The sequence below is a fragment of the Callospermophilus lateralis genome, unplaced genomic scaffold (genome assembly GCF_048772815.1).
Source record: "Callospermophilus lateralis isolate mCalLat2 unplaced genomic scaffold, mCalLat2.hap1 Scaffold_808, whole genome shotgun sequence".
Classification (NCBI taxonomy): domain Eukaryota; kingdom Metazoa; phylum Chordata; class Mammalia; order Rodentia; family Sciuridae; genus Callospermophilus; species Callospermophilus lateralis.
In genome coordinates, this window is record NW_027516128.1 from 265,547 (window position 1) to 337,401 (window position 71,855).

At 46.3% G+C, this 71,855-nt stretch overlaps 1 protein-coding gene across 1 annotated transcript; it reads left to right on the forward strand.

Annotated features, from left to right (window-relative positions):
• The first annotated feature begins 1,126 nt into the window (after positions 1 to 1,126).
• Positions 1,127 to 31,982, forward strand: LOC143640970 (endothelin-converting enzyme 1-like). Its single transcript, XM_077108458.1, is given in 15 exon segments — positions 1,127 to 1,287; positions 5,753 to 5,837; positions 9,194 to 9,259; positions 10,210 to 10,401; positions 14,775 to 14,917; positions 16,334 to 16,448; positions 20,003 to 20,113; positions 22,074 to 22,172; positions 22,895 to 22,972; positions 24,534 to 24,637; positions 27,860 to 27,970; positions 28,591 to 28,658; positions 29,352 to 29,542; positions 30,921 to 31,013; positions 31,791 to 31,982. Coding segments are annotated over 15 exon segments (1,809 nt in total).
• The last annotated feature ends 39,873 nt before the right edge of the window (positions 31,983 to 71,855 follow it).

Consider the following 71,855-nt stretch of genomic DNA (forward strand, 5'->3'; position numbering starts at 1 on the left):
ACTTTTGATTATTTTCATGGATATAGTATCTGAACTTCTCTGAGGCTAATTACTACATTGGTTATCCAAGAATGTATTTTTACATTCTTGCGGGGATATTGACCAATTTCACTTTACTTGATTTGAAGATATCAAAAAAAAAAAAAAAAAAAAAGAATCCACGCTAAATATTATTCAATTTGGTTTCTCCTCCTCACGCAAGTTCTTTCTCTTGCCAGCACCTCCCCCAAGTTTTCCTGCTCCCCTCCACCGCTACGGCCCCCCGGAGGTGCGGTCCCCAGGCCCACCGCCCGCGCCCACCGTCCGCAGCCGCGTGCTCCGCGCCCGTGTGCCCCCCTCCCGGACCCCTGCCCCATGCACCGCACACACTAGTCCACACGCCCCCCAGCCCAGCGGTAGGTGTAGTGCAGTCTGCGCTGGGCCGCAGTGCGGCTGCGCGCGCTGGGCCGCAGTGCGGCTGCGCGCGCTGGGCCGCTCCGGGGCTGGCTGGGCAGCGGCGGGGGCGGGGCCGGGAGCGAGCGGCGGCGGCGGTGACGTGGGGCGTGGCGTGGAGCGGAGCTTGGGGCTACAGCAGCGTGGGGACCTCGAAGTAGAAAGCCCCGGGGACAAGGAAGGAAGGCCGGGCCGCCAAGTCTCCGAGCGGCAGTTCTCCTCGGATCTGGCGGGAGCCTGCCCCAACACCTCGGCTTCAGACGTCCCCCTCCTCACCCCCCAGCCCCAGCCGCTGACGGGAGAAGGCAGCGGGGGGGGCTGAGGGGCGCCGCCATGCCTCTGCCGCGGTGAAGCGCCCGGCTGTGAGGAGCCGCTTGGTCTCCCCGGTGATGTCCCCCAGGCGGCAGGCGAAAGCGACTTACTGGAGCCCTGGGGTATAGGCCTAGCTTATCCAGCTTCCTTCCTCCTCCTCCACCCCTCCCCCCCTTTCGTCCTCCCCTCCCCGTCTCTTTCCTCCCCCCTCCCCCTCCCCCTCCCCCTCCCCCCCCGCCCCCTCCCCCTCCCCCTCCCCCCCGCCCCCTCCCCCCTCCACCCCTCCCCCCTCCCCCCTTCTCCTCCCCTCCCCGTCTCTTCCCTCACCCTTCCCGGCGCCGCCATCTTCCCTCCTTTCCTCTCCCCCACCCCTCCAGCAGCGATGGCAGAGGAACAACAACAGCCGCCACCACAGCAGCCTGATGCCCATCAGCAGCTTCCCCCCAGCGCCCCCAACTCGGGGGTGGCTCTGCCAGCCCTTGAGCCCGGGCTGCCAGGGACAGAGGCCAACGCGCAGCAACACAAGGTCAAGAACTCCATCTGGTAAGAGGATCCTCCATCTCTGGGGTGAAAAAGCCCAGGCACATATAAATAAATATAGGCCTATCAACAACTGAAAAATATTAAAAAAGAAAAATCTTTCATGTCCCTTTCCAGCCAGTTCCTACCCATCCCAAGCAACCACTGATTTGATGGTTTTGCTATCTAAATCATATTTAGATTGGTTTTGCCACTTCTACAATGTTATAAAAGTAGAATGATACAGGATATCTTTTGTGTCTGGTTTCTTTTATCGAAAAGACCCACTAAGTTGTGTTTGTTAGTAGTTTTTCTTTTTGTAGCTAAATGGTAGTATTGCATTGTGCTGATAAACCATTTATTTATCCATTTAGGTATCTCTAGGCATTAAGATTATTTCATGGATTTGACTATTTTGAACAAAGCTCTATAAATAGTTCTGTGTAATTCTGTTTGTGTTCATTTCTTCTGGGTAAATACTGTGAGTAGAATTTCTAGGTCAAATTGTAGAAGTATGTTTAACTTCCTGAAAAAGTGCCAAAGAATTTTCCAAATATATGAGAGTTCTAGTTGCTCTACAGTCTAACATTTTGTACTCATTGGTGTGTTATATTTAGTTCCATCATAGTAATATTTTGGTACCTCTGTTCTTTTTGATTAATCAAATAGTTTTTGTATTCAGTTTTAATCCTTCTAATGGATTTTTAGTTATACTTGCTTTATTTTCAGGGATTTTGATAGGGATTATAATATATACTCTTATCACAGTGTACTTGGTGTTTATATTATGTCATTATTATAAAATTAAGAATCTAAACAGGTATTGTTCCATTAACTCTTTTATGTTCTTTGTCCTAAAAATACCATAAAGTTTTCAAAAGGATTTTATGATTTTCAATTTAAACAATCACATACATTTTAAAGATGAAAGGAAATAGTCTTTTATCCTTACTCACATATTTGCTGTTCGTATTTTTCTTTTCTTTGTGTGAATCCAAATTTCATCTCATATCATTTTCCTTCAGTCTAAAATCTTCAGTTGGTATATGTTGCAGTTTACATTTATGGTCTGTGATTCTGAGATGACTTTTGTTTTTCCTCCTCTCCCTTTAAGGGTGTCTGTCATCCTATTACCTTCTAGCCTTCGTTATTTCTGATGAGAAGTAGTGTTTCTTGGTATCATTTTCCCCTTACTGTAAATTGTCTTTTTTCTTTCTGATGAAATTTAGGATTTCTTTTTTTACACAAGTAGTTTAGCATTTTGACAATTGTGCAAATTGGTGAGATTTGCTTTATGGTTCCGCATAGAGATTTTTCAGCAAATTAGATCTGCAAGTTGATGTTTTTCACTGATTTTGGAGAAAGTTTTGACAGTTTATTCACTCCCATCTACTTCTGATACTCCATGTTTTGGACCTTTTAGCTGATGGTCTATTCATGTTTTGCAGTATTTTCTTCTTTCCTACTGAAAACTTTTTATTGAGATGTGTTCAGTTTCACTTATCATATTTTCTGTTCTAGTCCATTCTTAAGCTTACTCAGTGAAATTTTCAAGTATTGTATTTTTTGATTCTAGAATCCCATTTTTAAATAGTTTGCTGTACAGTGAGTTTCTGTTCATTTATTTTGTAACCATATTTTGCTTATAGTGTTTGAATATTTATAACTCTTTTAAAATTCTTTTCTTCTTATGTCAACATTGGTGTCATCTCTGTATGTTTGTATGGCATGCTTTATTCCTAACGGTTATATTTTTATTTCTCCATGTATCTAGTAATTTTTAATTTCATGTTGTAAATGTAGAAAATCTGTTGTAAAGTTTTGCTTTCTGTTAATTTCTGCAGAGTTTAGTTTCTGCTTTGATTAATAGTTTGGTAAATTTATTGTTGAGGCTTTATTTACATAGATAATGGCCAAATTTTCCAACTAATTTTAACTTATTCTAAAATAAAATGAATTTTGGGATAGCTTATTGATAAAATTATTGACTTCTAAAGTGTGAACATTCTTAAAATACTTTACTTTTTTTAAGGTTTAGACTAAGTTCAAAATTTAGAAATCTGTTCACAGCAGCAATTTTTGCTTACAAGTTACAATAATACATATGCATGAGTGCTTTAATTTATTCCATAGAGCACTGTGCTAATGTCAGGGGTTCAGCTGAGTGCCTTTTGGTTTGTTTATTTTTGTTCTGATTCTTGGTCATCAGTTGTTTCCTTTATAAAGGCTGCCTTGCAAAATCAAGCTGTTTATCAGGACTGGAATGAATGTAAGTAGGTTAAGTAAAAGTTTAAATCCGCTACTAGGAAACAAGTTTTTATATTGAGTAGCAGTGTCATTGTGTACATAAAAACTTTTTTATTGCTGCTTTTATGCGTTCAGTATTATAGGTGATAACAGTTTAAGAGCTGAAAGTGTGGTCTTTATTCTTAATTTGAGGCGACATATTATTTGGTGTTGATTCAAGAAACAATGTAACTTCCATTCCGTATGACACAGATTTATAAATACGATACTAGTATTAAGGTGAAGTTAGTAAGGTTAGGGAAGCTGAGCAAGTTGTACAAAAAATATGGAATTGAAGGTGAGCATTGTATTAGTGAGATTTGATTAAATGGACAAAAGGTAGAAACACTAAAGAACCATAAAATATTTGACTGAAACCATGTAGGAGTATTAATCTGCCTTGTGATTACAGTTGGATGTAACCAAGAGTGTTTGAATGGTAAGGCACCAGAGTTCACTCCTTGAATGCAAGGTCTGTGATTCTTGTGCATCTCTGACCCTAGTGCCTATAATCCTCGCTAGATGATGACACTAACATGTGCCATTGTAAGAAAATTAATATATTTTTTTTAGGGTTAGAAACACTGTTTACAATAAACACTTGTGGAACAGATTAGAATAAACATTCCTTTTCAGATTGAAGAATTTGAGATTCTGTTGACAGTGAAGTACTGAAAATGCTCATTTACCTCTTAAATCTGGGAGTAATGGGTTTTTGGAGAAGTATTTTAGGAAGATTACATTATAAGCAGGTGATGTATTATGAAATTGTGTTTTAGGATGATTAAGAGTGACTCTTGCTCAGGAGTTAAATAGATATGTCACAAAAGCCCAATGTAAAAAGTAACTCAGGAGATATAAGAAAAAAAAATAATTATAAGGATGGTGGAGAAAGAAGCAAAGGGGAATCAAAGATGCTGCTAGTTTACAAATCTGGTTGACTTGGATGATTATAGTACTACTTGTGGTGTTAGAAATATTAATAAGGATTGATATTGTCCATAGGCATAGGAGGAATAAATGAAAGTTATTTGATGAATTTGGCTTTAGATATTGTGTATTTTAAGTGATGGCAAATTACTAAAAATAAATGCTTTCAGTAGAAATTTGGAGGCTCAGGATCCAAAATGCAGAATTGAATTTAAAACTGGGAATGTGCATTTGGAAATTTATTATCCATAGAGGACAAAATCACAAAACTAAACGAGCCATTCAGGGGTTACAACATAAAATCAGAGCACATAATGAAAGGCAGGTGCTTTCAGTTTTTAAGGTTTTTTTTGGAAACAGAAGTGAAAGTATATAAAAGAGAGACCCAAAGTTTAAATCTGAGGGAGGCCAAGTGGTTCATAAGGTTTGATGTCTTAGTGCAGGGATGGGGGAAATATAGCCCATGGTTCATTGTCTATTTTCATAAATAAAACTTATTGAACACTGCCACTCCTACTTGTTTACATATTGTCTATGGTTGCTTTTGTGGTATAGTAGTAGAATTGAGGAGTTGGTATGGAGAGCAATTGAATTCTGATTGCCTAAAATATTTGCTGTGTGGTCCTTTACAGCAAAAGTTTGCTGACCTCTGCTATAGAAACGTAAGAAATGAAGAACAAGAGCATAGCCTTTATTTTATATATATATAAATATATATATTATATATATATATATATATATATATATATATATATATATATATATATATATATATATATATATATATATATATATATGATGCTTTTGGTAACCGGAAATATTTATCCTGTGGACAAATATCCACTGAGAATGTGCTTTGTGTCTGACACTGGGTTTTGCTGGTATAATCTAGGAAGAGGCTGGGTAGCAGAAAATTAATTAACCAGTATGTAAATGGTCAAAAATGGAAATGGTGAATGTAGAATTTTATTTTATGAATCCAGAAATAAATGATTAGTAATTCAAAGTGTATATAAGGAAGAATTTTTTTTAAATGTAGGAAAAATATGAAAGGAATATTTTTACAGAGTTTCTCTGGAGAGGCAGAGTGTGTTGCCATTATAGGAATTAATGGTCTAAGACTTGAACACAGGGAGTACATGGGCCTCATTACGGGAAATGAATAGAATTGTTTGTGGAATTAAGTTAAGAATAGAGATTGCTCACATAGCTGTTTTTAAATAGCAAATTGTGTTAGGTAATCAGCAAAAATTCACTAAAATGTACTTGATAGTTATACAGAAACTGCTTTATTGGTACTGACTTATGGTCGTAATGGGTATTATAAAAACAAACAAACAAACAAAAACCCTTTGTATGCAGTTTTCACACTGGTATAGCATTGTATCTTTTTTTGTTTAATGTGTAAGTGCAATTGTAATATTTTCACCTTTTTTTCTAACCACCAAACCCAAATATAATTGCCTTGTTCAAGAAGAACAGCAGCAAGAACTTTATGAGCTCACAGAGCAATGAGGTGTACTCTTACTGAAAGGAGGAATATGTTTGATTGCTTTTCTGTCTTCCTTCTAGATAAAAATGGAATATTTTATTTGTGTGACTGGATTTAGGTCTTTCTAATTTATTTGTTTTCTGTTTGTTTCATGTAAGTGTATTTTGTTTGACTATATTTCCATCCTTTTTCTGACATTTGGATTTTCTTTGGACTCCATTTTAGGTTTTTTACTGACTTTTTAACAATGCCTCTGTCTTTTGTTTTGGTTAGCTTCTTTAGATTTTAAAATACATCATTAACTTTTCATAGACTATTGAGAGTTAATATTGTACAACTTCACATAAAATGCAGAAATCTTTTGACCTACGTGTCTGTTTACCTTATGGGTCCAGTTGCTCATCTCCATGCTGTTATTGCCTTGTGTATTATATTTAAAAGCATTGTGACTCCTATGAGATAATGTTATTTTCCCTTTAAACAGCTGTGTTTTAAAGACATTAAAAGGAGAAAGTCTTTTTACTTATTGATGCTTTTTTTTTCCTTACTCAAGATCCAGGTTTCCCTCCGATAACATTTTCTGTCAGCCTGAAGAACTTCTTTTAGTGTTTTTTGTACTGAAGTTAGTTGGGAATGAATTCTTAAGTATTCTTTTACTTGAAATTGTCATTATTTCACCTTTATTCTTGAAGGATACTTTTGCTCTCCCTGTTCTTCTGTCCATGCCCAACCCGATCTCCAAGCACTTTAAGGATGGTTTTGCCACATCTGTTAGCATCCACAGTTTCTGAAAACAAGTCTACAGTAATTTGAATTGTTCCTCTCTATGAAATATATCCCTTCCTAGTAATTTTTGAGTTTTCTCTTTAATTTTGGTTGTCAGCAATTTGATTATGATATGCCTGTGTTTGGTTTTCTTTGTATTTGACCTGTATGAGTTGGACTGAGTAGAGTCTTTAATGGGCAAGTTTGTCACATTTGTAAATTTTCTGGGGGGTCATTATGAAAATATTTTTCCTACTCTGTTTTCTCTGTTCTGTCATTACTATCTATGGCTAGCTTTTTAATATCTTCCCCTTAGGTCTCTGAAGCCCTGGTTATTTTAATCTTTTCTTCAGTTGAATAATTTCTGTTCATCTGTCATCAAATTCACTTATTCTTTTCCCTGTTGTGTCTCTTCTAGGAAATTTTATTTTAGATATTTAATTTGCTGTTTAAAAAATGTTTTTGTTTTCTTTTAGATTACTGTTTTTTTCATTCATTACCTTCCTGTGTCCTTTCCTCATTGAGCACATTTATAGTATCTGTTTTTATGTCCTTGTTTAAAAATCTTAACCTATCATTTTGAACTTACTCTCTGTTGACTATCTTTTCCCTTGAGATTGAATCACATTTTTTACCAAGGAATTTTAAATATTATCAGTGTTATTTGTGGAAATTTTGGTTTCTTTCAAAGGTTGTTTTCAAGGGTTTTTTTTATTTCTTTGTTTTAGTGAGCCTTTAATTTTGTTAAACTCAAATTCTAACTTGGCTGAGGATAGCACCTGCTCAGATCTCTGTCTGTTTGTCTGTCCTCAGCTGCAAACTGGCTTGGGCCTGTCCTTTAATGTGGGCTTAAAGACTGGGGAAAATATATACCAGAAATTTGGCTTTTTTTGGTGGGGGTGTCTTTTTCCTTTTGGAATTCTGTCCTGACTTTTTGGTGATTGTGGCTGTCCTGGCTGGGTCCTCTTTTTCTTCAGGCCAGGAAGATAATGGGTTTCCTGTTGTAATTGTAATAGCTTGAGGTTATGGATGCTTGCCTGCTGGACAAAGCTTTTGGAATGGGAAACTCACCTGTTCTGGTCTCTAAGACCTATTAAAAAGAGCAACTCATTCATCCTGGTACCCCATATATACTGAGGATTAACTGTGTTCCTCTCTTTCTCCCTCCTTCCCTCCTTCCCTCCCTCTCCCCCCTCCCTGCCCTCCAGGATTTATTGAAGCTATTTTTAGGAGCTTTCTGGACCATATTGAAAGCAGAGTTCTTCTCGTCACTTTTAGGATTTCACCTTAATCTTTGTAGTCTGTCCTTAAAGATAATACTCCTTTTAAAAATAATAATAATTATTTCACTCATTCTTGAAAATTTACTTAGATTGCTTGACATCATTGTTTTATTTTAGATATTTGGGGTGTGGGTAACAGGGATTGAATTTAGGGGCACCACTGAGCAGGCCTGGGCCAAGGAAAGGGTGTGGCCTCCTGGGGTGGAGGGAGACCTGCCCTGGGCCGAGGCAGCAGGCTCTGGTTTCTAAGCCGGGGTTATTTCTGGCAGCCCCAAACAGTGAGATTTTTATAGGCAAGAGACTATGAGAGGGCAGACTACCCATCTTGGTGGGCAGCTCATCGTGGGCCTCAGAAGTGACGAGTGATATAAACTTCTGTGCACAGCTGTAGCCACCTCTTTGTCCCCTCCCTTAGCCTCTGGCTCTGTGGTGCTGCTTGGAATGCTTTTGGTCCATCTCTCCCACCAGAGCCTGCCCAAGGCTGAGGAACAGCACACCCAGGAGAGCCCCCAGATTAGGGGTCATAAAGGCTTAGTTCTCAGCCCCCAACTGTGCCACACACTCACTGTGTGACCTTAGCAAGAGGCTCAACCTCACTGAGCTACACTTCCCTTTTCACCCTAATGAACTATATAATAGCAGCTACCCAAGGTGCGTCAAGGTATAGCCAGAAGGTTCCAATGGTAGCCACCAGGAATTGACCCTCCTCTGCCTGCCCCACTCTCAGGAAACCCTGTACTGACACCGTCCTCTTGAATCCTCATTCCATCTCTGAAGGTTAGGTATTATCTCCCTAACTTTCTGGGCAAGGAACCTGGGGATCAGAAAGGTTAAGTAACTTGGGTTAAGGTTAAGTCACCTGTGTTGGCTCCTCGCCACTTGGGAAGGGTTTAGAGAAGTAGGGTGCATTGCTGAAGCCAAGGGGTGTTTAAAGAGGAAGGAGGCTCTGTCCAGCCCTCAGAAAGGCCCAGGTCCCTGCAGCTGACCCCACAGGTGGGCAGGAACGTGTCTGTCTTATCACTGAGTGATCCCATCTGTGACTTCGGCTACCAGCTTGTGCTCCTGCTGGAACATGAGCTGGTCCTCGGTGCCTGGTGTGAGAAGTCCTGGGGCAGGCAGAGGCCGCAGGAGACACACAAGCAGGGCCTTCCTCTCACTCTGCCTCCCTCTTTAGGTGGACCAGTCTGGCCTGGGCCTGCCCTCCAGAGATTACTGCCTGAACAAGACTGAAAACGAGAAGGTGAGTGCGTCTTTGCGGTGGTTCTCCCACCGTGTCCTCCACAGCATACCTGGGCAGGTCTTAGAAGCTGGGGGAACACAGGGGTATCACTTTCCTGATGGGCAACAGGCAGCCCAGGCAGGGGAGGGATGCCCCCAGGCTTGCTAGTTCATATGCAGGCACTGTGGGCACAAAGGGCAGGGGTTAGGTGTCATTTGTCCCCATTGTAGAGAGGTGGCAGTAGCAGCCCCCACCATTTGAGGGTCTCAGACCTTATATATACCTCACCTCTAACCCTCCCAGTCACCCCAAAGTCACTCAGCTTCTCTGAACATCATTTTCTTCATCTGTCAAATGGATATTCATTTTACCTTGCCCTATACAGAGGAAGAAATAAGTCTCAGACACAGAAGTGACCTCTTCAAGGTCACACAGCCAGTAAGTGGGGAGATCCAGAGCCACAACCAGATCACCTCCAACCGCTCACAGCTCTCCCTTCCCCTGCCCGGCCCACTGAGGTTCACTCACCTGTCCACGGGGCTTGAGGTCCAGTAGGAGAGGGAGACATTACTTAACGGACCACCCAACTAGATGCCAACTGTATACATTGTGATCAGGGCAGAGGGAGCCGAGAAAGGACTTGATTCAGCTCTAGGGACGTGGTGGCAGAGGGTGGTTGAGAAAAGGTGCATTTCCAGAACAGGAAGATGGCTGAGGACGAGCCCTGAAGGCAGGGCCAGAGCAGCAGGGGCCAGCCTCAGGGACCTGTGTGTGTGCAGAGGCGGTGGGCTTTACCAGGAGCGCCACGGACACCAGTGAAGACACACAGCGCCAGAATCCTCCCCAGAGCTATTTTCCAGCATGTTTCCTGGGTCCCATGCACAGGGCCGCAGCTGGGCCGGCCTCACCTGGCCCACTGGGTGGCAGGTGACAGCCACTGACAGACAGTTTGGGGGTGCTGGGCCCTACAGGTGCTGACTGGATACCTGAACTACATGGTCCAGCTTGGGAAGCTGCTGGGCAGCGGGGATGAGGACGCCATCCGGCCCCAGATGCAGCAGATCCTGGACTTTGAGACGGCGCTGGCCAATATCACCATTCCCCAGGAGAAGCGTCGGGACGAGGAGCTCATTTACCACAAAGTGACGGCCGCCGAGCTGCAGGTACCCTGTGCACCGGCTACTGCAGGTGCAGGGCCACTGGAGTCGGACAGGGCTCTTGGGGGGAGGGGTCATACCAACTTCATCATGACCATAAAGCCACCCTTGGGAGGAGGTGTTTATGCCCAGGTTACAGATAAACTGGGGCTCAGACAAGTAAGATTACCTGCTAGTGACCACAGAGTGCAAAGGGACTCCAGAGCCAGGCTTCTTCCCTCGCCGGGCTGCTTCGTGTGACAGCGTTTCCCTAGCAGCTCCATGGTTGTGATGTAAGGCTCACACGGACAGGGGCATTCCCAGTCATCCAGCACAGAGCACTAAGTAAAGGTGGGGTGTGGATTCCTACGTTGCTTCTCCCTTTGCTGAACAGGAGATGGAGAGACATGGTCAGGTCCCGGAGGCTCCTGAGGGCAGGGGTGCTGGCCCTTGGACTCAGGCTTGGCTCAGCTCTTGACCATGTACCTAGGCAATATCCAGAAGCGTAACGGGGAGTCAGACCTGCACTTTCTGTGAAACTGTGTGAGTCACCAGAGACCTGCTGTCCCCTCTGAAGGTCAGCCTTGCCGAGGCTGCCCCCTGGTGGCTGCTCAGGCCTCCAGGGCCTGGGGTGGACTTTCTACTGCTTCCTTCTTTCTGGCCCGTGTGCTGTTGCTGACCCGCTTGTCCTGGGCCCTGTTGGTCTCCGAGGAATGAGCAGAGTGGTTCCACGTATCTCCCAGTTCCTTGCCCTCAGGCAGGAGCACCTGGTGGCCCTTGCTGTTCTGCTGGGGCGGACCCTGCGCCTGCAGTGGGTTCCACTGGCCAGTCTTCTCCCCGCTCCTCACCCATCCATTCCTTCTTCCTTCGAGGAGGAAGTTCCTGCCCTTTTTTCCTCCTCCATCTGACAGATGTATCAGGAGCCACCTTGGGCCCTGCTTTCCTGTGCTTCTGGTCTAGTGGGGACACTAAGAAACAATCCCAGTCTCCCTGCCTAGTGCTGTGGGCGAGAGAAGCAGGACGCTGGGGCCCGGTGGGGAGGGGCTGGGGAAGCTGAGTGTACACCTGCCCCGCGGGGACCTTGGTGTGTGCAGGGCCTCGTAGGCTTCATTCCAGAAGTCGTGCTTCCACTGGGTTTCCTGGGTGAAGTGTGTGTCCCTCTGGCCCCAGACAAAGGACTACAGCCAGCCCTGCTCCACCCTGGCCTAGTGGACAGCAGTTTGGGAGTGTTGAGTCCCAGGGCTGACCGGATACCCGAACTACATGGTCCAGCGGGGAGGCTGCTGGGCCCCGGGGGTGAGGGCGCCACCTGGCCCCAGATGCAGCAGATCCTGGGCTTTCCCCACCTGATGCTTCACCCTGTGCCAGGATCCGCCACCTCAGTTCATGAAGCTCTCGTGAGCCCTGTAACTGGTGACATTCAGGAAACTAACCCACTTTCCCAGGTCTTTGCCCCAGGCCATGCAGTCAGGTGACCCTGATTGTTGGACCCAGTTTGAAGGTCTCATCACACACCTCTGAATTCTGTGGCCACCGAAATGTAGAGATTGGCCTGAGAGTCTCCTGCTAGGGAGAGGGGAGGCTCTGGGCCACAGGGGAGGCCAGGCAGAGAGGCCTACGGCAGTCAGCTCTGGGGGCAGGGTCGCTGACCCCATCTTAGGAAAAGGATAGACAGTGCCCAGAGCTGGTTCCTGCTGGGGACTCTGATCTAGGCCTCCTAATGCCCAGCTCATGTCACCAGCTCATGTCACAGCTGGGCGACAGGGCTGTGCTGGTGCTTGCTGGCTCAGGGCCCACTGTGTGCTTCTCTTCCCAGCCCTGTGGGGGTTTGCCATCAGTGTTGGTGGGAACATTCACCCAGGGATGATGCCAATCAGCCCCCTACTGAGACCTGGTCTATGACTTGTACCAGCACAATACCGCCTTTGGGAGCTGCCCCCGCTCCATCCCCAGCCTCATTTGTCCTTTGAGATCTTTGTTCCCCAATAGATACGATGTCCACTTAAACCCAGGAGCAGGGGCTGGGGTTGTGGCTCAGTGGTGGAGCGCTTGCCTTGCACGTGTGAGGCACTGGGTTCAAGTCTCAGCACCACATATAAATAGATGAAGGTATTATGTCCATCTACAACCAAAAAAAATTAAAAAATAAAAATAAATAAACCTTGTCATGTATGTAAGAAATAATAATAAATAAAAATAAATGAATAAATAAACAAACAAACCCAGGAACAATGGCCTTGGGGTGGAGCCCAGTGGTAAAGCCTGTGCTTACCTGCTCAAGGCCCTGAGATCAATCCCCAGCACCCCGCCAAATACACCCACAGTAAGCCATATAACCTCAGGAAAGTCACCTTCCCTGATCAGCAAACTCAGCCTCTGTGAATTGGGGGTCTTGTGGCTGACTGCCTGTCCCAGCAGGCGGGGTGGATCTTAGGTGGCTTTATGGGTACGGTTTTCCTGTATGAAGGGAATGCATTTCTCACTTCCCGTTTTTGTCTTACATTTCACCCTTTCAAGAGAATAGAGAATGGGGTTTGAAATCTGCCAGGCCCAGGGTCACTTTTGGTGGGTCTTAAGCGATGATCGTAATTTCTGGGATTGCTAGCTAAGTCAGGTGCCCATCCAAGTGACTGACATATAGAGGCGTCTTTGCTAAAAGACGAGATATGCAGCCCAAAGCCTCATGTTCTGTAAAACTGCACACTAAAAATAACTGAGCGTGTGGGGAATACAGGGCCAGAGCAGACACATTGTGCAGCTCTGCTTGAGGAGGTGACACCAAGGGACACATGCCAGCATTGAAGCCCGAATCCTATGTGTTTGCACGTAAGTTGGGCCACTTGGGCCGGCGTCAGGCTCACAGAGACAGGTGGGGGTAGGAAGTGGAAAGCACAGAGTTCAAGTCTTGCAAAAGTCATCTGCAGCTGGGTGAGCCACATCCCCAGGCCTTTTTATTTTTCATTTTGAGACAGGGTCCCACTAGGTTGCTGAGGCTGGCCTTGAATTCGAGATCCTCCTGCCTCAGCCTCCTGGGTTTCTGGGATTATAAATGTGCAAGATATTTTACCACAATTTATTTTTAAAATGTTGTAGGACTTTATAACAAAAATCTGCAACCTCAAGAGGGATAGCTCGCATGGCTGGAGGCTGCTGCTGCAGGAGATGCTGGCCGTGACGTGGAGGTGTTGGGGGAGAAACCTCTGCGCAGGGCACCTTGGGGTGCCAAAGGGAAAGCGAGATCTGTTGGGAGCTGACAGTTATGAAAAGCCAAGTCTCTCTTTGGAAAGCCCTTGGGTACAGGGTCTTTTTTGGGTCACCTTAAAACAGAGCTGCTGGGGCTGAGGTTGTGGTTCAGTGGTGGAGCGCTCTCCTAATGTGGGTGAGGCACTGGGTTCAATCCTCAGCACCACATAAAGATACATAAATAAAAACAAAGGCATCCTGTCCACCCACAACTCAAAAAATACTTAAAAAAAAAAAAAAACAGAGCTGGCGCATGCTGGTGCATGCCTATAATCCCAGAAGCTTAGGAGGCTGAGGCAGGAGAATCAAGAGTTCAAGGCCAGCCTCAGCAACTTAGTGAGGCCCCAAGCAACTTAGCTGCCTCAAAATAAAAAGGGCTGGGGGTGTGGCTCAGTGGTAAAGTGGCCCTGAGTTCAGACCCCAATAACTCCCCAAAACAAACAAGTGCAAATAGCCGGGGGCCTGGTGTGTGCAGGGCTGAGCTGCAGGCCTCTCCCTTCTTGTTGCAGTCATCACCAACTTTGCTGTCCCAGCTCCCCACTCGGCAGCCTCACTTGTGGACCACAATTTACCCCCGCAATGCTGGCCTTCCTGAATGTTGGATCCTCTGCAGCAGACTGCTGCTGCTGATACTCTTGTTGAGTGGGACAGTGCTGGCTTCTGTGTGTGACCCTCCCAGTTACCAGATACACGGGACTCATTGTCATGATGATCCCTGTTTTTCATATGAGGTGCTGAGGCACAGATGGGCACATTAACTTATTAAAGGTTGCACAGCTTATAAGCAAGGAAGCTAGACCAGGAGCCCAGTCCAGCTCCTGATTCTTAACTGTTAGGGGTCTGAGGCTCCATTCTTCCTCTGTAAATGGGGATAATTGTGGCCACTGCTTGGTCAGTTGGGCAGTGGCACATGCCACATGGGAAGGGCGTGGTGACGGTGGCGGCTGCTGTGCCTGCTGCTGCTGCAGCCTCTCCTCCCACCCTGGTTCCGCTTCAGATGAGGTTTGCCTCTGGCTCCTGGGGACGCTGCCTCTGCCTGGAGCTCCATCAGCACCATGGTCCCAGGGAGAGGCACAATGACACCTTCTGAGGGACACCCAAAGACGGGGCTGAGGAGAAGCCACCCTCCAGCCTCACGCTGTCCCCTTCCCTCGCAGACCTTGGCACCGGCCATCAACTGGCTGCCCTTCCTCAACGCCATCTTCCACCCCGTGGAGATCAACGCGTCCGAGCCCATCGTGGTCTATGACAAGGACTACCTGGAGCAGGCCTCCGCGCTCATCAACGCCACGGACAGATGGTGAGGCCGGCAGCCCTGTTGGGCAGGAGGGGCAGGAGGCGGCAGGGCGGCCGGACGCAGGGTGCTGCACCCTGGTGAGCTTCCCTGAGAGGCAGCAGAGGGTGCTGGTCCCCTGGGCAGCTTCAAATCCTGCTGCCCTCAGCCAGCTGTGTAGCTGTGGCATGTCCCTTGTCCTTTGTCGGGGTCATACTGTCACCCATAAGATGGGGATCAGATAGCACCTACCAAGCAGGGGATTCAAAATGATTCATGTTTTAACACCGTGCCTGTCATGGAACAGGACTCCGCCAATACCACCCATAATTTTTGGTTAATACTTACGGGTTTTTTATTTTATTTTATTTTTTTATTTCAAAGGCTTATAAAAATGTTGAAAATTACAGAAAAATAGGAAAAATGTAAAATTATTCAAAATATTACTCTTGGTCATTTTGGGGGGTGTTTGTGTGTGTGCATATCAGGGAGAGAAGGTGTTAGGGAAGGGAGGTTTCCAATCCATAGCTCTTCTTTCTCATTAACGTGACTAGATGGATAATCTACTTTTCCCTTGACTTTTCATTTTTATTTTAGTAGTAGGAGTACTGATGATTGAACCCAGGGGCACTTAACCACCGAGCCGTATCCCCAAACTTTTTGTATTTTATTTAGAGACAGGGTCTCACTGAGTTGCTTAGGGCCTTGCTGTTGTTGAGGCTGGCTTTGAACTCACTATCCTCCTGCCTTAGCCTCCTGAGCTACTGGGATTACAGGCATGTGCCACCGCTCCAAGCCTTGCCTTGACTTTCATTATGAATATTTCCCAGTGCCATCCCAAACCCTCTGTGAGGATCATTTTTATAGTTGCATAGTATTCCGTCAACTGTTCATACAATATTTGCCACACTCTCCCCGTAGTCAGGCTTTTAGGGTGATTCCGGTTGAGGTTAGATGTTCAATATAGTGAACATCTTTGTACTAAGGTAACATCTTTGCAAACATGACTCAGCCACAGATAGGTTCCTGTGCCCTGTGGGTGGGGGACATGGGAACGGTCATTCATGGAAACCTGGTGGCCAGAGCTTCCTTTCCTGCCCCTGCTGCTCTAAGGCCTCTACTTCCTGTCTGGCCTTCAGCAGGGAATGGCAGCCTCCTCCCCACTGTAGCATACACCACCAGGCAAGTCTCTAGGCAGCAGCTTCACAGGTTCAGACACAAAGCAGCTAAGCAGCAGCATGTGTTGAGCACTGCTGGTATGCAAGTGATTGCACTGGACACTGGGGGGTTCTAGGTGGAGCGCCAGGCGTTCCTCGGAGAGTTACATTCCATGTGCTTGGAAGGCAGCCGCCAGCCGAGCACCCAGATAGGCTAGGAAGGAGGCTGGGGTGAGGCTGTTCGGGAGCCCCGGGCATTTCTGAGCCAGCGGTCCTCTCACCCCAGCCTGCTGAACAACTACATGATCTGGAACCTGGTGCGGAAAACAAGCTCCTTCCTCGACCAGCGCTTTTAGGACGCCGATGAGAAGTTCATGGAAGTCATGTACGGGACCAAGAAGGTGAGCTGTGACAGTGATTCCCAGGTTCATGCTGAGCACCTACTGTGTGCTCTGCCCTGGGTTGGGGGCTGGAAAGACCACTGTACCCTCAGGGCTGTGGCACTTACGAGGGCTGAGTCTAGGAGGAGAATGAAGAGGCCACTGAAGGGTCCATTTGGGGTCATGGGAACACTGATGGGGACTTAGGTGGCTTAGAGGCTTCTGGAAGGAGGTGGTTAAGCCAAGCACAAAGAGGAATCTTAGCAACTCAGCTGGTTTGCAGAGAAGGTAGTCTCTGTTCTGACACTCCAGCTGTGGAGATGTCAGCACTCTCCTTATGTAACTGTGACTCTAAAGGTGGGGACTTCTTCCTCAGAAGCATCAAACACATCAAACACCTGCTCACGAGGGTTCCCTGATTATTATCCTCCCTGTTTGTAGTCGGGGGAACCCCAGTCCAGATCCAGGCCTCAGGTTCTCTTCGGGGCAGGAGTCCCAGGCCCCAGACCCAGTAAGCTCCACCCATCTTGAGTGCCCCCAAACCTCTGCGGGTCCTTCTGTAGGAGGCCCCAGGCCTCCCTCCTTCCCGCTGGGGAAGCTTGCCTCCCGTAGGAATTCTGATGCCAAGAATGAGGCCGTCACCTCTCTTTTATGCATCCAGCAAACAGTTACTCCTGCACTGTCACATGGGCCAGGCCCCAAGCCCAGTGTGGGAATACCAAGATGGGTGGGGTGGGTCTGTGCCCAGGAGCCCTGCCTGCCTGGGAGGTGCCAGGGCTGACCTCCCTCATGTACCAAAGGCTCAGAGAATGGCTGGGTGTGCCCCGGCTGCAGAGCAGGGGAGGCTGGGCAGAGATTTGAATGGGAGGTTCTGCTTCTTATCACACAGCCTTGGGCGGGTCACTTAAATGGGCCAGGGACTCGGTCTTCCCATCTGTGAAAAGGGGTGACTGATCCCTGGGCTCCTTTTCCTCAGGCCGTAAAGTCGGTTCCAAAGGTGGAAGCTTCTGCTGGGTGCCTGGCCGGCTGTCCTCGTGCTACCTGCCTACAGTCTACAGTTCTTGTTGGGAGGAGGGACCCCTCTCCACTCCCTGCTGGGCTCCTCCGGTTACAGTGAAGAAGTTACAAGTCGCACAGCCTCTTCAGGGGCCTCTTGGCCCCTCCTTTTCTGCCTGGAGGTGGCCCCCATGTCAGATGAATGCTGCCTGACCCTTTCTTTTTTCAAAGAGTTTTCTCCTCATTCCAAAACCTTTGTCGTAGCCAGTCAGAGTGGCCTTTTTGCGGGAAGTCACTGGAGCCAGACTCTCTGGGCTCAAGCCCACCACAGCCACTTGCTCCCTGAGTGCTCCTTTTGGGCCAGTGACTTAACCTCTCTGTGCTTCATTTCTCTCCCTTAGTCTCCCTGGAGCATTCTAGGCGTGGGGCCTACACACCCTGGGCACTCAGGCGCTCAGTGCTGTCACGGCTGTTAACATCATTACTGCACCTCTGTCTCCTGCTGGATGTTCTGGGCATTTCCACAGAGTCCTCAAGGGCAGGCCTGCGTTTGATTCAGCTCTAATTCCTGAGAACTGGCACAGTCCCCGAGCAGGGGAGTCACTCAGGGGACAAATGCATGTGTGTAAAGTGAATGGGCTTCTCCAGAGACGCGGGCAGAAGATGAGTAAGAATCTGCCCGTGATCCAGCCGTCAGAGCCTCTGCCCATCCTCAAAGTTGGAGGCTCCCTAGCTGTGACCCACTATGTGCTCGGCCTCAGCATATCCAGGCCAAGTCTGTGTCCAGCTGTGGGCTGCCCAATGACTGGCAGGGCAGCGGGCAGGAGGGAGAGGGGAGCAGAAAGCAGCCATTGGAAACGGACACAGGTTGCGACAGCTAAGCAGAATCCAGGGGCTACACTTAGACTAGAATGGCCTTCCCTTCCTTCTTGACTAGAAAAAAAAAATTTAAGTCATAATTTACATACAATAGAGTATTCAATATACCTGGCCATGGTGGCACACTCTGTAATTCCAGGGAGACCCTGTCTCAAAATAAAAATTTGAGACATAGACCAGTTTAGTGTGATGCTAGGGTGGCCCTGGGTTCCATCCGTAGCACCCCATTAAGAAAAAAAGAAAGAAAGCCCGCCTAGCATGTGTGAAGCCCTGGGTTCAACCCCTGGCACTTAAAAACAATATGCACACACATATGCATAGAGTGTGGGTGAAGGATACAGTTGGTTGATTTGTGACAATGAAGTCGTGTGTGTGACCACCAGCCCAGTCAGGACAGAGAAGGTTTCCATGGCCCAGTTACCCGGCATGCCCTCGGGCCCCTCCCTGCGTCTCCCCGAGGTGCTGCAGATGGGCAGCCGAGTCCTACGCTGCCTGCCTGGCTGCCTGGCTCAGTGAGTCTGTGGAATTCATCATGTTGTGGCATCTCTGAGTAGCTGGTTCCTCCGTGCTGCCAAGTGGTATGTCGCTGTAGAAAAACACCACATTTTGTTTATTCATCTGTCTGCCGATGTGCATTTGGGTTGTTCGCAGTAGGGCTGGTGTAAAGCAGGCTGCCCCAAGCTGGTTGTCACGCCTGTTCCTCAGGGTTAAGAGGACCCTGCAGCTGGACCGGTTTCCATAAGCAGGGTCATCACACCTGGTCATTCACACTCTCCATGGGGGGATGGCCAGGCAGGGGGCCAGTGGGCTGAAACCCTCCCAGTGCTCTTTATCAGCTCTTTATCTGGGGAGCTGCAGCCCAAGACCATTTCTGGTTCATACTGAGGAATCCTGTGGGCTAGCACTGCTTGTGGGTGAGACTGAGGAAGAACCAATTTAAGCCCCGTGCAGTGACACACCTGTGGTCCAAGCTGCTGGGGAGGCTGAGGCAGGAGGATTGCAAATTCAAGGCCAGTCTGCGCAGTGAGCATTGAGAGACCCTGTCTCAAAATAAAATATAAGGAAAGAGCTGGGGTTGGGGTGGGCGTGCGGCTCAGTGGTGAGGCACTGCCTGGCATCCTTAGCACATTAAAAAAAAAAAAAGCCGACATTGAAGTTTTGCGATGTCACTGTGGCCTTCTGTCTCTAGGAGGCTGTAAATGGGGCTGGGCCCCTGGCCTTCTAGGAAGGTTCCCATTGCTCAGGTGGATGGGCAGCTTCCCGAGGTTCTGCGCCTCCAAGATTCCTTGTGTCCTCCAGGAAGCAGGACCAGGTGGAGTTGGCGGGAGCCCTGGATGGAGGGCCAGGCATGTCAGAGTTCCCATCCCTGTGGCACCCCTGTCACCTACTGTCACCTGCTGGACCAGTGACTGCCCTTACTAAATTTCTGCTTCCCGTCTATCCAGTGGCTCATCCCTGCCCGCTAGGGGTGCTCAGTGGCAGACCTTCGTGAAGTGCCAATCATGGAGACTGGCACTCAGGAGACAGTAGGTGGTGGCCATGAGGGGTGTCGGTGGCCTAAAGTAACTTCTGCGGTCAGAAGAGGTCTGTCTCCCTGGAGTTCTGGGGGGAAGCACAGGCCCCCGATGGCGCCACCTCCCAGGCAGGCCTTGGGAGAAGGAGGACTGTGCCCAGTGACCCTCTGCGCTCGTGTTTTCCAGACCTGCCTTCCTCACTGGAAGTTTTGCGTGAGTGACACGGAAAACAACCTGGGCTTTGCCCTGGGCCCCATGTTTGTCAAAGCGACCTTCGCCGAGGACAGGAAGAACATAGTAAGTACCTCCCCTGTGGACAGAGTGGGCATCGCATCTACTGGGCGCCCCCCACCCCAGCCTGACAGCCCACACTCTGCTCTGCCCTGGTCCTTTCCTGCTCCAGGCCACAGGATCCCGGGGCCTTCTTTAACTCAGAGGCCGTTTCCTCAGGCTGCAGGGCGTGACTTGCTAAATGACTTCCGTGGTTGAGGCCAGGCCAGTTGTTTGTGTTATTTAATTTGATCTTCCCAGTGACCCCATGAGGCTACCACAGCCATCTCCACCTCCTGGGTCTGCGAAGGACCCCACCAGGTAATGTTGACCTGGAAGTGACATTTTTCTTACTCTGAGGGTGACAGAATTATTCAAGCAGGTAGAGGATCATCATGGCTGAGTGCTAGGGAGACAGCCAGCCCCCAGCTCAGATTCTGGCTCTGTCACTTGGCTGGGTGACTTGAGCGGTGTTCTCCCCTCACCTGGGACATGAAAGTGGGGCTGTCCCTTCTGCAGAGGGGTGTTAAGGTGAGACAGCAATAAACCACCAAGTCGATCTTAAAGCAAGAGATGGAACCTTTATTCACCAGTTGATGTCTGGATCCACCAGCTGGCGGGCCAAGGGCCAGGCTGCTAGTCCACACCCTTCGACCCCTCCCAGGGTTCGAGCACACCTTTTGTAGTCCAAAACCATATTAACATATAAGTGGCTGTTGCTATGATTCAGATCCATAAGCAAACATCATAAGATCTAAAATCATAAGCACTAAAGAGGGTGGGCCAAAACGTCCCTAGTTGAGAACAAGTTAAAGAATGGCTACTAACATCTACACCTCTGACAGGGTAGCTTGTCCAAGAAAAATGGGAACTGAAGAGGGGACACTTTTACGTTGTATAAGAATTGCCATCTGTGTCGCCTAACATGCCGTGCTAGGCAACCGCTCACTGATGGGTGCAGAGACGGGGCTTTCCCACGGGAGAAGATTTTCTTACATGATGTGGGGTCTCAGGGCAAAATGGAATCTGTGTGGTCATTGCCCACACAGCCTGGCCATAACAAAATGAGATGCTACACATAAAGAACACCTGGCCCAAAATAAGCTACAGTCAATGGCAGCGATAGTTTATCACTAATGGTATTGTTTGCGTAACTAGTATCTGTAGTCAAGGGGCAGCATTGCACTTCCAGTCTGCTGAGGCAGGGGCTGGGGTGGTGGCTCAGCGGTAGAGCCCTCGCCTAGCACATGCGAGGCCCTGGGTTCAATCCTCAGCACCACATAAAAATAAGTAAAATAAAAGTATTGTGTCCAACTACAACTAATATATATATATATATATATATATATATATATATATATATATATATATATATATATATATTTGTTTGTTTGTTTGTTTTGTTTTGTTTTTTTAATCTGTTGAGGCAGAATCTGAGTCCAGGTCTGTCTGGCCCCAGCCCCATGGCTCTTGCCTTCCCCTTCCCTAGAATCTTCCATCTTCTATCTTTGGCCCCCGGGTCTGCCCTGCATCGTCACCCTCAACAGCTGCCATTTGTGCCCTGAGACCTTTCTGAGTGCCTCTCAGATCAAGTTCTCTGGGTGTTAAAGCTCTATTCCATCAAAAAGGATCCCATCAGCCTGGGAGAGGCCATGTCTTCTGGACGGCTCCAAAAGAGCACTCTACCACTCTAAAGGCTCCGAAAAGTCCTCCTGCAGACCTTTCCGCTTCCCCAAGGCACGTCCAAGCTCATTCGGCCACAGAGACCAGTGCATGGAAGGCCCGTCTCATCTCGAGGGATGTCTGTCCATGTTAGGAACATGGTCTGGAAGCACAGCCATGGCCACCCTCTTAGCCCACTCTGCAGAACCCGAGGCCTTGAGCCAACCTCAGTTTGACCTCGGGTCCAGTGTCATCCTGCCTGGGGCACTGGTTGCATCCAGGGGGCCAGTGCCCAGAGCTGAGGGTGCAACATCTGTCTCCTCAGGCCAGCAAGATAATCCTGGAGATCAAGAAGGCCTTTGAGGAGAGCCTGAGCATGCTGAAGTGGATGGATGAGGACACCCGGAAATCAGCCAAGGAGAAGGTGAGGCCGCCCGGGAGCTCGGGCCACCCAGGCTTCCTGCACCGGGCAAGAGCAACAGAGAGAGAGCAGGGCTAGGAGAGGCCAGCCTGTCCCCTGGGCACGCATGGATGCTGTCCTGCCTTGTGACCAGTCTAGCAGGCTGGGGGGACAGCCTGAAGTCCAGTGTCACACATCTCTTGGCTGAAGGTGGACAGGCAGGACAGCACGCACAAGAGAGGTGGACCAAGCCACTGTGGTGCTTGCTCCCTCCACAGCTCCCAGTCCCCCAGCAGTAGGGGACAGAGCCTCAGAATCTCAGAACCTCATCACCTCCCAAAGGTTCCAACACTTGAACTTTGGGGACACATTTGGACCATAGCAGCTTCCCTTGGGGAAGCAACATTTAATCAGAAACCCAAAAGATTAACTGGGGGCTGGGGTGGTGGCTCAGCCGTAGAGCGCTCGCCTAGCCTATGTGAGGCACTGGGTTCGATCCTCAGCACCACATAAAAGTAAAAAAAAAAAAAAAAAAAGATACTGTGTCCACCTATAACTAAAAAATAAATATTAAAAAAAAGATAACTTAGGCAAGGGGGGAATGTTTCCAAAAAGATGTGAAAGCCCTAAGTGGGGAGGAGCCTGATCCCCCGCCCCTTGGCATGACCCTGAGCCCAGAGCCCACAAAGCTGGGGCCAGCTGGTCAGCATCGCGGGTGCTCAGTCCTCTGTGTCCCTCCCATCCAGGCGGACGCCATCTACAACATGATAGGCTACCCCAACTTCATTATGGACCCCAAGGAACTGGACAAATTGTTCAACGACGTGAGTGGCTTACGCCCTGCTATCCCAAGTGCCCACTTGGGGAGGGTCCAAGGTGGGCGGGGCGCCCAGGGCTTCTGGAGGCAGGGAGGCTGACCTGGCATCATGACAGCGATCAGGGGATTAGCTCAGCGGGAGAGCACTGGCCTCGCATCATGACTCCAACTGGGTTCAACCCAAGCACTGCATAAAATGGGGTGGGGGGAGGTAGCGGGGCTGAGGTTGGCTCAGTGGCAAAGCGCTTGCCTCACACACATGAGGCCCTGGGTTCAATCCTCAGAACCACATTAAATAAATAAAAAAATAAAGATATTGTGTCCATCTACAACTAAGAAATTTAAAAAAAAATAAAAGACTTGGGGAAGCAGATCCTAAAAGGTGCAGTACCTGACCCTGAGCCCAGAGCCCACAGGGCTGGGGTCAGCTGGCCAGCATCGTAGCCCTAAAACACCACGGTGGTGGGGGGAGAAAGTGAAGCCCCTCACACCCCCGCTCCTGCCCCAGAACGGCCACCTGTCTTCAGGGTCGTACCCCAACCTCCTCAGAGAAAATTTGGAACTCAAATTTTGACCTTGAGATGGGGATGGGAAAGAGGAGGCAGCCATCCCAAATGCACAGTGAAGCTCCACTGAGGCGGAGGGGGATTACTGCCTCCCTGCTGCCAGAACCTTCGGCACATCACCCCTTTAAGTGGGTTGTGATTTTGCCCCAAATGATAGTTTGCTATCTTCTCATGAGTGAAATTCAGGCATTTTTGAAATCATAATAACCTCTCATCATGGTTCTATTTAAAACCTAAGACTATTAAAATTACTTCTGAGAATAGGAGACTCATTCCGCAGCCATGTTTCTTGAGAATACTTTCAGACACCCCAGGGTCATCCTGATGCAAGACCCAGAGTCTCCTGGAGACAGCTCAGGCAGGGCCCACAGACAGGGGCCTGCCCCTGAGGGCCCAGTGTTTTACCACAGCCCTTGGGTATGCCATAAAGATCTGGAGTGGACCTGAGGGAGGGCTTTGCACCTGGTAGGAGCTGAGAGGCCGGGCCCAGGGGTGGGGGGTGTGATAACGCCTGTCCCCTGACATTTCAGAGCCAGATTCCAGTGTAGTTCATTAAATCTGTGCTGTCCAATTTGTTAGCTACCAGCCATGGGGGGCTATTTAATTAATCAAAACTTAAGTTAATTAAAATTTAATTACACTAGCACATTTGAGATGCTCAGTAGCCACCTGTCACCAGAGTCTACCATATTGGCCAGTGTAGGTGGAAAACACACGGAGAACACACCCATCATCACAGTCCTGTAGGACAGTGATGGAGATACTTCTTGCTCAAGGGAACCACTGATGGGGCATCCTGCAGCACTGTGACACTGTCAGGTGCCTGAAGAAGACAGTTGTTGCTGGGCCCAGCAGGTTAGAAGCCTCAGAGGGGCAGAGCCTGCAGCTCTGAGCCCACACTCTGGCCCTGGGCCTGCCTACCCATCCCTTCACCTCGTGGAGTCTGAGTTTCTGACTTTCCTCTGGGGTTGCTCCCATCTGTGTCTCTGCTTCTTTCCTCAGTACACGGCAGTTCCAGACCTCTACTTCGAGAACGCCATGCGATTTTTCAACTTCTCATGGAGGGTCACCGCTGACCAGCTCAGGAAAGCCCCCAACAGAGACCAGTGAGTCCCCCAGGCCCGGCCAGGAAGGCCTTGGTTCCCCACCATAGGGATGCACCCCACTGAGCTTGCCTTCCTCACCCACTGTCAGGTGCCAGGTGTGACTGTCACAGAGGCCCTCTTTTCAAATTAAGAAACCAAAAGCCGCTGGGTGTGGTGGCACATGCCTGTAATCCCAGCAGCTCAAGAGGCTGAGGCAAGGGGATCGCAAGGTCAAAGACAGCCTCAGCAACGGCGAGACACTAAGCAACTCAGTGAGACCCTGTTTCTAAATAAAATACAAAAGAGGATTGGGGATGTGGCCCAGTGGTCCAGTGCCTCTGAGTTCAATCCCCAGAATCCTCTGCAAAAAAAGCCAAAGTAGAGCCCATCCTGGCCCCAGTCTGGGTGCCCCAGTGCCCAGCCTGTTGGCAGAGTGAACCTGGCCTCTGAGGCCGAGGGGCCCTGGCACCACATCCCAGCTTCATGGCCTCAGCATTCAGAGCCTTCATTTCATTATCTTCGAAGTAGCAGGGAAGGGAACTGGTTCTTGGGTCATTGAAGCAATCCAGTGTGGGAACTGGGGAGAGCCAGGCCCTGACAGGAGGCCCTCCGTATGGGTGAGTGTCCCATAACTCCTCACAAACAGGAGCAGTGGTTTCTCCCACTGTCCCACTGAGGGCTGGGAAAGGTTCTATATGGGCGCTGATGACCCAGCACTTAACACACTGCAAATCCCACTGTGCATCAGTGTCCCCTGGAGAGCAGTTTCAAAAATAGTCTCCAAGGATGAGGGTGTAGCTCCACGGTAGAGTACATGCCTAGTACTTGAGACCCTGGGTTCCCTCCCCAGCACTGCCAAAAATGTGAGGGGGGGGTGTGGGGGTTGCCTCCTGACGTTTTTTTGTTGTAGTTTTTGGTTGCGGGGGCTTTTGCAGCAGGGGGTAGGGAGTTCCTGAGGATTGAACCCAGGAGTGCTTTATCACTGGGCTAAATTCCCAGCCCTTTTTAATTTTTTATCTTGAGACAGGGTTTGACTAAGTTGCTGAGAGCCTCACTAGGTTGCTGAAGCTGGCCTTGAACATGTGATCCTCCTGCCTCTACCTCCCAAATTTGCTGGGATTACAGTTGTGCACCACTGCACCTAGCCATAGCCTAACTTCTACCCCAGATCTTAAGTCAGAATAATCTGGAGAACGACCCTTCTTTTTAAAATGGTCTCCCCAGGAAAGTTAGATGTAGTCAGCCCGGTACTAGTCCCTCCACTCCTGAAACAGGATAAATCTTACCAAGTCAGAACAAGTCCTCTTTGCCTCTGGCGCCCTCTTGTGGGCAATGGAGGTTCAAACATCTTTTTCCTCCAAGTTTTCCATTGTCAATGAGGGTCCCCCTAACAAACAAGAAGGTAGGTGGACCTTCACCTTCAGAATATGGCACAGACACTACTGCCAATTTACCTGGCTTCTTAAGTTTTAGATTAAAAGTTTTCACTTAAACTTGTCTTCTAGCCAGACACAGCAGTATTCATCTGCAACCCAAGCTACCCAGGTGGCTGAGGCAGAAGAAGCCAAAGTTCAAGGCCATCCTCGGCAATTTAGCAAAGTAAAAAATAAGGGCAAGGGATGAAGCCCAGTGATAGAACACCCCTGGGTTCAGTCCCCAAGGAAGGAAAGATTAATGCATTATGGAAAATCTGAACCAGTCGTGGTGGTGCACACCTATAATCCCAGTAGCTCAGGAGGCATGGGCAGAAGTTCAAAGCCAGCCTCAGCAAAAGTGAGGTACTAAGCAACTCAGTGAGACCCTGTCTCTAAATACATACAATATAGGGCTGGGGCTGGGGCTTAGTAGTCAAGTGCCCCTGAGTTCAATCCCCATTAACCTCCTTGCCCTCCCCCCAAAAAAATATAATATGAAAAATCTGAAAACTTATTCATGAACTTTTCATACCCTGTACACTAAAATCATTGATCTGTCTTGCACTTTTTGGATTTTTTTACATAATTTTTTACATAATGGCTCATGCATTGGTCCTTTGGAAAATAGTGTTTTGCCAGGCATGGTAGCACACGCCTGCAATCGCAGCAGCTGAGGAGGCTGAGGCAGGAGGATCATGAGTTCAAAGCCAGCCTCAGCAATTTAGCAAGACCCTAAGCAACTCAGCAAGACCCTGTCACTAAATACTATATAAAAAAGGGCTGGGGATGGGGCTCAGTGGTTACACACCCCTGGGTTCATTCCCCAGTACAAAAAAAAAAAAAAAACAGAAAAGAAAAAAAATTGTGGTTCCACTAAGATTTACAGATTTTCCGCTCTCATATACTGCAGCCAAAAAAAAAAAAAACCACATTAGTTAACATCATAGTTGACCTCCTGAGAAAAATCTTAAAGTACTGGGAAGCTATCAAATTCATGATGGTCAATACAAGTTTTCCAAAATTTTAATATTTCTTTGAAACTTCATTTTTCTTGAAACCTCAGATTTTTATCATTGGTAATAAATGACAAAATGTGAATTAGTTCCCCTGAGGTGCTAAGCTTCCTTTTTCATTTTCAAGAACATGTCTGCCTTGTTGCCCAAGTCCAAAATTCCATGGCTGGTCGGTCATCCGAAGAGGATGAGAGAGACCTGAAGCACCACGTGGGTATTCCCCATTCGTCACACAGGATATTGAAAAGACTGGTACTTGGGGGTCGAGATTTAATGGAATTAATGATTAGGCTACTTTTTCCTGGGTGTTGTCAACGAAAATGACCCGCTGGCTTGTTTTGGTTGGAGCACCTGCTAGGAAAGGAGCAGGTGGCCACTAGGACTTGCCCGGCCCCCTGCCCAGGCAGCAGCAGTGTCATTCAAGGTTGCTTTTGTACCATGATGCAGATCTCAACATGTGGCAGAGACAGAGTGTCTCAATGTTATAATGAAAATAGTTTTGACATCATAAACCAGAGGATCTTGGGGACTGTCACTTTAGACCACACCTTAGAACGGCTGCTAGACACATTTCAAGCCTCAAAAATAACCTCAGTTCAATATCTGATGGTCCCTCTTGCTGTCTGTGAGCGTCTCGGTGTGGCACCCTCTGAGGTGACATCACTGATTTATAGGTATTCAGGTGTTTTCTAGCTTCCCCCTCAGAAACAGTGCTGCCTGATGTCCTTGTGCTGACCTGGTCCTGGGGTCAAGGAGTACCCACTGGAGTTCCGCTCCGCCCACCGCCTGGGCTCTCACGCACCTGTTGCTTGCAGGTGGAGCATGACCCCGCCCATGGTGAACGCTTACTACTCGCCCACCAAGAACGAGATCATGTTTCCGGCTGGGATCCTGCAGGCGCCCTTCTACACCCGCTCCTCGCCCAAGTAGGCCATCTCTGGTGCTGGTGCCCCGACGGGTCCCCTGCCCCTCAGCCAGCCCTGTGTCTGCAGCTGACCCTGACAGCCATCTCACTGAGCCATCTGTGCCCTGGTGGCCCAGGTGGCCTAGGATTGCAGCGTCGTGGGTGCAGAGCGCAGCAGCCCCTGTCCCCTGCCTTCCCTCCAAGGGTCTCTGGGGCCAAAAGCTCCTGCAATCGGGAAACGTGGCACAGTCATGCAGTCAAGAGCCCCATGTGGGAAATACTGCTGTGACGGTGGCTTAGAGCAGTTGCAGCCAGGGAGTTGGCGGGGTGAGGGCGCTGTCCTAGAAGCTGGACTCCCGGGATGACTGTGTGGAGCTTGGGAAGAGGCACTGGCCCATTCCCAGGCTTTGTTTTCTTTAAAGCTTAACTGCTAGTCTGTGGGAGGGGACAGTGATCCTCTAGAGTGTCCAGCACGTGCATGTCACCCACAGGGCACAGCTGGCTCCCTTAGACTGCCCAGCCTCCCACTGTCTCCAGGGCTGTGTCCCACAGAGCCCCTGCTACATCTCAGGCCCAACAAGTGAGGGCCACATGGCAGGGCAGGAGCCAGAGGCCTTGCTCTCACTTTGTGTCTCCCTCCAGGGTCTTAAACTTTGGTGGCATTGGTGTCGTCGTGGGCCATGAGCTGACTCACGCTTTTGATGATCAAGGTACAGGTTCCTTGGGGTCCCTCCAGACAGAGCCCATCAGCTTCTTAGCCCCACTGCCTCTGCTCCCTGGGACTTAGCTTTGCAGAGAAGGACCAGAGTCTAAACCCTGGCTCGGCCGCTTGCCAAATGCTCTCACCTCGGCAAGTCACATCATTCTCCAAGCCTCCGTCTCCTTATCTGCAAAATGGGTGCAACAGGTCCAGGTGGGGGTGAGGAGGATTGTGTGAAGGCTATAGTGAGCACTTTCTGCAGGGTGCTGGGTGCTCGGTGCTCAGTAGGAGTCAGGAGTCAGAGACGTGGAAGTCACACCCTCCTCAGCAGCTAGTGTCCAGGGTCTTCCTCAACTGCCCCCTGCTCAGGGACAAGAAGGAAGTGGCAGAGACCCTGGAAACCAGGCCTGTTATGTGCTCCTGATTCTGCCAACTCCACTGGCCCCTTGCTGGACTCCATTCCTTGGGATCCGAGGCCCTTGGCCAGTGGAGATCCACCCTGCGCCTCAAACCTTTGTACAGCCACATGGCCGCCTGCCTGGCCACTTTTCCCCACCCTCTCCCACTCGGTCTGGCCCGTCCTCTGGCCCTCTGATGGGCATCCTGTCCCTGTACAGGCTGGAGGGTGGGGTCAGACAGGGGAACCGACTTCCCACTGGGAGGGAAGAAGAGCGATAGTGCCACTCCTGCGCTCTGACCACAGGGCGGGAGTATGGCAAGGATGGGAACCTCCGGCCCTGGTGGAAGAACTCCTTGGTGGAGGCCTTCAAACAGCAGACGGAGTGCATGGTGGAGCAGTACAGCAGCTACAGCGTGAACGGGGAGCCGGTGAACGGCCGCCACACCCTCGGGGAGAACATCGCAGACAACGGGGGCCTCAAGGTGGCCTATCGGGTGGGTCTGCTCCCCCTGTGTACCTGTCCAGGTCCACATCTGTCCAGATGCCTCATCAGTAGGTCAGCATAGAAACGCCTGGCAAGCTGCAGGAGTGCTGTGCCTCGGCTTCCTCGTCTGTCGGTGGGGGTGGGGAGGACGTGAGCACTGACTGTGGACGCAGCACCTGAGCCGAGTGCCCAAGGCCTTCTGCTTGGAGACCACCTGCTTGAGAGTCCCAGGAGAGAGCCAGGGCAGGGTCCACCTGCAGAGCCGGCCCCTTCTTGCCTTTGTGGGGGAACCCACTGCCAGGTAGGGCAGCAGGGCCCAGGAGGACACTGAGCACAGAGCCAGTTCTGGGTTCCGATCCTAGTCTGGAGTAAGTCGCTACCATCTGAGCCCATTGGCTTGGCTCTGAGCCCCTGACCTGCACCCTCAGGTGGCCGGAGGTGAAACCAAGTGACTCAGACACAGGTCCCGGCCTGAGAGGCAGCCTGGCGACTCACCAAGGGCCAGAGGCAGGGGGTAGTGGAAGGAGTCAGGAGCAAGGGCCTCTGTCACTGAGAAAGGAGCTTGGTTCTATTCTGGCGACAGTGAGAACCACTACAGGGTCAAACAGGAGATATGATCTAATTCCTTCTTTAAGGCAGGTCTGCAAGCCGGCAGCCCATGGGCAAATCCAGCCCCAGCCTGTCCCCGTAGGTTTGGGGAACCTGGCCACACTGTATCCACAGGTTGCCTGTGGCTACTTTTGCACTCTGAGCGCAGAGGAGGATAGTTCAACAGGGACCGGTTGCCCCAAAGCTGGAACATCTACTCCGGCCCTCACAGAGGAGGTCTGCCAACACTCGCCCTAGACGGTTCGCTCGAGTTGCCACATGAGGAGGGGACCAGGCTTGTGTCCTCGGTTCCTCTGAATTAGGGAGACCCGTTGGAAGCTGTTGTGAGGTTACCCAGGCTAGAGGGGGAAGGGTGAGGAGGGTCAGTTTTGGGGTGTTTGGCTTGGCTGGAAGAGTTGGGGGGAACTCTGAGCCTGAGTAACTAGGAGGGTGGTGGTGCCATCCTATGGTGGCAGGTTTGGTGAGGGTTCATGTAAATGACTTCTTCCTTCTGTGCCATGCTGAGTTGGATGTGACCTTGGGTGTCCAGCTAAGGCAGTTGAATATCCAGATCAGGGAAGAGGCTGGTGCCAAAGTGCACATTGGAGAGCCATCAGCATTGTGTGGCGTTTTAGGCCATGGGGTCCATTGCACTCCCCTTTAGGGAGGGAGCAGAGAAAGAGGAGGGATCCTCCAGGCTGAGCCAAGGCCCAGAACCCAGAAACCAGCCTCGGCCTGCACACTAGCCCCTCGCCCCTGTGTCCTGGCTGCCCTCAACCTCTGGCCTTCTCTCCTCCCAGGCTTACCAGAACTGGGTAAAGAAGAACAGGGAGGAGCAGACCTTGCCCACACTGGGTCTCACCAATGACCAGCTCTTCCTGGGGTTTGCACAGGTGAGTTCATTAGGGGAACAGGTAAGGTCCCCTCCAATCACCAGCTCCCTAACTCATCAGACCGTCTTCAGGTCATTAGCCTGTGAGGAGGTGAGCTTCCTGTCATTAGAGAGATTCAAGGAAGGGCCAAGAAAGAATACTAGTATCCTGTATGTGGTGGAGAAGGCCCCTCCTGGTTCTGGGGTTCTAGAAACTTTTTAACATAGCCAGACACCGGTAATGCATGCCTATTATCCCAGCTCCTTGGGAAGCTGAGACAGGAGGATCACCAGTTCGAGCTCAGCCTCAGCAACTTAACAAGACTCTGTCTCAAAATAGAAAATGGAAAGGGCTGGGGATGTAGCTCAGTGAGAAAGCAGCCCTGGATTCAGTCCCCAGAACCGGGGGAGAAAGAAATCAAGACCCACCAGGTTGGCACTTGAGTTGGCCTTCAGTTGATTCCCAGAGCTGCCTCTCGAGAGAGTGTCCTACCCAGAAAATATGAAATCTGGACTAAATCCAAAATTTGTAAAGTGGAGTTTAGGCAGAATCCCAGCCTGGTACGTTGGTATCAGACAGAGACCCGGCTCTGGCTGAAGAGACACAGCTTGGTGACACCTGCGTCAGACAGGGGCATAGGCGCACTCCAGCCTCCCCTCCGACCCACCCATGGGCCTTCCTGAGTCCTTGGGGTGTGAGCACCAGGCGAGGGCTCATTCCACCCCTGCAGTGGTGGGACCAGTCTGGCGGCCTCAGGGCCCCACAGTGACCCCAGCTTCTCCCCCTTGTCCCTCAAAGGTCTGGTGCTCTGTCCGAACCCCCAAGAGCTCTCACGAAGGCCTCATCACCGACTCCCACAGCCCCTCTCGCTTCAGGGTCATTGGCTCCCTCTCCAATTCCAAAGAGTTCTCAGAACACTTCCACTGCCCCCTTGGGTCACCCATGAACCCTCATCACAAAGAGCCAAGACGGAAGAGAGGAAGGGGCTGAGGATGAGCCCCCAGGGGAGGCTGCCATGTCTGCCCCTTCTTCCAACCCCTTGGCCGCCCAGGGCCCCTTCCCCGAACTGGAGGGTTTGCAGCTGGCACTGGGCCAGGTGGGGGTCCTCTGCATACCCGAGTTGCTCCCCTGTGCAGACCGGCGTCCCAGCGAGCACCAGCTCCAGTGGGCATTGGGGTATCGGGCTGGTGGCTCACCAGGCCTGGGCCCCACAGCGACAAGGGCCGGGGGACACAGCCCCCTCGCCCACATCTAGCACCACATAGACCACAATTACCACTGTGTCAAATGCTTTAAGATCTATTTTTGGGGAAACTATTTTTTAAACATTGTGGAGTACACTGGAAATCTTCAGGGAAAAATGCATTTAAAACACTTTTTTTTGAGGGAAGGATTGTTATATTTATTATGTTTTCTTTTTTTTTCTTAAATAACCTGTGGACAAAAGAAGCCCCACTGATTTACCCCCTCACTGCAAGGCTGGGCTGAGTCAGGAACACACACACACACACACACACTCACACACACACCTGTCCTTCCAGGGTGCTGTGCATCCTTTGGAACCACAAGAAAGCCCCAGCCAGCCCAGAATGGCCCACCCTAGCCTCACTAAGAAGAGGCTTTGGAACCTGAGGAACAGCTGGGGCTTCCTCCTGCCTGCGCCCACCTAGCCAACCCCCACCTAGCCAGCCAGGCTTCGTGGGCAGGCTTGTGTGTGCCCCCTACCTGTGAGAGTGATGTGTCTCATGGCCTGGGCCCAAGGGGCTCCCTGGTCAACGTCATGTTTCCATTATCTCAGAGCCAAAGAGCTTCTGGATCTCAGATACTTGGGCAGGGCAGGCAGGAAATTCAAAGAGGTCCAAAAAACAGCCTCCCCTGGCTTTTACATATGTACTTCCCGCTGCCTGGAATGTTCTGACTTCCCCACCTGGTGAACTCCTACCACCCTTCAGTGCCCCACTCACCATCACCTTCTCTAGGACGCTTCAGGTCTGCATGGGGAGGCTCACACAGGCTTTCCTCTCCTTCCAGAGGGTATTAGTTTACTAGGGCTGTTGTAACTAAGTACCACAAACATGGTGGCCTACAGGACGGATTGAGGTGTTGGCCTCCCAAGTCTCTGGGGTTACGGGTGTGGGTCACCAAGCCCGGCCTGACTCTACCTGTCTTTAATAGGAGTAGGTCATTTCTCTTGGACTCTGTTTCTCTGGCTATAAGACCTACAATGTACTCTCTTCTACTGTCTTGGTAACCATCAGATATGGGCGACAGTAAGGATGCCAGAGCTCAGATGCTTGAGCTCAGACTGTCCCCACGAGGTGCGAAGGGGCCTGCGAGCCCCATAGGCCCCAGTGTCTCTCCCCCGGGCAGCTGGGAGAGCCCCCTCCCCTCCAGCTCTTGTCCTCAGGAGAGCAGCCTGTTTAAGGAGAAGAGCCTGTCACTGGCTCCCACCTCTTGTGTTTGACCCTGTTGTGTCCTGTTTGCTTTGTCTGGGGCAGTGCCAGGGATTAACCAGGCCTCAAGCTGCAAGCACCACCACTGAGCCACACCCCAGGCCTCCAGCTTCTTTCTGGAGCCCAAACAGGCCAAGCCCTTTCCCACTGAGGCTCTGGGTCCCTTTTGTCCTTCAGGCTGGAATGTTCTCTGCCCAGAGGGCACACCCCTCCCCAGCAGGATGGATGCATGAATTCTGTTTAGACCCTCCATGAGTCATGTGCCTATTGGAGTGCAGCCATGGGCAAGAGTTCTCACCCCGCCTCCCCTGAAGCTCACAGTTTGTGGGACAGAGAATTTCTCAGCCCTGATGCTCAGAGGAAGTGTCATTCGGGGACACTGGGTTGCAGGCAGGAAGTGGCTGAGCTGGGTTCTGAACCCAGGCCACTCGATTGGAAAACGTGAGAAGCCACTAGAAACAGAAAGCCCCAGGGATGCCACATGTGCAGAACATGCATGCGCATACACACACACACGCACACACACACACATGCATGAAGGCACAGGATGGAGGAGCTGGCTGCTGCCCACCCTTTTCCCAAGAAGGGAGACCTAGCTTTTAGCCACCCTTTCCCCAGCCTTGGGCCTGCAGATGCCCTCCCTCCAGACAGGCCACCTCCCAGGGACGAAGAACAGGCTTCTTCCTCCCCAGGCCGGGGTCCCAGTGCCCTTGCCCGCCCCCATCCTCCTAGATCCTTGCCCAACCTTGTTCCCCTCCCAAGCAGGACTGGAAACCCCAGTCTGGCCTTCAGACTTCACCCAACACATGTGGAAACACACAGGATGTAACTTGGGAACAGCTGGAAAAAGTAAGCAATCTGTAACAATCGTGTAAGCAGAAGGGCCTGCAGAGGCCTTTGAAAGGGTGAGGGAGCAGGGGGTTAGGACAGACTTTAAACTTGTAAAGAATTTGGTCCACTGTAGAGCCCAACCAGAACTTGGAAAACCTCAGAAGAGAAAACTGGAAACTTTACCAAAGGCCGTCAGAGAATGCCCTTGAGCACCCTGACGGTGGGCGGAAAAGTCCAGTGTAAAAGTCCAGCTGTCCCCAAATTAATGTATGATTTCAGCGTACTCTCAGCCAAAATCCCCAGATAATTTTGCATAGAATTTGACGAGCTGATTCACATGAAAGGGAAAAAGCACAATCAGGACAATTCTGAAAAAACATTGAAACAATGAAGGAGCTATATTCCATATGTAAATATTTATAAAGCAATGGTAAGTGAGAGCTGCTGTAGGTTAGGAACAGGTATCAAACTGGAATAGACCAGAAGCCAGAGACAACCTTGCTCATATATAGGAATTAGGGTAAGATAGAGGAAACACTTCCTGAGTGGAGAAATGAACCAGCGCCCTCCGGTCCTCTTCTGTATATGGCCTGTTGCCCACCAGGGCCTCCTTCTCAACCTGGTGGTCTCAGGAGGGCTGAGCTTCCTACATGACAGTGGCTCCCAAGGGGCAGGAAGCACAGCCTGCCAGGTGTGTTAGGCTCCTCCCCAGGGCCCAGGTTGACATCCTCCTGCATATTGTATTCCTCGAGCAGGGCTGTAGTGCAGTGGTAAAGTGCCCGGCTCAATCCCTTATACCAGGCTCAAAATTAAAAGATAAAAGGAGGGCTGAGTGTGGTGGCACACGCCTGTGATCCCAGTGACCCAGGAGGCCGACACAGGAGTATCTCAAGTTCAAGGACAGCCTCAGCAATTAGTCAGACCCAGTCTCCCAATAAAAGCAAAAGGGCTGGGGATGTGGCTCAGTGGTAGAGACTCCCTGGGTTCAATCCCCAGTACCAAAAAGAAAAAAAAAATATCCTGTGGATACCAGGGGACCGCTGAAAATTTTCCTGCCCATCCCACCCAGAGCTCTTAGTCTGGGTCTCACTGGGCACATGGCTTCTCTTGTGAGCAACAGTGTCTCTGAGCGAAGAATGACCAGTTGGTCCAGTCTGGCATGGAGATTTGAAAACTGTATGGAAAGTACTTGGCACAGGCTAGGAGCTCACCGGTTCACCAGATCATCAGGAGCCTGATTCTCCATCCTCTCCAAGGCTGGGAACACCCCAGTACACATCTGTAGTCAATTTCTTTGAAGAAGCCCAGGGTAGTGCAGAGTCCAGGGCCCTGCTCCCACTCCAGGTGGACTTTAACACTGGGCCCAGGGACCCTGCTGCCTTGCCACCCAAGGCTAAGGGTGCTCTTACAGAATGCCAGCTCATTGCTGATTATTGGTGGCCAGTCCCTCCCTCCCCCAGGAAATTCAGCCACTCACTTCCAATGGTTAGAAATACTCAGACTCAACCTGCACCACCTTGTGGCCCAGCAGGGGGAGGTGCTGGAGATGGATCCTAGCCTCCTGCAAAAAAAAAAAAAAAAAAAAAGGCAGATCTGCACCTGAGCTACACCTGCAGCCCAGAGCCCCCCTCTGTTATTTGCTGGTTCTATTCTAATTTGTCTTGTGTCAATGTTCCTTTCCTTTCCTTTTGAAGGGCTGGGGCTCAGATCCATGGCCTCATGCCTGCTGGGTGGGAGCTCTGCCCCTAGGCCACACCCCAGGGGTCCTTGTTTCCATTTCCAGGCTGAACAATGCAAGCTCCTTGGCATTTGCTCTCTTCTGCTTTTATTTATTTTTAAACTTGGGGGGCTGGAATGACCCCAGAGTCTTGTGCCAAATGTGTGCTCCACCTTGGAGCTACATCTGTCTGCTGTTTTCGTGTTTTCCAGTAGTTGCCGCAGTCTGGCTGGGCACAAAATCATGAGCCACTCACAGCTTTGTAGATTCAAACAGCAATTCTTTATTCCCGAACTCACACTGGCCCTCTCCAAACACGTTCTGGGGAAATCCACGTTCTCTGCCTCCCCAAAACTCTCTGAATCCGGGGAGAACACAAGGGGAACTCAGGCAGCAGGATACACCCTATTCCCAGCAGGAATACTCTTAAACCTGGAACCGCCCTAAACCCGGATTGTCCTAAACCAGGAACGCCCTAAATCCGAGGAGAGCCTAAAACCCTGATCTGCCCTAAACCTGGATCCGCCCTGGTCCTTGAGCAAGGTCACCTTACATGCAATGTCACTGCAAAATGTCTAAGGCAAGTCCTATTTCCACGAGTCCTTCCACTAAGCAACATGGGGTATGCTGGCAAGGAAATTGTCATACCAAGTGGCTAATGGCTCTCAGCAAGTAGTGAACATCTGCCCGTTCATTCTATTGGGACCTGCTTGGGAAGGGACACACTGGGCAGTGCCTGGGGCCGGGCCTGGCCTGGGATCGGCTGCTGGCTCTGTGAAAAATGAAGGATCGCAGGGCTGGCGTGAGGTAGTGGGAGCCAGGACGGCAGCGCCAATCTGTCTTTGGTTATACATAGTTGTCCAGCAGAAGGTTATGTCATTGACTAATCAGAGTGAGATGGGACACAGATGGGCCTCTCCATGGCAGGAAGCACATCTTCTCACTTTTAGAAGTGCTCTAGTCTGATGCAGCACACGCCTGTAATCCCAGCCACTCAGAAGGCTGAGGCAGTTCCTCGCAAGTTCGAGGCTAGCCTCAGCAACTTGGTGAGCCCCTGTCTCAAAAATATAAAAAGTAAAAAGGATTGGGGATGTGGCTTAATGTAGCACCCCAAGATTTAGTCCTCAGTATGTCTCCAAAAGGAAAAAAGAAATGAAATGTTCTAGGGAATCAGCACAAGGGCTCTGGAGTCGGAAGTCCTGGGTTCAGAAGTCCTGGGTTCAGGTCTTGCCTCTGCCCTCACTTACTGCATAACTGCTGATGGCTATTTTGACTGGAGTGGATTTGGTGGAGAGTGAAGCTTCGGAGAAAATGCAGTTGAGGTGGTAAATCCCAGTTCCTGTAAACAACAAAATAAATTGTCGCCATTGTGAGAGAGGGATTCCCCTTTGGGTCAATAGGGTACACGGAATGGAGTAAACCTGAACTTAACACTCATATTAAGTGGTAATGGGAATGCACAAACTTGCAGATTTTTTTCAACAAATGTAAATTGTGAACCAAGTGATCAGCATCCTCAAAATCAGAATGCCGTGTTCTCTTGAGTGTCCTGCTGGAGGAACCTGTGGTCCCAAATTGTAGTTTATATTAAGGTCAAATTCAGGATCCAGGGAGTTGCCACATTTTAATTCTAAAACACAAGGAGACAAACTGATTTTTATGAGTGTAGGCAAATGACTACTTGAGGCAGTCTGCATGGTTGAGAGTGGATCGATGAGTGGTGGCTGGATGCATGAGTCTAGAGGTCGGTCAAACCAAAGCTTGCAGAGGGAGATTGCAAAGGTTTGAGCGAAGAGGAAGACCATTGGGTTTCAGGGCTGTCCTGGATCTCTGCAAAGCCTCTTGTGGAGGTCATGGGTTTCCTCTGTGGGGTGCTCCTCTGCTTAAAGCACCTGGAGGGTGCAGAGCCCCCTGGCTGCTCTCCAGTCTGCATTAGGCAACATCAAGACCCTAATGTCCACCTCAGCAAGACGCAGGGCTCTAGTGTCAGATGTCATATCAGCTGTGTCAGCCTCTGAACAGAAGGAAAAGAAGTCACCAACAGCACACCTGTCACCCAGGACAGCTGATGGCCAGGTCACATCTCAGATGTGACATCCGCCCCCAGGATGAGGTGTGGCTTTCTGCAAGAGTCACAGAAGCAGTCCTGCAGGAGGGCTTACCTCTGGGGCTTGCTGGGCTCAGAGAAGGGCGCCTCCAAGACACGGTGGTGTTTTTGGCGTGTCAGGCTCATGACCTAGGAGAAAGCTGGTGGCTTCTGCCCACCCAAGCACCAGGAGCCCCCGGAGTTCCCTGATCTATGTGAAGAGGAGGCTGCAAAAGGGATTGGGTTCTTGTCCACCCCCACCTTGAAATGCCCTTATCTATCTCAGGAAAGTAGGCTGGAGGTCACTGCCCCTGGACAGATGTCCCTTCCAAGATAGTGTTCCTGGGGCTCATTCAGATTCTAAAGAGGATGTAGCCCAGTGGTCAGACCTACTGGGTTCCATCACCAGCATGCGTACACACACACACACACACACACACACACACACAATTCTGGAACTATTCATTACCCAAATAATCATTTATATGCCCTCAAAGTTGCCAATATTCTACATTCTCTTCCTGCTATATAGAAAAAGTGACATATAAGTTTGGCCAGGCACAGGGGTGCACACCTTTAATCCCAGTATCATGGGAGGCTGAGGCAGGAGGATTGTGAGTTCAAAGCCAACCTCAGCAAAAGCAAGACACTAAGCCACTCAGTGAGACCTTGTCTGTAAATAAAATATGAAATATGGGGCTGGGGATGTGGCTCAAGTGGTAGCGCGCTCTCCTGGCATGCGTGCGGCCCAGGTTTGATCCTCAGCACCACATACAAACAAAGATGTTGTGCCTGCCGAAAAACTAAGAAAATAAATATTAAAAAATTCTCTCTCACTCTCTCTCTCTCTCTCCACTCTCTCTTTAAAAAAATATATGAAATAGGGCTGGGGATGTGGCCCAGTGGTTGAGTGCCCCTGAGTTTAATCCCTGGTACCAAAAAAAAAAAAAAAAGAAAAACTAGCAGTTTTTCCACAGGGCCTGTGGCACACACATGTAATTCCAGTTACTCAAGTGGCTGAGGCAGAAGCATCACAAGTTCATGGCCGGCCTTAGTAATTTAGGAAGACTCTGTCTCAAAATAAATTAAAAGGGCTGGAGATGTGGCTCAGTGGTAGAGTACCCCTAGGTTCAATCCCTGGTACCAAATTTTTTTTTTAAATAGCAGGTTTTTTTTGTTTTTTGGTTTTTTTTTTTGATCACCCAGTAAGTGGGTCAGAGCAACACATCCAAATGAAGAATACGATATCTTTCAAGTGCAGAGGTGCCCAATAGGTACCAGATTGCTTTCTTGGACGCAGGGGTACCAGATGGAGCAACTGTAGAAGGGTATCTCAGCATACCCACACTGCTGGACCCCTAGATATTTTGCTGAGGTAGAAGGCTCTGAATTCCAGCTGGATTTATTCCTCCCACCCCTCACATGCACCTGGATCACCGAGTGTAGGATAATCACCACTTCAGCGTGACAACATCCATGTAATGGGGCAGTGTGGTATCTTGTGGAAGAGGAAGGTCATAGAGATCTCTGTGAACTAAATTGGAACGTTGGACTAGAGAGTTGATACACTCCTGAGGCAGGACAGTGAAGGTGTCTTGCTCTCCTTTTTAGATTTAAGAAAGTCACTTGTGATGGCCGTGATGGACAGGGAAGGGGAAGGAAGGCAAGTTCCAGATCAGTAGCTGCATGCCAGAATTGGGGATTGGAGTGTGTCACTTGATGGTGTGGGATGGAGGTGAGCATGTCACATGGTGGCTTATGATGGGTGTGAGTGTGTCACATGATGGTTTGGGACCGTGGGACCAGGTATTGACACCGTATCTAGATGGTGGCTGCAATAGAGTCACTAACCTTATAATAACCCACACTCATCCCCCTGAACCTTCTGCACAGACCAAACAGACGGGTTGGAATGTGGTGGGAATCACCACTCCTGTGTCTTTCAAGTCCTGATGGTGACAGTGACCTCTGAAATCCCTCTGAAAATGCAGTGTGCTTTTGGTTTGTGAATTTTTTTAAGATAGAGGTGTTCTAGTTGCTTCCACTTGGCCTTTCCTATCACCTGGAAGGAAATGACCGTTCTATGTCTCAGGTCAGAAAACCATGGCCGGGATTGTGCCAGTGGCGCGTCCATCCCTTCCACACGCATTCCAGAACTAGGGAAATCACCACAGGTGGATCCGAGCACCCGCTGGGCTGGCCAGCAGAGGAGCACAGTCATTGTCACCTGACCTCCACGGCCCTGGCACGGGTGGTGGAGCACAGTGGCTTTGAGGGTTAGTTCAGAGCTGGCTTCCAGAAGCCCCTGGGGAGTCTGATGGTTTCCTTTTCCCCAATACACAGTCCTAGGTCCCTGGGGAGAAACCAAGAGAAAGATAAAGGGTGTAAGTGTCGGGCAACATAGCAGAGTCCTTCCTGGGGGACCTACCCTCTCCTTCCTTCGGGGGCTGCTGGGTCTCTGAGTCTGTAACTGGCCCCAGCCTGGGAATGACTCAGAGGCCATGGCTCCCCGTTCTGGTGAGTCAAGTTAGACCTGTGTTCACTCGGCCTAGAACTCTCCTGCCCATACAGGTCAAGTAAGAAGTTGGCCGACTGTCTTCTCTGGGGATGCTGCAGCCAGCCGGCCAGTGCTGGGGCTCTGAAGGCCAACCATTCTGATCTCAGCCTCACCTATGCTGTCTTTTACAGTCTCTGTGTGTTCCTCATCTTTGGCAAGTCAAGGGCTACTGCTTGACCCCTGCCAGCCCATGATTCCACAGTCTTACTAGCTTTAGGGATCACAGCTCCACGTAAATCCAGGAATTCCCCGTGTAAATTCTGAACTACAGAGAAGAGCCAGGGCTCCGGGAAGCTGCTGGGACTCCTTTAACAAATGTATTCATCCCAGGTCTGGAAGGTGGGTCCTCCAACCTGGCCTGGTCGGGGAGTCCGTCTTTTATGATCAAGCCACCATTCAACGCTCAGCCTCTGGGTCTCTTCCTCGGCTTTATTGCCAGTACCAAAAACAAACAAACAAACAAAAAATTGTTTTTGTTTGAGTTGGCCATGGTTGGAGCACACCTGTAATCCCAGCTACTCAGGAGGCTGAGGAAGAAGGACCACACATTCAAGGTAGGCTTAGGGAACTTAGTAGGACCATATCTCAAAATATTTTTTTGAATATTTTATTTATTTATTTATTTATTTATTTATTTATTTATTTATTTTATTTATTTTTTTTTTTATTTATTCATTTTATACGGTGCTGAGGATCGAACCCAGGGCCTCATGCGTGCAAGGCAAGCGCTCTACCACTGAGCTACAACCTCAGCCCTCAAAATAAAATTCTAAAAGCAAAAAAAAAAGGGCTAAGGATAGAGCTCAGTGGTAGAATGATTAACTAGTATGTCCAAGGCCATGAACCAATAATAATACATTTACTTTATTTTCATTTTATTTTTAGAATTGGGTACTTTGAACCCAGGGACACTCTACCACTGACCCACATTCCCAGCCATTTTCATTTTTGATTTTGAGACAGGGTCTTGCTAAGTTGCTCAGGCTGGTCTCAAACTTGCAGCCTTCCCACCTGAGCCTCCCCATTTGATGGAATTCCAGGTGCATGTCACCCATGCCCAGTTTAAAAAAAAAATTAAACTTGTCTTTTAGATTTGCTTCATTTTAGCCATTTCTGTGAATCATTGTTGCGGTAGATACAAGGGCCTGTTGACTATCATTCCTTCACCTGAAGAACTTCCTTTAAGATCTCATATAGGGGGCTGGGGATGTGGCTCAAGCGGTAGCGTGCTCACCTGGCATGCGTGTGGCCCAGGTTTGATCCTCAGCACCACATACAAACGAAGATGTTGTGTCTGCCGAGAACTAAAAAATAAATATTAAAATTCTTTCTCTCTCTCTCTCACTCTCTCTTTAAAAAAAAAAAAAAAGATTTCATATAGGGGCTGGGGTTGTGGCTCAGCGGTAGAGCGCTTGCTTGAGTAAGGCACTGGGTTCAATCCTCAGCACCACATAAAAATAAATAAAACAAAGGTATTGTGTCCATCTACAATTAAAAATTTTTTTAAAAGAAGATTTCATATAGTACAGTTCTGGTAGTAATGAATTCTCTCAGCTTTTGTTAATCTGAAGAAGTCTTTGTTTGACCACATTTTTAAAAATTTATGTATGATAATATTGACTTTTTGTATGTATAGTTTAATGAGTTTTGAGATGTTTATAGAATCATGTAACCACAATCAGGATACAGAAAAATGCTTTCATTTTATATAATCCTTATTTTAAAATAATTATGGTGTGCATGTATGAATGTGTAACAATGAATCCCACTATTATGTATGATTATAATGCACCAATAAACAAATTTAAAAAAATAAAATAATCATAGACTCACAGGAAGTTGCAGAAACTTGCATAAAGATTCCTATGTACCCTTCACCTATCCTGCATAAATATAGCCAATGTCAAAACTGGATATAATCAACTCAAAAAACTGTACCAGTATAATACTTTTAAGCAGAATACAGACATTATTCAGATGTCACTAGTTTTTGTATGCATTCTTTTTTTTAATAGCCTTATAGTAAGGTTTTTGTTTTTATTTATTTATTTTGTTAAGTACTAGGAATTGAACCCAGGAGCACTTAACCACTGAGCAACGTCCCCAGCCCTTTTTTCATTTTTTAATTTTGAGACAGGGTCTTGCTAAGTGGCTTAGGGACCTGTTAAATTTCTGAGGCTGGCTTTAAACTTTTGATCCTCCTATCTCAGCCTCTCATGACACTGGGATTACATGCATGATCCACCATGCCCAGCAATGGATGCATTATGGATTTTTGTTGTTGTTGTTTGTTGGTTTGTTTTCGTACCAGGGTTGGGATTGAACCAAGGGGCGCTTAACCACTGAGTCATGTCCCCAACCTTTTTTATGTTTTATGTTGAGACAAGGTCTCGCTAAATTGCTTAAGGCCTCAATAAATTGCTGAGACTGGCTTTGAACTTGCAATCCTCCTGCCTCAACTTCCCAAATTACTGTGAATACAGGCGTGCGCCACAGTGCCTGGTCAGGCTCAAATGATCCTCCTGCCTCAATCCTCTGAGTGGCTAGAACTACAGGAACATGTCACTATGCCCCACCAGTTTAAATTTTCAGAGTCTGTTTCTGCACCTGTAAGATGAAGCTAATAATGGCCATGTCATAGCTCATGTGAGGTAATGGTTATAAGGTCTTTTCTTTCGACACAGTGGCTTGTGCCTGTAATCCCAGTGACTCAGGAGGCTGAGGCAGAGGATCACTTGTTCAAAACCAGCCTGGGAAACTTAGAGACCCTGACTCAAAAAAAAAGGGGGAGTTCTGGGGATGCAGGTCAGTGGTAGAGCACCACTGGGTTCATTCCCCAGTTGTGCACATGCATATACACACATACACACACACACACACATAATTTAGAGTACTTTGTGGCATATAGAGCTTACTAATTATCAGGTTTTTCCTTTTCTTCATTTTAATCCATTCATTCATTAACAAATATTGAGAAGCTACATGTCTAGGAATTGTGCCTGATGCTGGGAGTGCCCCATTGAGTGAGATGGGGTTTTTGTTAACTACAATAAAGGCAGTCATTGCACAAGTAACTGCAAGTCCAAAGAGCACTCTGGGAGTGGCATTGCAGGGGAATACAAAAGTGCGTTCTTGGGCTGGGGGTGCAGCTCAGGGTAGAGTACTTGCCTAGCAAGGGTCAGGCCTAGGTTCAAAACAGTGCATCTCTGAGGCAGTCATCTTTCAGCTTCACAAGCAGGAACTTAAGAATTTTCCACGTACAGGGTAGGGAATTGGCTAGGTGTGGTGCTGTGTGTGTAAAGGCTGACTTAGGAAGTGGCTCCGACAGACACAAGCAATTGGAAGAAGACAAGTGAGGCTAAAGATCAGGGAGAGACAGGGTGGAGGCAGGGAGAGAGAGAGGTGGGGACCGTTGACTGTGTCCTGCAGGCCATAAGAGGATGGACTTCATCCTCAGAAAATGGACACTAGAGAGAGTATAGGGGCTGAGGATATAGCTGGTTGGTAGAGTGCTTGCCTTGCATGCACTAGGCAGTGAGTTCAATCCCCAGCACCACCACCAAAAAAAAAAAAAAAAACCACTATGGGGAGTATAAGCAGGGAATGGAGTGAATAACATGGTCCATTTTGGGTTTTTAAAGCTGGCTGGTTATGCAGAGAACAGACTGGAGGAGGTCTGGAATAGAGTCAGGGAGGCCAGTCAGGAAGCTGAGGAGAAAAGGGGAATGTGGCACGTCCAGGGCAGCAAGAAGCCTAAACTTGGACCTAAGCACCAGTTCTATTTTATTCCAGAGAACTAGGGCAAACACCTGGTTCCCAAGAGGGCTTGGGCTGGTTCATTGGAGTTAGGTCTGATGCAGTTTTAAGATATTACCACTAGGCGGCGCAAGAACCCAAAGAGACGCTTAGAATCAGCAGAGTCCTTGGGGGAACTGAGTCCTGGGAGGCAAAGACAGCCAGAGGGGGTCCCCTTCCTTTGCTCAATTAGATGGCTGACTCTCAAAAGCAGGAAGGAAACTGGAGGGAATCCTGGACTACATATTCGAAAATATGAGTTCAAGTCCTTCCTCTTCAGCTTCCTGTCTTAGGCGAGTTATTTTACCCCTGGAGCCCTCAACTTCTGCAAGAAGGCAGCTAATTATCCTTGGCAGTGGAATTAGAGAGAGGTCCTGAACAGAGAGGCTCAAATCTTGGTATCTGAGTGTCCTGAGTTTAATTTCCCCCTTCCTTCAACCGCATACTGACTCTATAACTTAGGTAAAGTGATGTCACCTCTCGGATAAACAGTTTCCATCTCTGTTAAACGAGCTTTTTTTTTTTTTTTTTTTTTGGTACCAGGGATTGGACCCAAGGGCACTTTTACTATTGAGCCACATCCCCAGCCCCTTTGTATTTTATTTAGATAAAGAGTCTGCTAAGTTGCTAAGATTGGCTTTTGGCTTTGAACTCCTGGTACTTTGCCTCAGCCTCCTGAGCTGCTGGGATTATAGGCATGCACCACCACCCCTGGATTCAATGGGAATTTTAACCTATCCCTTGCGTGGGTGCAAATTTTAAATGAGATACTGTCTGCATGTAGTTAATGCAGGGCTGACAGATAATAATTGTTCAATACATGTGTATTATTATAGAAATTTAACTCATATTTATTAAGTATTTAATGAATTTCTAGGCCTGGGTCTATGCTACTATCCTCTGCCAATAATTCTGTTGGGGCAGAAGAAAGGAAGAATCCTTCTTTTCTGAGCCTCAGTTTCTCCAACAGAGACACAGGGAGTAAGATGGGATTGGATTCTTAGTAGGAGCCTTTCCAGCCCTGATATTCCAGGCTTTTCTTTTCCCTCCCTCCTTCCTTATCTTTTCTTTTCTTCCATTTATCCATCATTTATTCATTCCTTCAACAATCATTCATTGACAATCTACTATATTTCAGGTGCAGGAACCAAAACAGACCCACATTAAAACGGTTGGAAATCCCTGGGAGCCAGTCCATTGGAAAAATGTTGGTTCAAAAAGCTTTGTTCTTCCTTACAGCCATCAATCCTTGCAAGTTATTTTGTGTTTGGAAAAGGAAAAAATCATGCCAAGAGTTTATTTCCGTGCCTCTCTGTGTGGCTATGTACACACACAGGAGCACACAGACTCATTTATATAGAACATTTGCAGCACGTTGTCATGGGAACCATATTTTTCAGTGTCTCTGGGCATGAGGGCTGCCTGTGAGTAGAGGAGCTTTTATAAAACACCCCCTGCATGCACTTTTGTGTGGTGTGAGATCCTGCTGTGAGAGCTGCCTCCAGAGCCAGTGTGGGCCCTTTTGATCATTGCTGCTTGTTTCCCTTATTGATCTTGTCAGATATGAGTGAATTTGACCGAGGGAACAGAATGTCTAACTCAGTGACTAGTGGAAAGATCCTCTGGGACATTTGCCAACTTGGTGGCACACAGAGGTCAGAGTTTGAGGGGTTTTTTTTTTTTTTTTTTTTGTGTGTGTGTATGTGTGTTTTGAAACCCCCAATTTGAGATTGTTGAAGGATTTGGGAAAGACTTGGATGAAAAGACAGAAAGCATCCAGGGAATATATTTTCAGAAATGACAGCTGCAGCAGCCACTTTTGAACACAGTGGGCAGTGCCAGAGCCAGGAAGGGGCAGAGCACCATCCCAGAAGGCGGGGCAGGGAACCACTCTCCCCTGAGCTTCCACTCCGGGGCCTGGCTCCTTTGTCAGGGCTTTGCATGTGGGATCCTCTGTAATTCTCAAATCAGCTCTGTGAGAGGGACATTGTCCTTCCTAGTGGGAAACTGGGATCTGGAGGGTAAAGGAGCCAGGAAGAGGTGGAACAGATTCAGACCTAGTTTGAGCCTGACCTCACAGTCCACTGTCCTGGTCCATTTTCTATTGCTGCAACTGAGTGCCACCGACTGGGTAATTTATAAGAAAAATAAATTTATTTCTTATAGTCCAAGAGCCTGGCACCGGCATCTGATGAGGGCCTCCTGCTGCAGGAGAATATGGCGGAGTGCCTTACACAGTAAGGCAGAGCAAGCAGGCTAACTCTGGTCTCTGTTCCTCTTTTAATAAAGCCACTACTGCCATTCTTGGGGCCCCACCCTTGTGACCTCATCTAATTCTAATCATTGCAAGGCAAGGGATCTCCATCTATTGATCTCCACCTCTAATTACCATTATCAAGATTTCTGGAGATGAGATTTCCAGAACATTGGAGGCTTATTTAAACCATGGTACCCAGTACACTGAGCCACCTCTGCAGTCAGTTTTCTCCTCACCTCCAGGCCAGGAGTGGAGTGAGGGTCAGCAAGGAATGGTAATCCAGAGATTCTAGTCCTTGCAGACCTCAAGTCATGGTGGCAGGTCCTGTCACGGGGCAGCTACGAGGCTGACCAGACCAAGTCTAGCAGGAGACTTCTTCAACACAAGAGCTGGCTTGCATTCTGGTTTCTTGAGAGCTTCCTATCTATCGGGAGCTCTGATTTATTTTGGTGCTGGGGATGGAACCCAGGGCCTCATGCAGTCCTAGCACGCTCTACCACTGACCTTCACCCCCAACGGGTGCTTTCCACATTTTCATTTATAAACTCTTAGAAGATCAAGGCTGGCATCATCATGACTACACTACAGATAGAAACTGAAGTTCAGATCACACGGCTAGTAAGCTGAGATGGGAACCCAAGTAACCTGGCCCTGAGGCTGGGGCTCTTAACCGCTGTGCCCTTCTGGCCTATGATTTAGAGCTCTGTGCTGCTACCACAGAGCCATGTGGCATTTCCCCTCCCCAAAGAGCTTCAGCTGGATCAGAGTAAGAAAGAGCTGAAGGGGGAGGGGGATTCCCATTGAATGACAGTCTCCTGTGAGTCCAGAACTGTGCTGGATCTTTCCACCTTGCAACTTTGTAGGAACATTGGAACTATCATCATGCCCTACGCACAGAGGAGAGGAATTGAGGTCCAGAGGGTGAAGCAATTCAATTAAGTTCTCAGAACTGGGATTTGTGCCAAGATCTATTGTGTTCCAAACCCCATGCCCAAGCCGCAGAAGTAGGACAGCACTGAGTCCTCCGCCCACATTTCTCAGTTACAGTGTCAGGGAGAAGGATCCAATTTCCCCTAGGATCAGGAAAGGCCACTCTGAAACTCCTGGGTGGACTGGCATGGTGGGGCAAGACTAGAATCCCAGCAGCTCTGGAGGCTGAGGCTGATTGTAAATTCAAAGCCAGCCTCAGCAACTTAGCAAGACCCTGTCTCTAAGTAAAAAATAAAAAGGACTGGTGATGTGACTCAGTGGTTAAGCACCCCTGGGTTTAATCCCTGGTACCAAAACAAACAAATAAAATGAAATTTAGGTGGCAGAGGGCTCCCACTTACCCCGGCAGATGGTAGTTCCCAAATCTGACAGGGTAGAGGAACATTCAAAGACTCAATCAACCTCCCTCCTTAACTGTTTACGGAGCATCCATCTCCCATGTGCCAGGCTCTTTGCTGCCCACACAGCAGTGAAGGTGAAAGTCACAGTCTCTGTCCCTGAAGAAAGAAATCCTCTGTGTTAAGGCATAAGTGTAAGTTATTGAAGTTATTGAAATGTACACTTCCAGACCGTTTTCAGATTTTTGATTTCTGTATATCTATCTGTCTCTATTTACAAACATAACATGGTATTCTGAAAGTATCGTTCTGCTTTTGGAGCACTACATTGTGTTTTTCAGAAGCAGGCCTATAACACAGAGATGAATCCATGTTACCTAGGTTGAGTTCAAATTGGTATGTGCACTGTGATTCCCATTATATTGTTCTACCTACTAATGGACAGTTAAGTTATATCCAGACCTAACCACCTCCCCCATTAAGTAAAACCCCTGTGGAGAGACATGTGGATGCCTTTATGAACATATTGATAATTTTTCATGGCAGTGTTTTCCAAAAACCAGTTAGTAAAATCAATTGATTCCTTTGCAGCCTGAAGTTACCTTCATTCCAGTTTACTGGTATAAGAACCACAGTACATCAGCAACTATTCTCCAATAGTATTTCAGGCAGAAGTCATTCTAGATAACAATCAGTGCGGGATCCTCCATGTATTTTACACAGCCCATGGCAGGGGACATCTAATCAGGTGAGACAGACTGATTAGATTTATTCTGTTTGTTGGCTTTGTTTTTTTAGGCCTGAATTTTTCACATTTCAATTAATTGTAGGTCAAGTATCAGGCGGATTCTTCACTGGGCTTCAAATGTGATAAAGCTGCTTCTTATTTTTAAGAAGGCCGTTGCAATCCTGCATTTATTTTACACCTCAGTGCATGTTTTACACACAAACACACACCCGCCCTCACACACACACACATCAACAAACACAAACACATAATTAGAGCACATTTAACACTCAAATAAAGCTTTCACTATTAATTCATGACTAAGGTATTCTTTTAATAAGAATTGTGCCTTGGTCTCTACTGGGGAAACATTGTTCAATGTGCGTTCTCTGGTTTGTTGTAGGGCAGTGAATGTTCACTTGTTGGCAATGATATAGAAATGGGGAGTAAGAGTTTAAAAGTTTTTATAGTAGGTAGGCAGCGTCAGAGTATGGAATCTAAGAATAAGAAATTGGGGAATTTCCACTTTTTTTCTTCATTTCAATCTCCTAATAATTCATATATATTTTCCAAATGTCTCTGAGAAAACAAGGACTAGGTCAATCCACATAACCGTGAACCATAGCAGAATGCAATTCTGAATTTCATATAAACAGTCATAAAATCAAAAAGACAGGTGCTGGGGTTTTGGCTCAGCACTAGAGTGCTGGCTTCGCACTTTCAAAGGTCCTGAGTAGGATCCCCAACACCATATGTGTTGAATGAATGTGAATGAATGAAGCCATGCATGAGTGTATGATGAATGAATTAAAGGTATAAGGAGGAGGAGGAAGAGGAGAAGGAGGAGGAGAAATAGAAGAAGATGATGAGTAATTTGACAGAAGGGAAAATGGGGAGCAGAGTGAGTTTAAAGTGTGGTTTCCAATTCCCAAACGTTAAATTACAGCAGCTGGGATAGAGAGAGAAGATGGGAGGGCAGGAGAGGGGGGAGAGTAGAGGATAGAAAAGGTAGCAGAATAGAACAGTTACTAATATGGCATTTTGTAAAAATGTGGATGTGTAAACAATGTGATTGTGCAATCTGTATATGGGGTAACAATGGGAGTTCATAACTCACTTGAATCTAATGTGGGAAATATGATATCTCAAGAGCTATGTAATGTTCTCAGCAACGAATATAAAAAAGAGGTCTTCATTTTTCTTTGTAGTTGAGGTCTCCTATTTCCGTGACATGTTTAGTTGTGTTCCCTCCTTTAGTCCTCCCATGCTCTAGTTATTCTGATATGGAAAAACTAGCTGATATGCAAAAACCAGTCTGAAAATCAGTGACAATTTTTCATTAAGCCTAAAGTCACTTCACATTTGCTACAGTCATACTAAATACACTTCTTTGTTGGGAGTTTCAAATATATTTCCATCAGCTAGATCACAAGTACCTAGAACTCCCATTCTTGTTTATGTAATAGTGAGTTCATCAGATTAAATGCTGTACTCTTGAATAAAACAAAATAGGAATAATTTACTCATAAGCTTCCTATGTAAACCATCTTTATTTACAAAATACTATCTTAAGAATTATAGTTTCATTGAGCTTCAATTGGAGCCAAAGTATAGTCAATTACTGAAGTAAAAGCAGTTACTTAAAAACTAAAAATGAGAGAAAAGTCAAATTACATTTGAAGAGAGAGCAACAGTATGAGGTTTCTTGATTGGTTCTGGATGTTGAGTAACAGGCTCATATGCAGGTGGAAGGAACCCTTCAGGAAAATCACTTGTACTTTCAGAATGCGGGTGTAGAGGGCTGAATTCCAGCTCTTGGGGGAAGATTGAGAGGAAAACCCTCTCCCTGCATAGACACTTCGCATTGGAAATGGAGTGGGTGGCGGGCCAGGTGGAAAATAATCTCCAGGTTCCCATACAAGTTTCCTCGGAGAGGTGGAGGAAAAAAAAAGGTCCTCTTCTCATGAACTGACTCCTTGGGTCAACTGGAAACAAGGCACCCCTTTGATTGCCAGCTTCAGTTCTTCCTCATTCACTTGAAAGAGTCTCCAGCTTGTTTTAGCTTCAGCTATTTGTGATCTGAGGGTTTCAGATTCACCTTGGAGGGACTGTATCCTTCTTGATAGATGCGCCCTCATTTCATCCTGTTGACCATGTTTAGCCTTCTGTGCTTTGAGCTCTTCTTCTAGAAAGAGCATTTCAACGCCATGGCTGGATTCGGACCAATGCAGCTTTTCGTAGGTTGCCTCCAGATGTTGTGCTTCCCTTGAACCCTTCTCAAACCTGCAGTCCTTTAAAGATGAGGCTAAGCCTTCATGTTCTTTTTCAACAAGGCTCACTTTTTCAAGAAGTCCACACTTTTTTTCAATAAGTCCCGCAAGATTTACAGCCAGCTTTTTTTCTCTTCCCACGTAAAGCCTGCTACTAACCGACTGAAAACATCTCCAGAAAAGTAAGAGAACAGCCAAAAATCTAAGAGCTGTACACATCACCAACTCCCAAGGAAAGCCATAAGGAAGATGGCCTGGCTTCATGTCTTCGGACAATGCTGCCACAACCGTTGGTGCTTCTTCCAGAACCACCCACTAGTATGGCTGAGAGGCAGCCCTTGGCTCCTCCATCACACCAAGACGGCTTTGGCTCTTGCCACCACAACCACAGCCTGCCCAGGCAGGCCAACGCAGTCTGTGGACACTCAGGTGTTTGGTCAGGAACTCTAACCTGCACCAGGCAACGGAGCAGACCACTGCGATCCCCTTCAGGGTGTGAGCGTATGGCAGGTGGTGGGCGTATGGTGGTGGGAGCCATGATCAAGGGCTCCCAGGAGCCTTGTTGTGCTCAACTGCCCATCAGGGGAGTCTTGTCCCCTTCCCTACCCAGTGCATCCTCAAGTGCCACAGGTTTAGGTCCCTCCCACTCCAGCCAGAGAGAATTCCTCCCCATGCCACACACCCCTTGAGTTGGTTTAGGCCAGGCCAAGGCGGGGCTTAGTAGGAAGATTCCATCCAGTCATCATAAAATTCAGTTTGATGTCACTCAAATTCTAAAGCTGTCCAAACTGTTCAAACAGCTTTCAAGGCCTATATTGGTCTTTGTGTCGCTTGCCTTTTGTTTTATTTTATTTTATTTTATTTTATTTTTTGTTTTTTTTTTTTTGGCCTTTAGTTTTAGTGACTCAGTCCTTTCCCTGCCCTTGTACTCTACCTATTTCCTCCTTCCTTGCTTCCTTCCTCCCTTCCTGGTTTTTCTCCTTTTCTTCTTCCTTCTTTTCTACCTCCCTCCATCCCTCCAACTTTGCCTCCCTCCCTTTCAACTTTTTCTCTCCCTTCCGTCCCTTTTTTTTTTCTTGCAAGTGTTTGGGGTGAAAATCCATGGCAGGCCAGCCCCAAGCTAGGCAAGGTCACTGCCAGTGAGCTACAACATCCCCAGACCTGCTGCCACTTCCTACGCAAGTAATTTGAATTATCTCTAAAGAGAAACTCTCACATTAGTCTACTTTCAGTAATTTCAGAAGAGTTGCTAACATGGGCACAAATCAGTTATGACAAGTCATTTTTGAGAAGCACGGCACAGAAAATGTTCCCAAAAAGAGGGTGTTGAAAACGTCAGTTGGTTTTCAGGTCAGCATTTCTAGACTAGTATTTGTTGAAAATTCTTCAAACTCTTCTTTCAGATGTTTTTTTTTTTTTTGGACTTTTCTTGGGCTTGAAAACATCTAAGGAAGCTGGCTGGTCCTTATAAATATATAGCCAAGAGAAGGATGGATATGACTCTCTGAAATGGATGTAAATCATGAACGTGAATTACATTGTTGATGTTAAGACAACGAGTTCATGGCTTGATGTACCAAAAGGTCATCCCAACATTGTTTTCCTCCCAAGTTAGCACTTGACTTGTTGATGAGTCACATATGAGGTTCGAAGGAGAAGATGCACAAGTCATCACTGGTTTTGTAAGCATGCAAGTTCCAAGCCCATAGGCCACCATGCATGATTAGACCTGTTGTTATTTACACTTACATGGCCAGAGCTGTATCACTGTCTCAAAGTTGCCAAATGAGAGTAGCTTGTTTTCCTCTCCAGCACCTGTATCAAATGACCAGCTTTCAAGTGGACTTCCCTGAGCCTTTTCAGTATCTGAACATGCGAGTCCAAAGCACTTTAGTGCTACTACTAAAAAGGATACTCACTGTAACACTGTTTTTCTGACCATTAAATGGACAATAAGGTGACCCTGGTGTGCAAAGAACAGGACTCATTGAAGATGTAATGCCTGTTGGTGAATGACACTTTTCTAGGTTTCACGGGCCATGTGGAGGAATCAGCCCAAACACCTTGAAATACCACTTAATTCATAGTTTACTTAAGGACACATGTGGCTTAGGGAGAACTTCTTTCCTCTGAAAGTGTTTCTTCAAACGAGATGAGAGTCGAAAAGAAGGTATTGAGAACACTAAGTAAAATGGCTGTGCTTTGTGGAACTGGGAGGATTCCTCAATACATGTAACAATGTTTGTCACTGCCTTTGGACCTAACACGTATCAGTGTATATGAACAGAGGCACAGCAAGAAATATAGGTGGCATAAAACACCAAGGGGAAGGGGCTAAGCTGCCTTACTAGGTTTACTTTTTTCACTCTGGTGGCACTTTCTGTTGTCTGTATGAACAGAGTTTCCAAGTACTTTCCCACTTAGCCGGCCTCTCTGTTATTCATACAGTTGAACTACCAGGGAGAGATGGATCAGTTTACCACCTGTGAGGCCTTTTCTTCCACATTTTCTGCCCATTGCATGCTTTGGTTTTTTCCAGCTCTTCCTACAAGCCCCCCTAATCCTGATCTCCCCTTAGTCCTTATGATTTCTTTAAGTTTCCCCTTTGCTCCTGTTCATGGAGTCCTGTGTACAGATATTATACCTGATTCTATTGAACTCTACTTAATCCTTTCTCACCTCTGTGCTCCTTTTACCAAGTCACTCCTCAACACTTACTGTAACCCTTTGAATATTTTGTCCATTGTCATTTAAAAAACTCTTTAAAAATTGAACCATTTCGCATGCAGATACAGTCTTCTTGGTCTGCTATTAATCCCCCACTACTGACATTGTAAGTTATTGACATGTACGCTTCCAGACCGTTTTCAGATTTTTGATTTCTGTATATCTATCTGTCTCTCTATTTACAAACATAACATGGTATTCTGAAAGTATCGTTCTGCTTTTGGAGCACTACATTGTGTTTTTCAGAAGCAGGCCTATAACACAGAGATGAATCCATGTTACCTAGGTTGAGTTCAAATTGGTATGTGCACTGTGATTCCCATTATATTGTTCTACCTACTAATGGACAGTTAAGTTATATCCAGACCTCCCAGCCTCCCGCATTAAGTAAAACCCCTGTGGAGAGACATGTAGATGCCTTTATGAACATATTGATAATTTTTCATGGCAGTGTTTTCCAAAAACCAGTTAGTAAAATCAATTGATTCCTTTGCAGCCTGAAGTTACCTTCATTCCAGTTTACTGGTATAAGAACCACAGTACATCAGCAACTATTCTCCAATAGTAGTTCAGGCAGAAGTCATTCTAGATAACAATCAGTGCGGGATCCTCCATGTATTTTACACAGCCCATGGCAGGGGACATCTAATCAGGTGAGACAGACTGATTAGATTTATTCTGTTTGTTTTCTTTGTTTTTTTAGGCCTGAATTTTTCACATTTCAATTAATTGTAGGTCAAGTATCAGGCGGATTCTTCCCTGGGCTTCAAATGTGATAAAGCTGCTTCTTATTTTTAAGAAGGCCGTTGCAATCCTGCATTTATTTTACACCTCAGTGCATGTTTTACACACAAACACACACCCCCCCTCACACACACACACATCAACAAACACAAACACATAATTAGAGCACATTTAACACTCAAATAAAGCTTTCACTATTAATTCATGACTAAGGTATTCTTTTAATAAGAATTGTGCCTTGGTCTCTACTGGGGAAACATTGTTCAATGTGCGTTCTCTGGTTTGTTGTAGGGCAGTGAATGTTCACTTGTTGGCAATGATATAGAAATGGGGAGTAAGAGTTTAAAAGTTTTTATAGTAGGTAGGCAGCGTCAGAGTATGGAATCTAAGAATAAGAAATTGGGGAATTTCCACTTTTTTTCTTCATTTCAATCTCCTAATAATTCATATATATTTTCCAAATGTCTCTGAGAAAACAAGGACTAGGTCAATCCACATAACCGTGAAACATAGCAGAATGCAATTCTGAATTTCATATAAACAGTCATAAAATCAAAAAGACAGGTGCTGGGGTTTTGGCTCAGCACTAGAGTGCTGGCTTCGCACTTTCAAAGGTCCTGAGTAGGATCCCCAACACCATATGTGTTGAATGAATGTGAATGAATGAAGCCATGCATGAGTGTACGATGAATGAATTAAAGGTATAAGGAGGAGGAGGAAGAGGAGAAGGAGGAGGAGAAATAGAAGAAGATGATGAGTAATTTGACAGAAGGGAAAATGGGGAGCAGAGTGAGTTTAAAGTGTGGTTTCCAATTCCCAAACGTTAAATTACAGCAGCTGGGATAGAGAGAGAAGATGGGAGGGCAGGAGAGGGGGGAGAGTAGAGGATAGAAAAGGTAGCAGAATAGAACAGTTACTAATATGGCATTTTGTAAAAATGTGGATGTGTAAACAATGTGATTGTGCAATCTGTATATGGGGTAACAATGGGAGTTCATAACTCACTTGAATCTAATGTGGGAAATACGATATCTCAAGAGCTATGTAATGTTCTCAGCAACAAATATAAAAAAGAGGTCTTCATTTTTCTTTGTAGTTGAGGTCTCCTATTTCCGTGACATGTTTAGTTGTGTTCCCTCCTATAGTCCTCCCATGCTCTAGTTATTCTGATATGGAAAAACTAGCTGATATGCCCAACCAGTCTGAAAATCAGTGACAATTTTTCATTAAGCCTAAAGTCACTTCACATTTGCTACAGTCATACTAAATACACTTCTTTGTTGGGAGTTTCAAATATATTTCCATCAGCTAGATCACAAGTACCTAGAACTCCCATTCTTGTTTATGTAATAGTGAGTTCATCAGATTAAATGCTGTACTCTTGAATAAAACAAAATAGGAATAATTTACTCATAAGCTTCCTATGTAAACCATCTTTATTTACAAAATACTATCTTAAGAATTATAGTTTCATTGAGCTTCAATTGGAGCCAAAGTATAGTCAATTACTGAAGTAAAAGCAGTTACTTAAAAACTAAAAATGAGAGAAAAGTCAAATTACATTTGAAGAGAGAGCAACAGTATGACGTTTCTTGATTGGTTCTGGATGTTGAGTAACAGGCTCATTTGCAAGTGGAAGGAACCCTTCAGGGAAATCACTTGTACTTTCAGAATGCGGGTGTAGAGGGCTGAATTCCAGCTCTTGGGGGAAGATTGAGAGGAAAACCCTCTCCCTGCATAGACACTTCACATTGGAAATGGAGTGGGTGGCGGGCCAGGTGGAAAATAATCTCCAGGTTCCCATACAAGTTTCCTCGGAGAGGTGGAGGGAAAAAAAAGGTCCTCTTCTCATGAACTGACTCCTTGGGTCAACTGGAAACAAGGCACCCCTTTGATTGCCAGCTTCAGTTCTTCCCCATTCACTTGAAAGAGTCTCCAGCTTGTTTTAGCTTCAGCTATTTGTGATCTGAGTGTTTCAGATTCACCTTGGAGAGACTGTATCCTTCTTGATAGATGCGCCCTCATTTCATCCTGTTGACCATGTTTAGCCTTCTGTGCTTTGAGCTCTTCTTCTAGAGAGAGCATTTCAACGCCATGGCTGGATTGGGACCAATGCAGCTTTTCGTAGGTTGCCTCCAGATGTTGTGCTTCCCTTGAACCCTTCTCAAACCTGCAGTCCTTTAAAGATGAGGCTAAGCCTTCATGTTCTTTTTCAACAAGGCTCACTTTTTCAAGAAGTCCACACTTTTTTTCAATAAGTCCCGCAAGATTTACAGCCAGCTTTTTTTCTCTTCCCACGTAAAGCCTGCTACTAACCGACTGAAAACATCTCCAGAAAAGTAAGAGAACAGCCAAAAATCTAAGAGCTGTACACATCACCAACTCCCAAGGAAAGCCATAAGGAAGATGGCCTGGCTTCATGTCTTCGGACAATGCTGCCACAACCGTTGGTGCTTCTTCCAGAACCACCCACTAGTATGGCTGAGAGGCAGCCCTTGGCTCCTCCATCACACCAAGACGGCTTTGGCTCTTGCCACCACAACCACAGCCTGCCCAGGCAGGCCAACGCAGGCTGTGGACACTCAGGTGTTTGGTCAGGAACTCCAACCTGCACCAGGCAACGGAGCAGACCACTGCGATCCCCTTCAGGGTGTGTGCGTATGGCAGGTGGTGGGCGTATGTTGGTGGGAGCCATGATCAAGGGCTCCCAGGAGCCTTGTTGTGCTCAACTGCCCATCAGGGGAGTCTTGTCCCCTTCCCTACCCAGTGCATCCTCAAGTGCCACAGGTTTAGGTCCCTCCCACTCCAGCCAGGGAGAATTCCTCCCCATGCCACACACCCCTTGATTTGGTTTAGGCCAGGCCAAGGCGGGGCTTAGTAGGAAGATTCCATCCAGTCATCATAACATTCAGTTTGATGTCACTCAAATTCTAAAGCTGTCTAAACTGTTCAAACAGCTTTCAAGGCCTATATTGGTCTTTGTGTCGCTTGCCTATTGTTTTATTTTATTTTATTTTATTTTATTTTTTTTTTGGCCTTTAGTTTTAGTGACTCAGTCCTTTCCCTGCCCTTGTACTCTCCCTATTTCCTCCTTCCTTGCTTCCTTCCTCCCTTCCTGGTTTTTCTCCTTTTCTTCTTCCTTCTTTTCTACCTCCCTCCATCCCTCCAACTTTGCCTCCCTCCCTTCCAACTTTTTCTCTCCCTTCTGTCCCTTTTTTTTTTTTTTGCAAGGGTTTGCGGTGAAAATCCATGGCAGGCAAGCCCCAAGCTAGGCAAGGTCACTGCCAGTGAGCTACAACATCCCCAGACCTGCTGCCACTTCCTACGCAAGTAATTTGAATTATCTCTAAAGAGAAACTCTCACATTAGTCTACTTTCAGTAATTTCAGAAGAGTTGCTAATATGGGAACAAATCAGTTATGACAAGTCATTTTTGACAAGCACGGCACAGAAAATGTTCCCAAAAAGAGGGTATTGAAAACGTCAGTTGGTTTTCAGGTCAGCATTTCTAGACTAGTATTTGTTGAAAATTCTTGAAACTCTTCTTTCAGATGTTTTTTTTTTTTTTTGGACTTTTCTTGGGCTTGAAAACATCTAAGGAAGCTGGCTGGTCCTTATAAATATATAGCCAAGAGAAGGATGGATATGACTCTCTGAAATGGATGTAAATCATGAACGTGAATTATATTGTTGATGTTAAGAAAACGAGTTCATGGCTTGATGTACCAAAAGGACATCCCAACATTGTTTTCCTCCCAAGTTAGCACTTGACTTGTTGATGAGTCACATATGAGGTTCGAAGGAGAAGATGCACAAGTCATCACTGGTTTTGTAAGCATGCAAGTTCCAAGCCCATAGGCCACCATGCATGATTAGACCTGTTGTTATTTACACTTACATGGCCAGAGCTGTATCACTGTCTCAAAGTTGCCAAATGAGAGTAGCTTGTTTTCCTCTCCAGCACCTGTATCGAATGACCAGCTTTCAAGTGGACTTCCCTGAGCCTTTTCAGTATCTGAACATGCGAGTCCAAAACACTTTAGTGCTACTACTAAAAAGGATACTCACTGTAACACTGTTTTTCTGACCATTAAATGGACAATAAGGTGACCCTGGTGTGCAAAGAACAGGACTCATTGAAGATGTAATGCCTGTTGGTGAATGACACTTTTCTAGGTTTCACGGGCCATGTGGAGGAATCAGCCCAAACACCTTGAAATACCACTTAATTCATAGTTTACTTAAGGACACATGTGGCTTAGGGAGAACTTCTTTCCTCTGAAAGTGTTTCTTCAAACGAGATGAGAGTCGAAAAGAAGGTATTGAGAACACTAAGTAAAATGGCTGTGCTTTGTGGAACTGGGAGGATTCCTCAATACATGTAACAATGTTTGTCACTGCCTTTGGACCTAACACGTATCAGTGTATATGAACAGAGGCACAGCAAGAAATATAGGTGGCATAAAACACCAAGGGGAAGGGGCTAAGCTGCCTTACTAGGTTTACTTTTTTCACTCTGGTGGCACTTTCTGTTGTCTGTATGAACAGAGTTTCCAAGTACTTTCCCACTTAGCCGGCCTCTCTGTTATTCATACAGTTGAACTACCAGGGAGAGATGGATCAGTTTACCACCTGTGAGGCCTTTTCTTCCACATTTTCTGCCCATTGCATGCTTTGGTTTTTTCCAGCTCTTCCTACAAGCCCCCCTAATCCTGATCTCCCCTTAGTCCTTATGATTTCTTTAAGTTTCCCCTTTGCTCCTGTTCATGGAGTCCTGTGTACAGATATTATACCTGATTCTATTGAACTCTACTTAATCCTTTCTCACCTCTGTGCTCCTTTTACCAAGTCACTCCTCAACACTTACTGTAACCCTTTGAATTTTTTGTCCATTGTCATTTAAAAAACTCTTTAAAAATTGAACCATTTCGCATGCAGATACAGTCTTCTTGGTCTGCTATTAATCCCCCACTACTGACATTGTAAGTTATTGACATGTACACTTCCAGACCGTTTTCAGATTTTTGATTTCTGTATATCTATCTGTCTCTCTATTTCCAAACATAACATGGTATTCTGAAAGTATCGTTCTGCTTTTGGAGCACTACATTGTGTTTTTCAGAAGCAGGCCTATAACACAGAGATGAATCCATGTTACCTAGGTTGAGTTCAAATTGGTATGTGCACTGTGATTCCCATTATATTGTTCTACCTACTAATGGACAGTTAAGTTATATCCAGACCTCCCAGCCTCCCCCATTAAGTAAAACCCCTGTGGAGAGACATGTAGATGCCTTTATGAACATATTGATAATTTTTCATGGCAGTGTTTTCCAAAAACCAGTTAGTAAAATCAATTGATTCCTTTGCAGCCTGAAGTTACCTTCATTCCAGTTTACTGGTATAAGAACCACAGTACATCAGCAACTATTCTCCAATAGTAGTTCAGGCAGAAGTCATTCTAGATAACAATCAGTGCGGGATCCTCCATGTATTTTACACAGCCCATGGCAGGGGACATCTAATCAGGTGAGACAGACTGATTAGATTTATTCTGTTTGTTTTCTTTGTTTTTTTAGGCCTGAATTTTTCACATTTCAATTAATTGTAGGTCAAGTATCAGGCGGATTCTTCCCTGGGCTTCAAATGTGATAAAGCTGCTTCTTATTTTTAAGAAGGCCGTTGCAATCCTGCATTTATTTTACACCTCAGTGCATGTTTTACACACAAACACACACCCCCCCTCACACACACACACACACATCAACAAACACAAACACATAATTAGAGCACATTTAACACTCAAATAAAGCTTTCACTATTAATTCATGACTAAGGTATTCTTTTAATAAGAATTGTGCCTTGGTCTCTACTGGGGAAACATTGTTCAATGTGCGTTCTCTGGTTTGTTGTAGGGCAGTGAATGTTCACTTGTTGGCAATGATATAGAAATGGGGAGTAAGAGTTTAAAAGTTTTTATAGTAGGTAGGCAGCGTCAGAGTATGGAATCTAAGAATAAGAAATTGGGGAATTTCCACTTTTTTTCTTCATTTCAATCTCCTAATAATTCATATATATTTTCCAAATGTCTCTGAGAAAACAAGGACTAGGTCAATCCACATAACCGTGAAACATAGCAGAATGCAATTCTGAATTTCATATAAACAGTCATAAAATCAAAAAGACAGGTGCTGGGGTTTTGGCTCAGCACTAGAGTGCTGGCTTCGCACTTTCAAAGGTCCTGAGTAGGATCCCCAACACCATATGTGTTGAATGAATGTGAATGAATGAAGCCATGCATGAGTGTACGATGAATGAATTAAAGGTATAAGGAGGAGGAGGAAGAGGAGAAGGAGGAGGAGAAATAGAAGAAGATGATGAGTAATTTGACAGAAGGGAAAATGGGGAGCAGAGTGAGTTTAAAGTGTGGTTTCCAATTCCCAAACGTTAAATTACAGCAGCTGGGATAGAGAGAGAAGATGGGAGGGCAGGAGAGGGGGGAGAGTAGAGGATAGAAAAGGTAGCAGAATAGAACAGTTACTAATATGGCATTTTGTAAAAATGTGGATGAGTAAACAATGTGATTGTGCAATCTGTATATGGGGTAACAATGGGAGTTCATAACTCACTTGAATCTAATGTGGGAAATATGATATCTCAAGAGCTATGTAATGTTCTCAGCAACGAATATAAAAAAGAGGTCTTCATTTTTCTTTGTAGTTGAGGTCTCCTATTTCCGTGACATGTTTAGTTGTGTTCCCTCCTTTAGTCCTCCCATGCTCTAGTTATTCTGATATGGAAAAACTAGCTGATATGCAAAAACCAGTCTGAAAATCAGTGACAATTTTTCATTAAGCCTAAAGTCACTTCACATTTGCTACAGTCATACTAAATACACTTCTTTGTTGGGAGTTTCAAATATATTTCCATCAGCTAGATCACAAGTACCTAGAACTCCCATTCTTGTTTATGTAATAGTGAGTTCATCAGATTAAATGCTGTACTCTTGAATAAAACAAAATAGGAATAATTTACTCATAAGCTTCCTATGTAAACCATCTTTATTTACAAAATACTATCTTAAGAATTATAGTTTCATTGAGCTTCAATTGGAGCCAAAGTATAGTCAATTACTGAAGTAAAAGCAGTTACTTAAAAACTAAAAATGAGAGAAAAGTCAAATTACATTTGAAGAGAGAGCAACAGTATGAGGTTTCTTGATTGGTTCTGGATGTTGAGTAACAGGCTCATATGCAGGTGGAAGGAACCCTTCAGGAAAATCACTTGTACTTTCAGAATGCGGGTGTAGAGGGCTGAATTCCAGCTCTTGGGGGAAGATTGAGAGGAAAACCCTCTCCCTGCATAGACACTTCGCATTGGAAATGGAGTGGGTGGCGGGCCAGGTGGAAAATAATCTCCAGGTTCCCATACAAGTTTCCTCGGAGAGGTGGAGGAAAAAAAAAGGTCCTCTTCTCATGAACTGACTCCTTGGGTCAACTGGAAACAAGGCACCCCTTTGATTGCCAGCTTCAGTTCTTCCTCATTCACTTGAAAGAGTCTCCAGCTTGTTTTAGCTTCAGCTATTTGTGATCTGAGGGTTTCAGATTCACCTTGGAGGGACTGTATCCTTCTTGATAGATGCGCCCTCATTTCATCCTGTTGACCATGTTTAGCCTTCTGTGCTTTGAGCTCTTCTTCTAGAAAGAGCATTTCAACGCCATGGCTGGATTCGGACCAATGCAGCTTTTCGTAGGTTGCCTCCAGATGTTGTGCTTCCCTTGAACCCTTCTCAAACCTGCAGTCCTTTAAAGATGAGGCTAAGCCTTCATGTTCTTTTTCAACAAGGCTCACTTTTTCAAGAAGTCCACACTTTTTTTCAATAAGTCCCGCAAGATTTACAGCCAGCTTTTTTTCTCTTCCCACGTAAAGCCTGCTACTAACCGACTGAAAACATCTCCAGAAAAGTAAGAGAACAGCCAAAAATCTAAGAGCTGTACACATCACCAACTCCCAAGGAAAGCCATAAGGAAGATGGCCTGGCTTCATGTCTTCGTACAATGCTGCCACAACCGTTGGTGCTTCTTCCAGAACCACCCACTAGTATGGCTGAGAGGCAGCCCTTGGCTCCTCCATCACACCAAGACGGCTTTGGCTCTTGCCACCACAACCACAGCCTGCCCAGGCAGGCCAACGCAGTCTGTGGACACTCAGGTGTTTGGTCAGGAACTCTAACCTGCACCAGGCAACGGAGCAGACCACTGCGATCCCCTTCAGGGTGTGAGCGTATGGCAGGTGGTGGGCGTATGGTGGTGGGAGCCATGATCAAGGGCTCCCAGGAGCCTTGTTGTGCTCAACTGCCCATCAGGGGAGTCTTGTCCCCTTCCCTACCCAGTGCATCCTCAAGTGCCACAGGTTTAGGTCCCTCCCACTCCAGCCAGAGAGAATTCCTCCCCATGCCACACACCCCTTGAGTTGGTTTAGGCCAGGCCAAGGCGGGGCTTAGTAGGAAGATTCCATCCAGTCATCATAAAATTCAGTTTGATGTCACTCAAATTCTAAAGCTGTCCAAACTGTTCAAACAGCTTTCAAGGCCTATATTGGTCTTTGTGTCGCTTGCCTTTTGTTTTATTTTATTTTATTTTATTTTAAATTTTGTTTTTTTTTTTTGGCCTTTAGTTTTAGTGACTCAGTCCTTTCCCTGCCCTTGTACTCTACCTATTTCCTCCTTCCTTGCTTCCTTCCTCCCTTCCTGGTTTTTCTCCTTTTCTTCTTCCTTCTTTTCTACCTCCCTCCATCCCTCCAACTTTGCCTCCCTCCCTTTCAACTTTTTCTCTCCCTTCCGTCCCTTTTTTTTTTTCTTGCAAGTGTTTGGGGTGAAAATCCATGGCAGGCCAGCCCCAAGCTAGGCAAGGTCACTGCCAGTGAGCTACAACATCCCCAGACCTGCTGCCACTTCCTACGCAAGTAATTTGAATTATCTCTAAAGAGAAACTCTCACATTAGTCTACTTTCAGTAATTTCAGAAGAGTTGCTAACATGGGCACAAATCAGTTATGACAAGTCATTTTTGAGAAGCACGGCACAGAAAATGTTCCCAAAAAGAGGGTGTTGAAAACATCAGTTGGTTTTCAGGTCAGCATTTCTAGACTAGTATTTGTTGAAAATTCTTCAAACTCTTCTTTCAGATGTTTTTTTTTTTTTTTTTGGACTTTTCTTGGGCTTGAAAACATCTAAGGAAGCTGGCTGGTCCTTATAAATATATAGCCAAGAGAAGGATGGATATGACTCTCTGAAATGGATGTAAATCATGAACGTGAATTACATTGTTGATGTTAAGACAACGAGTTCATGGCTTGATGTACCAAAAGGTCATCCCAACATTGTTTTCCTCCCAAGTTAGCACTTGACTTGTTGATGAGTCACATATGAGGTTCGAAGGAGAAGATGCACAAGTCATCACTGGTTTTGTAAGCATGCAAGTTCCAAGCCCATAGGCCACCATGCATGATTAGACCTGTTGTTATTTACACTTACATGGCCAGAGCTGTATCACTGTCTCAAAGTTGCCAAATGAGAGTAGCTTGTTTTCCTCTCCAGCACCTGTATCAAATGACCAGCTTTCAAGTGGACTTCCCTGAGCCTTTTCAGTATCTGAACATGCGAGTCCAAAACACTTTAGTCCTACTACTAAAAAGGATACTCACTGTAACACTGTTTTTCTGACCATTAAATGGACAATAAGGTGACCCTGGTGTGCAAAGAACAGGACTCATTGAAGATGTAATGCCTGTTGGTGAATGACACTTTTCTAGGTTTCACGGGCCATGTGGAGGAATCAGCCCAAACACCTTGAAATACCACTTAATTCATAGTTTACTTAAGGACACATGTGGCTTAGGGAGAACTTCTTTCCTCTGAAAGTGTTTCTTCAAACGAGATGAGAGTCGAAAAGAAGGTATTGAGAACACTAAGTAAAATGGCTGTGCTTTGTGGAACTGGGAGGATTCCTCAATACATGTAACAATGTTTGTCACTGCCTTTGGACCTAACACGTATCAGTGTATATGAACAGAGGCACAGCAAGAAATATAGGTGGCATAAAACACCAAGGGGAAGGGGCTAAGCTGCCTTACTAGGTTTACTTTTTTCACTCTGGTGGCACTTTCTGTTGTCTGTATGAACAGAGTTTCCAAGTACTTTCCCACTTAGCCGGCCTCTCTGTTATTCATACAGTTGAACTACCAGGGAGAGATGGATCAGTTTACCACCTGTGAGGCCTTTTCTTCCACATTTTCTGCCCATTGCATGCTTTGGTTTTTTCCAGCTCTTCCTACAAGCCCCCCTAATCCTGATCTCCCCTTAGTCCTTATGATTTCTTTAAGTTTCCCCTTTGCTCCTGTTCATGGAGTCCTGTGTACAGATATTATACCTGATTCTATTGAACTCTACTTAATCCTTTCTCACCTCTGTGCTCCTTTTACCAAGTCACTCCTCAACACTTACTGTAACCCTTTGAATATTTTGTCCATTGTCATTTAAAAAACTCTTTAAAAATTGAACCATTTCGCATGCAGATACAGTCTTCTTGGTCTGCTATTAATCCCCCACTACTGACATTGTAAGTTATTGACATGTACGCTTCCAGACCGTTTTCAGATTTTTGATTTCTGTATATCTATCTGTCTCTCTATTTACAAACATAACATGGTATTCTGAAAGTATCGTTCTGCTTTTGGAGCACTACATTGTGTTTTTCAGAAGCAGGCCTATAACACAGAGATGAATCCATGTTACCTAGGTTGAGTTCAAATTGGTATGTGCACTGTGATTCCCATTATATTGTTCTACCTACTAATGGACAGTTAAGTTATATCCAGACCTCCCAGCCTCCCGCATTAAGTAAAACCCCTGTGGAGAGACATGTAGATGCCTTTATGAACATATTGATAATTTTTCATGGCAGTGTTTTCCAAAAACCAGTTAGTAAAATCAATTGATTCCTTTGCAGCCTGAAGTTACCTTCATTCCAGTTTACTGGTATAAGAACCACAGTACATCAGCAACTATTCTCCAATAGTAGTTCAGGCAGAAGTCATTCTAGATAACAATCAGTGCGGGATCCTCCATGTATTTTACACAGCCCATGGCAGGGGACATCTAATCAGGTGAGACAGACTGATTAGATTTATTCTGTTTGTTTTCTTTGTTTTTTTAGGCCTGAATTTTTCACATTTCAATTAATTGTAGGTCAAGTATCAGGCGGATTCTTCCCTGGGCTTCAAATGTGATAAAGCTGCTTCTTATTTTTAAGAAGGCCGTTGCAATCCTGCATTTATTTTACACCTCAGTGCATGTTTTACACACAAACACACACCCCCCCTCACACACACACACATCAACAAACACAAACACATAATTAGAGCACATTTAACACTCAAATAAAGCTTTCACTATTAATTCATGACTAAGGTATTCTTTTAATAAGAATTGTGCCTTGGTCTCTACTGGGGAAACATTGTTCAATGTGCGTTCTCTGGTTTGTTGTAGGGCAGTGAATGTTCACTTGTTGGCAATGATATAGAAATGGGGAGTAAGAGTTTAAAAGTTTTTATAGTAGGTAGGCAGCGTCAGAGTATGGAATCTAAGAATAAGAAATTGGGGAATTTCCACTTTTTTTCTTCATTTCAATCTCCTAATAATTCATATATATTTTCCAAATGTCTCTGAGAAAACAAGGACTAGGTCAATCCACATAACCGTGAAACATAGCAGAATGCAATTCTGAATTTCATATAAACAGTCATAAAATCAAAAAGACAGGTGCTGGGGTTTTGGCTCAGCACTAGAGTGCTGGCTTCGCACTTTCAAAGGTCCTGAGTAGGATCCCCAACACCATATGTGTTGAATGAATGTGAATGAATGAAGCCATGCATGAGTGTACGATGAATGAATTAAAGGTATAAGGAGGAGGAGGAAGAGGAGAAGGAGGAGGAGAAATAGAAGAAGATGATGAGTAATTTGACAGAAGGGAAAATGGGGAGCAGAGTGAGTTTAAAGTGTGGTTTCCAATTCCCAAACGTTAAATTACAGCAGCTGGGATAGAGAGAGAAGATGGGAGGGCAGGAGAGGGGGGAGAGTAGAGGATAGAAAAGGTAGCAGAATAGAACAGTTACTAATATGGCATTTTGTAAAAATGTGGATGTGTAAACAATGTGATTGTGCAATCTGTATATGGGGTAACAATGGGAGTTCATAACTCACTTGAATCTAATGTGGGAAATACGATATCTCAAGAGCTATGTAATGTTCTCAGCAACAAATATAAAAAAGAGGTCTTCATTTTTCTTTGTAGTTGAGGTCTCCTATTTCCGTGACATGTTTAGTTGTGTTCCCTCCTATAGTCCTCCCATGCTCTAGTTATTCTGATATGGAAAAACTAGCTGATATGCCCAACCAGTCTGAAAATCAGTGACAATTTTTCATTAAGCCTAAAGTCACTTCACATTTGCTACAGTCATACTAAATACACTTCTTTGTTGGGAGTTTCAAATATATTTCCATCAGCTAGATCACAAGTACCTAGAACTCCCATTCTTGTTTATGTAATAGTGAGTTCATCAGATTAAATGCTGTACTCTTGAATAAAACAAAATAGGAATAATTTACTCATAAGCTTCCTATGTAAACCATCTTTATTTACAAAATACTATCTTAAGAATTATAGTTTCATTGAGCTTCAATTGGAGCCAAAGTATAGTCAATTACTGAAGTAAAAGCAGTTACTTAAAAACTAAAAATGAGAGAAAAGTCAAATTACATTTGAAGAGAGAGCAACAGTATGACGTTTCTTGATTGGTTCTGGATGTTGAGTAACAGGCTCATTTGCAAGTGGAAGGAACCCTTCAGGGAAATCACTTGTACTTTCAGAATGCGGGTGTAGAGGGCTGAATTCCAGCTCTTGGGGGAAGATTGAGAGGAAAACCCTCTCCCTGCATAGACACTTCACATTGGAAATGGAGTGGGTGGCGGGCCAGGTGGAAAATAATCTCCAGGTTCCCATACAAGTTTCCTCGGAGAGGTGGAGGGAAAAAAAAGGTCCTCTTCTCATGAACTGACTCCTTGGGTCAACTGGAAACAAGGCACCCCTTTGATTGCCAGCTTCAGTTCTTCCCCATTCACTTGAAAGAGTCTCCAGCTTGTTTTAGCTTCAGCTATTTGTGATCTGAGTGTTTCAGATTCACCTTGGAGAGACTGTATCCTTCTTGATAGATGCGCCCTCATTTCATCCTGTTGACCATGTTTAGCCTTCTGTGCTTTGAGCTCTTCTTCTAGAGAGAGCATTTCAACGCCATGGCTGGATTGGGACCAATGCAGCTTTTCGTAGGTTGCCTCCAGATGTTGTGCTTCCCTTGAACCCTTCTCAAACCTGCAGTCCTTTAAAGATGAGGCTAAGCCTTCATGTTCTTTTTCAACAAGGCTCACTTTTTCAAGAAGTCCACACTTTTTTTCAATAAGTCCCGCAAGATTTACAGCCAGCTTTTTTTCTCTTCCCACGTAAAGCCTGCTACTAACCGACTGAAAACATCTCCAGAAAAGTAAGAGAACAGCCAAAAATCTAAGAGCTGTACACATCACCAACTCCCAAGGAAAGCCATAAGGAAGATGGCCTGGCTTCATGTCTTCGGACAATGCTGCCACACCCGTTGGTGCTTCTTCCAGAACCACCCACTAGTATGGCTGAGAGGCAGCTCTTGGCTCCTCCATCACACCAAGACGGCTTTGGCTCTTGCCACCACAACCACAGCCTGCCCAGGCAGGCCAACGCAGGCTGTGGACACTCAGGTGTTTGGTCAGGAACTGAAACCTGCACCAGGCAACGGAGCAGACCACTGCGATCCCCTTCAGGGTGTGTGCGTATGGCAGGTGGTGGGCGTATGTTGGTGGGAGCCATGATCAAGGGCTCCCAGGAGCCTTGTTGTGCTCAACTGCCCATCAGGGGAGTCTTGTCCCCTTCCCTACCCAGTGCATCCTCAAGTGCCACAGGTTTAGGTCCCTCCCACTCCAGCCAGGGAGAATTCCTCCCCATGCCACACACCCCTTGATTTGGTTTAGGCCAGGCCAAGGCGGGGCTTAGTAGGAAGATTCCATCCAGTCATCATAACATTCAGTTTGATGTCACTCAAATTCTAAAGCTGTCTAAACTGTTCAAACAGCTTTCAAGGCCTATATTGGTCTTTGTGTCGCTTGCCTATTGTTTTATTTTATTTTATTTTATTTTATTTTTTTTTGGCCTTTAGTTTTAGTGACTCAGTCCTTTCCCTGCCCTTGTACTCTCCCTATTTCCTCCTTCCTTGCTTCCTTCCTCCCTTCCTGGTTTTTCTCCTTTTCTTCTTCCTTCTTTTCTACCTCCCTCCATCCCTCCAACTTTGCCTCCCTCCCTTCCAACTTTTTCTCTCCCTTCTGTCCCTTTTTTTTTTTTTTGCAAGGGTTTGCGGTGAAAATCCATGGCAGGCAAGCCCCAAGCTAGGCAAGGTCACTGCCAGTGAGCTACAACATCCCCAGACCTGCTGCCACTTCCTACGCAAGTAATTTGAATTATCTCTAAAGAGAAACTCTCACATTAGTCTACTTTCAGTAATTTCAGAAGAGTTGCTAATATGGGAACAAATCAGTTATGACAAGTCATTTTTGACAAGCACGGCACAGAAAATGTTCCCAAAAAGAGGGTATTGAAAACGTCAGTTGGTTTTCAGGTCAGCATTTCTAGACTAGTATTTGTTGAAAATTCTTGAAACTCTTCTTTCAGATGTTTTTTTTTTTTTTTTGGACTTTTCTTGGGCTTGAAAACATCTAAGGAAGCTGGCTGGTCCTTATAAATATATAGCCAAGAGAAGGATGGATATGACTCTCTGAAATGGATGTAAATCATGAACGTGAATTATATTGTTGATGTTAAGAAAACGAGTTCATGGCTTGATGTACCAAAAGGACATCCCAACATTGTTTTCCTCCCAAGTTAGCACTTGACTTGTTGATGAGTCACATATGAGGTTCGAAGGAGAAGATGCACAAGTCATCACTGGTTTTGTAAGCATGCAAGTTCCAAGCCCATAGGCCACCATGCATGATTAGACCTGTTGTTATTTACACTTACATGGCCAGAGCTGTATCACTGTCTCAAAGTTGCCAAATGAGAGTAGCTTGTTTTCCTCTCCAGCACCTGTATCGAATGACCAGCTTTCAAGTGGACTTCCCTGAGCCTTTTCAGTATCTGAACATGCGAGTCCAAAACACTTTAGTGCTACTACTAAAAAGGATACTCACTGTAACACTGTTTTTCTGACCATTAAATGGACAATAAGGTGACCCTGGTGTGCAAAGAACAGGACTCATTGAAGATGTAATGCCTGTTGGTGAATGACACTTTTCTAGGTTTCACGGGCCATGTGGAGGAATCAGCCCAAACACCTTGAAATACCACTTAATTCATAGTTTACTTAAGGACACATGTGGCTTAGGGAGAACTTCTTTCCTCTGAAAGTGTTTCTTCAAACGAGATGAGAGTCGAAAAGAAGGTATTGAGAACACTAAGTAAAATGGCTGTGCTTTGTGGAACTGGGAGGATTCCTCAATACATGTAACAATGTTTGTCACTGCCTTTGGACCTAACACGTATCAGTGTATATGAACAGAGGCACAGCAAGAAAGATAGCTGGCATAAAACACCAAGGGGAAGGGGCTAAGCTGCCTTACTAGGTTTACTTTTTTCACTCTGGTGGCACTTTCTGTTGTCTGTATGAACAGAGTTTCCAAGTACTTTCCCACTTAGCCGGCCTCTCTGTTATTCATACAGTTGAACTACCAGGGAGAGATGGATCAGTTTACCACCTCTGAGGCCTTTTCTTCCACATTTTCTGCCCATTGCATGCTTTGGTTTTTTCCAGCTCTTCCTACAAGCCCCCCTAATCCTGATCTCCCCTTAGTCCTTATGATTTCTTTAAGTTTCCCCTTTGCTCCTGTTCATGGAGTCCTGTGTACAGATATTATACCTGATTCTATTTAACTCTACTTAATCCTTTCTCACCTCTGTGCTCCTTTTACCAAGTCACTCCTCAACACTTACTGTAACCCTTTGAATTTTTTGTCCATTGTCATTTAAAAAACTCTTTAAAAATTGAACCATTTCGCATGCAGATACAGTCTTCTTGGTCTGCTATTAATCCCCCACTACTGACATTGTAAGTTATTGACATGTACACTTCCAGACCGTTTTCAGATTTTTGATTTCTGTATATCTATCTGTCTCTCTATTTCCAAACATAACATGGTATTCTGAAAGTATCGTTCTGCTTTTGGAGCACTACATTGTGTTTTTCAGAAGCAGGCCTATAACACAGAGATGAATCCATGTTACCTAGGTTGAGTTCAAATTGGTATGTGCACTGTGATTCCCATTATATTGTTCTACCTACTAATGGACAGTTAAGTTATATCCAGACCTCCCAGCCTCCCGCATTAAGTAAAACCCCTGTGGAGAGACATGTAGATGCCTTTATGAACATATTGATAATTTTTCATGGCAGTGTTTTCCAAAAACCAGTTAGTAAAATCAATTGATTCCTTTGCAGCCTGAAGTTACCTTCATTCCAGTTTACTGGTATAAGAACCACAGTACATCAGCAACTATTCTCCAATAGTAGTTCAGGCAGAAGTCATTCTAGATAACAATCAGTGCGGGATCCTCCATGTATTTTACACAGCCCATGGCAGGGGACATCTAATCAGGTGAGACAGACTGATTAGATTTATTCTGTTTGTTTTCTTTGTTTTTTTAGGCCTGAATTTTTCACATTTCAATTAATTGTAGGTCAAGTATCAGGCGGATTCTTCCCTGGGCTTCAAATGTGATAAAGCTGCTTCTTATTTTTAAGAAGGCCGTTGCAATCCTGCATTTATTTTACACCTCAGTGCATGTTTTACACACAAACACACACCCCCCCTCACACACACACACACACATCAACAAACACAAACACATAATTAGAGCACATTTAACACTCAAATAAAGCTTTCACTATTAATTCATGACTAAGGTATTCTTTTAATAAGAATTGTGCCTTGGTCTCTACTGGGGAAACATTGTTCAATGTGCGTTCTCTGGTTTGTTGTAGGGCAGTGAATGTTCACTTGTTGGCAATGATATAGAAATGGGGAGTAAGAGTTTAAAAGTTTTTATAGTAGGTAGGCAGCGTCAGAGTATGGAATCTAAGAATAAGAAATTGGGGAATTTCCACTTTTTTTCTTCATTTCAATCTCCTAATAATTCATATATATTTTCCAAATGTCTCTGAGAAAACAAGGACTAGGTCAA